General features: G+C 34.3%; 12 non-coding genes across 12 annotated transcripts; all 12 read right to left on the reverse strand.

Moving 5' to 3' along the window:
* Positions 1-17,381: 17,381 nt before the first annotated feature.
* Positions 17,382-17,454, reverse strand: Trnaf-gaa (transfer RNA phenylalanine (anticodon GAA)). The gene has a single exon. It is a non-coding gene; the product is annotated as a tRNA-Phe (tRNA).
* Positions 17,455-19,052: 1,598 nt separating this feature from the next.
* Trnaf-gaa (transfer RNA phenylalanine (anticodon GAA)) lies at positions 19,053-19,125 on the reverse strand. Its single transcript has one exon. It is a non-coding gene; the product is annotated as a tRNA-Phe (tRNA).
* Positions 19,126-34,891: 15,766 nt separating this feature from the next.
* Positions 34,892-34,964, reverse strand: Trnaf-gaa (transfer RNA phenylalanine (anticodon GAA)). The gene has a single exon. It is a non-coding gene; the product is annotated as a tRNA-Phe (tRNA).
* Positions 34,965-39,615: 4,651 nt separating this feature from the next.
* Positions 39,616-39,688, reverse strand: Trnaf-gaa (transfer RNA phenylalanine (anticodon GAA)). Its single transcript has one exon. It is a non-coding gene; the product is annotated as a tRNA-Phe (tRNA).
* A 165-nt stretch (positions 39,689-39,853) lies between these two features.
* Trnaf-gaa (transfer RNA phenylalanine (anticodon GAA)) lies at positions 39,854-39,926 on the reverse strand. The gene has a single exon. It is a non-coding gene; the product is annotated as a tRNA-Phe (tRNA).
* A 362-nt stretch (positions 39,927-40,288) lies between these two features.
* On the reverse strand, positions 40,289-40,361 carry Trnaf-gaa (transfer RNA phenylalanine (anticodon GAA)). Its single transcript has one exon. It is a non-coding gene; the product is annotated as a tRNA-Phe (tRNA).
* Positions 40,362-40,639: 278 nt separating this feature from the next.
* Positions 40,640-40,712, reverse strand: Trnaf-gaa (transfer RNA phenylalanine (anticodon GAA)). Its single transcript has one exon. It is a non-coding gene; the product is annotated as a tRNA-Phe (tRNA).
* Positions 40,713-40,942: 230 nt separating this feature from the next.
* On the reverse strand, positions 40,943-41,015 carry Trnaf-gaa (transfer RNA phenylalanine (anticodon GAA)). The gene has a single exon. It is a non-coding gene; the product is annotated as a tRNA-Phe (tRNA).
* A 224-nt stretch (positions 41,016-41,239) lies between these two features.
* On the reverse strand, positions 41,240-41,312 carry Trnaf-gaa (transfer RNA phenylalanine (anticodon GAA)). Its single transcript has one exon. It is a non-coding gene; the product is annotated as a tRNA-Phe (tRNA).
* Positions 41,313-42,934: 1,622 nt separating this feature from the next.
* On the reverse strand, positions 42,935-43,007 carry Trnaf-gaa (transfer RNA phenylalanine (anticodon GAA)). Its single transcript has one exon. It is a non-coding gene; the product is annotated as a tRNA-Phe (tRNA).
* Positions 43,008-44,955: 1,948 nt separating this feature from the next.
* Trnaf-gaa (transfer RNA phenylalanine (anticodon GAA)) lies at positions 44,956-45,028 on the reverse strand. Its single transcript has one exon. It is a non-coding gene; the product is annotated as a tRNA-Phe (tRNA).
* Positions 45,029-45,724: 696 nt separating this feature from the next.
* On the reverse strand, positions 45,725-45,797 carry Trnaf-gaa (transfer RNA phenylalanine (anticodon GAA)). The gene has a single exon. It is a non-coding gene; the product is annotated as a tRNA-Phe (tRNA).
* Positions 45,798-72,089: the final 26,292 nt, after the last annotated feature.

A 72,089-nucleotide genomic window follows, 5' to 3' on the forward strand; every position in this document is an offset into this window, starting at 1 on the left:
AATAAATATATATTGGTTCATTTCATCTTTTAAATATTTAACGATCAAAAATAATAGGCTAGAACCCGTCCTACATGGAAAATTTCACGACGTTTGATCCATAACTACATCGTGTTTATAATGGACAGACTGACGGACGGACACACAAGTCTAGATCGACTCGGCTAGTCAAGATATTACGACAATTTCATATCTGACATACTATCATAGGGTGGATCTTCGGCAAACTTTCCAGGAGCAGCTCATTCACCAAAAATTCTGCGTTGGGGTAGGTAGTTCGGGCTTTATTCGTACAACAGCTTTATTTTATTCACAACCAAATCTTTCCGCAAAATTTTCTATATTTTAAAGGTTGGCGGCTGAGTAATTAGAGGCTGTAGAAAATTATAACTATAAGTATATGTTTTGACATTGGCTCTATATAAGCCCCGTCTCTATTTTTGGTATTTTGAAAGGTTTTTTGGAAGTGGATGTTATTCCGACTTTGCTGATTTGAAACATAATAGTTGTTCATAAGCCGAACTAAAAAAATGTCCAGGCGCGTCGGTCTTGTCCGCAATGTGTCATCTTCCCTTGAATTTCGGGGCGTTCTCTTTCTGCGTGAACCATCAGTTGGCGGAATTTTATGTCTTTTGGGCTGGAGCATCCTCATTCATTCGTCCTGTATTGAAGGGTCTTGATCTTGTATCAATTAAAGTTATCCAACATTTCCGTTATAATTTTGCAGGAATGCCCAAATCAGACAGCAGCAGACATGATTTAAGGGGACCCCCCCATTCTCGGTGTCAATTTTTTTTTTGATTTAATTGGAATCTACTCTAATTTAAGTGAAAACAGAACTCTTGAAGATATAGCCGATTTATTGTGCTGCATCAAGTGACGGCTAAAGGGCTTCTCAAACTTTAAACGCGTTTTTCTCAAAACGAATGGCGGGCACGATAACTCAAAAACTAATAATCCAATCGGTTTCAAATTTTGACACGTTTCTCTGGGAGTGTGTAGCTCTCGTATGAACTAAGATAAAGCCAATCGGTGAAGATCTTCCTTATTTTTTAACATAGTTTGTGGTAAAAATAGGCGATTTTCCATAAAAAAATTTTCAAAGTTCCGCCATTTTGTTAATTGTTGTGCGAAGTCAATAATCCTAGTTCATACGAGAGCCAGACATGTCCTCTTTCTAACACGGAATTTTCGGATTCCGATGTTCCAGTGAGGAGTTATCATGCCCGCCATCGAAAATATGGACTTTTCTTTGAACCCCAAAAACAACAACAAAACAACAACAAATTTTGGTAAATTATTTTTCTTCCTTTTTAAATCTTCAAATATATATGTGCCAAGTTACAAACCTTAACAAGCATTGGTATTTATTTACCAGCCCATTTAAAATCTTGAAAATAAAAAATCGAGAATGGGGGGGGGTTCCCTTAAAAACTGTTTTGAGCAGATAGGGCTTTCAAGTGCGGATTTATAGTCGACGAATAGGTGGAAAAAGTCTATGTGTTTTTCGTGGGTCTTTTCCAATATTTGGCGCATTGGGGAAATCTCATCCAGGGTGAATTTACCTGGTCTGAAACTGCATTGGTGTGGTCCAATAATAACATTCACCATTTACTAAAGTCGTTCACACATCACGCTTGATAGCACTTTATATGCGATGGGAAGGATACATGACTTGACACATATCGCCTTGTCTCATTTTTTTGTGCATGGGACACAGGATGCTGATATTCCATTGGACATGCATTCCTCTAGCCAAATTGTAATAATCAGCTGGTGCATTCTTCTGGTCAGCATCTTTGGAAGGTAACATACCAGCACCTAATGCTTTATTATTCTTCAAATGATTAATGGCTATGTTGACCTTATCTTGGCTAGGTTGTACACAATTAATATCGTAATTTCATATTGGTCCTGGGGACCCAATACGCTATCTATATCTGTCAGGAGGATGTGATTGCACCAAAGCCTTAGGTTTAGTGTTTTACTCGTTGGTAAAATTTCCGGACTTCTTTATGAATCCTGTACATCTCGTTTTTTTTTATTTCTTATTTTTTCCTACTACTTTTCTACCCATAATTCTCTTTCGCACTACGCTGCCTTTTCACCTCAGTATCATTACGACATTCCTAATCATACCATGGGGCCCTTGATGGTGGTTTTTGAACCCCAATTGCTTTTTTTTTTGCTGCAGTTTATAGGGAGTGGGCAATTTTTTGCTATTGTACTTCTATATTACCGAGTTTCCATTAATACGAGAGCTAACCTTGGCTACTACACGGTTATGCTCTGAGAATCGATCGAACATCTAATACACTGGATGATTGTCCGTTAGATCGCCTTGTATATATCGAAATTCTTGAATCTGGTACTGCGAACTACCATGTTTTAATTTAATTTTAATTTATTTCGCTTCTTTTGCTACAAAGTCAAAAGGTCATTGATAGTTACATTCCTTTTATATCTAGAATAAACTTGAACCTAAATAATAAAAAAGAGTACAAATAATTTAAACAATTGTCAGCCGCATTCCGTCGTCGGATGTTACTTCATGGAGTTACTTCCGACAGTGTGGCCAAATATAATTTTCTTTTCGATTTTTACATTATACACTCCTAGCAGAATTTTAATATCATGGTCAGGGCAGCGGTCATACGCTAGGCGCTTGATCTGGTCATCTTTTTCGTCGGTCGGAGCAGGGGTGCAAATGAGGCTGATGTAGAAGAACTTCGTTTTTATACGGATTATAGCAATGAATCTGGAGATTATTTCCATTTAACCATAAATCCCCATCAACCATCACGTCCCCAACCAAAGTGTTAGTTATTATGAAAGTTTTAGCATATGTTTTCAAAAAAATTCGAAGCGGCTCATTGCCTTTTCAAAACCCATATATAATGGTCCCACTTTATTTCCTATGCATTGAAAATCCTAGCCCAATTTTCCAACCTAAGTACCTGTAATTTGGTATTTATATTTCCCAGAACATAAAAACATACCAGCAGACACTTGTCACTGACATACTCGTATGTCACATTTCTAATATTTTTGGTAATATTGTCCATATTGTTTGCTCCCTGGATGATATGAATCCATAAATTTAAAATATACGAACCCACACACTCAAATCTTCAAAATACTGAAAATGGAGCGGTACTGTAATATAGGGGGATATTCCAAAATATTATCAATATTATCATTTATATTACGATCTCCATTCCGAAATCTATAGATTGATGGGCAAATTGACATAATATTTTCTTCTGCGATTTTTTGATGGATAGTCTAAGATAAATATATCCAACAGACTTAAAAATTAGTCTACATTTACAATTTTTTGACAGTTAAAAAAAAAAAAAAATTCCTCACACGGACTATCTCAGCTCAGCCTTAAGACTACATCCAAGAGTATATTGAATTGTATACGATCACATATGTGCTTCAACGAAATATCGGGTGTATCACAACAAAATATTCAACATCGAGCCAATCGCTGCACTACTTCTGGCATCTCCCTTGCAGCTAATGAAATATACTAATAGGTCCGTACCTCCATGTCGTAATAATTTAGGCAGACCTAGATCAAAATAAATATTGGAGCCATAGGTCACATGAAGCCAATGGAACCGAATATGATATTTGATATAACGTCGCACCTAATATTTGTATTACAGCTACATTACCCTGGCAATTTTTTTTAAATTTAATTTTATTTATGTCTGTTATGCTCTCAAAGGACTACAATGTACATAAATTTCATTATATATGTATGTATTTTTTCTGCATGTAAGCAATGTGGCGAGCACATAGCATTATAATGGTGCTGCCATGACAACAAATTGGTGTTCTCTGAAACCCATAAATTATGTCAACTGCGGTTCTTTTGAAGTTAAACGGTGATTGTATCCGGCTAGAAGAAATTTCGAGAACAGGACCTAGGTTAAAAAATGCACGCCCAGACTCAAATCTTACAGTTTGTATAGTATAGCATATGTGCGATGTGTATATCCCATATTTACTATTACATATTGACGCATTTGTAAACATCCATCCCCCTATTTCTATATTATATTTATTGGATACATATATCATTTATTTATAAAATTGTATATTAATATATTATATAAACATATGTATTTTTATTTTCAGAGAATCCTGTTTGAATATATGTTATATGTTAAATTATGGGTAAGTTTCATGCTGCAAAAATAATTTCCTTTCTCCCGTGTATTATAATCTATAGGATGCTGTTTAGAATCTGAATTACTTTTTTAAGAACATGTTGCTATGAAATGCAACTATGAGCGTCTCGGGATGGAAGAAAATCTATTGATGTCATAGATAAATTTCTAATATCACTCTCCTTACAAAGTAACTCCCTAATACTCTACTGCCCTAAGAGGCTAAATATTTGCTAAGCCAATATCTCGGCTACCATACCTTTCAATTTACAAATGATAGCGACATATTTGATCTCAGACATGATATTTACCAGGTAATAAGAATTTTCGACTAGGATAGTTTTGATTTCCTTAATTATAAAGTTTTTAAAAGGAAACTGATTTTTTTCTTTCAAAAGAAAAAGAAAACAACAAACGAATTCCTTTGATCTGAACCTTGAAATGTAATAGGAGAAAAGCTTAATCGAGTGGATACTCTGGTTCATATTTCCCACATGAAAATATTGACGTGCATGTGTGTCGTATGCATGTGTGACAATTTTAACACACAATATTGTTCCTTTGTTGCTTTTCTGGGTGGTAAAATTCCATACCTACCCATTTCCCCAATATCACACACTTTGTGACAATTTCGAAATAACAAAAAATATTTATTAACGACCAAAGCGGTTGCTTTTGAAGTTAGTCAGCAAAAATATTGGGTTATGAGGAAAATAGGACAGTGTTTGTCGGAATTTTCACACGCACAGCATTTTCAACATCCTATGAACTAAAAGGGAAATACATATATGTATTATACACCGAAAAAAAACTATGGTCCATATAGGTAATAATTATTAAAAATATATACCACTTTCAATATATTTTTACAGCAACTTTGGTCATTCAATTACCTTAATTAGAACGGCAACTTGATATACAGGGTTTATGCCAAAACATGATCTAATATATATATATATATATAATTAGGTCTTTTAAGTCCATTGCCTCTACCACCTTCTTCACAAAGTGTCAACATTTTGAAAATATGTAAGTCGCATATGAAGCGAACGGAATATCCAATTTTATTCGAATCTCCAAGGTCTTTACATTTGTACCAAGCCCAAAAAAATCGAATGGAGTGTTACAGCCTCTTTCTCTATGTTCTATAAACCAGAATCGAATGAGAAATAAATAAATAGCAACACGTAATGCGATGGATAATTATCGGGAGAAAAATAAAGAAAGAAAACGTGAGCGTGAGCAAATCGAGATGTACAGAAGTCAAAATGAAGTCAGGAAATTATACCAACGAGTGAAACACCAAACCGACTGTGGAGATGAAAACGAAAACTTGGTGACCTGGTTGAGAATCTGGAAGGAGCATTTTGCAAAGCTTCTGGTATAAAATAGTGGCCTTGAAGAAGATACCCAAGAACCAATAAGATATGACGGTATAGAGGATTTACCACCTAGACAAGATGAGGTCAGAATAGCAATCAATCGGCTGAAGAGACAGTGGGCAGATGCTGGTCAGGAGCATGTACCGGCTGATTAGTACAATTTGTCTAGAGGAATACAAGCTCAATGATTGGAACCTCAGCATCATGTGTCCCGTGCACAAAAAACGAGACAAGACGCCAAACCGACACATTTCTCCAATAAGTCGAAAGTAAACACGCGTTCAGAGGTATTTACAATCCATGTCTGTGTTCGGCATTTCTGCAAAATTAATAGGCTATGCAGGATAACTTTAAGTGGCACAAGGTCAGCAGTAAAGAACGAGTATTCAGACAAGGTGACAGTTTGTACTGTAGCCTGTTTAACATCCTGCTGGAAAAGGTCATACGAGATGCAAATGGGAACAAGCACTCTGTACACCAAACAGCACATGTTACTTGCATACGCCGACGACATTGACATATGGGTCGTCCATGGCGAGCGGTAACATCAACCTTTGAACGAATTGCGAAGGATTCTGCCAAAGTGGACTGGCAGTAAATGGCGAGAAGAACAAACTGATGATATCAACGCAAGACTCGGACCAACTGTAGAACTTGAAAACTACAGCTTCGAGGTAGTAAACGATTCTATATACCTCGATACCGCCATAAACAAAACTAATAACATCAGAATTGAGATCCGGGGAAGAATAGTGTTGGCCAACAGATTCTACTATGGTCTGGTAAGCAACTCAAAAACAAGGCCACTTTCTCGGACATGTACATAGTCAGACGGATCGAGCTGCAGCGACTACGTTTGCTAGGTCATGTTGTGAGAATGGATGAGGATTCTCCCACTTAAAAACGAGGCAAGTGATGGTTCATGCAAAGGAGGAAGACCACGAATCCGATGGAAAGATCAAGCAGAAGACAACATCTCGGAACATAGTCTTTCAAATTGGATGAGATTCGCACATGACGACGCGCTTGGAAATATTTTTTTACAGCTCGGCTTATGGAACACAAACCAGCTAATATATCTATCATATCTCCCACGAATATTATAAATTTAATAAAAAATGCTCCACCTCGACAATAGACTGTGATTCTGTATACTTCCCCAAAACTATATTCGGCTACATCGACTTCTTCACCCTACATTTTGCAACAACTTTAAATATTACATTTAGACGCACTATTTCGGTATATTAGGCGAATTTAGTGGAATATATACGTAAATATTTCTTTGATTATTGAAGAATTATAGGTCAACATACGTTGGATTAAATCGGGATGGATTCATGTCCAAAATTTAACAATCCAACCTATTTGAATTTTTTTAGAATGCTGACTATACATTGTCTTTATGCAAGACGAAACGACTCATACTTATATTAGTTATAGTTATGCCATTAAGGATTTCAGGGGGTTTGAATATTAATAAAAATCTAAAAGAATAATTTTTCGCAAAGTGTATTAAAACAAAGACATATACTTCAAATTTCATTGTCGACCAAATTAAATTTTGGAAACACTTGTGCTTATTTCTATTAGCCCAATATTTACCCACATTCACATCAAAGATGCCGCCGTCGTTAAAAAACTATGTGTATACGTGCATCTCTGATATAACTGACCTCGACCCTTTTTTTAGCGTGACGTCACTTTAACACCTTTTTGTGAAAACAACCGCTCCAATACAATTGTTGTTGCGTTTCTTCAACATATTACGCACTTCCATCTCCTTTAGTTCTGTTTCCAATCCAATTTCGTAAAAGAAAACTCAATTGAGCTTCCACTCAAGTCCTTCGTTCCTAGTAATAGTGTGTTTCATTTCAAAGGAACATAATTTGCATTTAAATGAGCTTCTTTATTGTTATGACAACCGATATAACAATAAATGAAGGGGAATTCTTTTGAAACAATGATTATGATGATGGATCCACTCAAATTTTGGGGGTTGCACTGAAAAGGAGAATTTTTAAATATAAGTAAAAATGCAGAAAATCTTATGGGTATCGGAAACAAATTTTTGGGACGTTTCGCAGACTTACCAACAATGCGAAGTGTCAATGAAATACCTCTTCACTTTTCTGTCCCTCTGATAGTGGCAGGAAATATTTCAAAGATGACGGGTTTTGTACTTCAAAGGATACAATTAAATATCATATTTAATTTTATGCAAAATTCAGTTTTAATCATTCTTGAAGCAAGATGAATAGTAATCGATGAAGATGGTCTACATAAAACGGTCTTATTAGCAACCTTCATATTATATTAGTTCAGTTCATATCCCCGAAAATTTCATACCCTCCATCATGAGTTAGACACTTAAAATATCTAAAATTAATCAGGAATTTTATATGGGACCTATACTCTGATAATAGGTTGGGAAATTGGAATTTGGACGCGTACAGTTTGCATGGGACTAATATTGAAAATGTTTTGAGAATAAGTTTTTTTATCCAGGTAGGCTAACAAATTACAACAACTTCTGAATGCTAAAAGTATAGTAATTTTGTTTCGAAATTGCGCCTAGGTCTACAAAAAAGATATATAAAATGAGTGGACTTTTATATGGGGCTATTGAGTATATTGACCAATATTAAGAATTTTTTATAGAAAAATTTTCCAACCAATATGAACAATGCTGTATAATTACAGCCAATTCGGATAGACAAACTCAAATTTCAAATTTCTTAAATATAGGTTGAAATTTTATCATAAATAGAGAAAAATTGGGAAAGCGTTATTATAGAGCCTAAACATTTAAAATACACTCCACCTTTTGTTTCGGCCAGACCGAACATTTTTACCACCCTCAATCTTTATAACTATGTCAAAACCCGAACATATATTAAAAATGTTCTGTAAAGATTTGTTAGCATTCAAAACCCCCGAATTTCCAATTACTTTGACGGGTTATTATAGATGACACCCTAGGGTACTATATACCGGCACCATAAACAGGCTGTAATTTGGCATTTCGGGTGAATAAAAAAAATTGTTCCAAAAAATTTTTGCATTTATGTCCATCGTTCCTACATCCCCTCTACAATGGTCCAGCTTTTATACCCTTCACCACACTGTGGTACAGGGTATTATGTCTTTGTGAATACGTTTGTAACAGGCAAAAGGAAACGAGATAGACACATGGTTCCTTTTGAGAATATGCATAGAATCACTTTCTAAGTCGACTTATGCATGTCCGTCCGTAAACAAAGTACAGGTCGCATTTATAATCCGAATTGGATGAAATTTGGCATAGGTCACTTATTTGGCCCAAGGACGAACCCTATTGAAATTGGGAAAAATCAGTTCAGATTTAGATATAGCTCCCATATATATTTTCATCCGATTTAATGTAAACGGTTCCTATATATCTTTCGATTTGCACGAAATTTGGTACAGCGTAATGAATTAGGTCTAGAATGATGTGTGTCAATTTTCGTGAAAATCGGTTCAGATTTGGATATAGCTCCCATATATATTTTCGTCCGATTTAAGGTAAATGGTGAGCCAAAGTACCTATATATGTTTCGATTTGCACGAAATTTGGCATAGCGTACTGAATCAAGTCTAGATCGATGTGTGTAAAATTTCATGAAAATCGGTTCAGATTTAGATATAGCTCTCATATATATTTTCATCCGATTTTAGGTAATTGGTGTACCAAAATCTCTGAAAATCATTCGATTATCACGAATTTTGTCATAGCGTACTGAATTAAGGCTAGAATGACGTGTGCTCCCGTTTTTGGGGCCTTTGAATGCACATCACATTGTGGAAGATATAATAAACTCGATACAAATGGAACTTATCGGTTTTTTCTTGGTTTGTGTAGTCTGCTCCTTCATTGAGTCCACAGCACCACCAAAGTGGTCGATATGCGAGCGTTTCCTGTAGCGAAAAGTGGCATGATTGTTAATTATATTTCTGGAGGAAATTTGGTAAAAATTGCCACAGGTACAGTTTATGCCGTAAATAAATATAAATAGAAGGAGACAGTTCACACACATCGTCCGTATATCTAACAATCTTAATCCCTATATAAATCAAGGAAAATAATTAAAGCGGCATAGGAGACCTCATACCACACCCGATATGTGTCAAACGTTGCACAAAATATTTCTATCAATCTTAAAAAAAATGCAAAGACAATGATATTTGCTTCATTCCGGTTCATATACATACATTGAAAAGAAATATCCTTGGGATATACATATGTATGTAAATGTATCTGTCGAAAATTTGTACCGTTGCATAAACCCTACAAGGTGAGAATATTGTTTTCCTTTGTGCACCTTAAATCCATGTTAACAGCCATGTTTGTTTGCACAATTTACCCCCAATCCATGAACATACGACATCGAATTGTCAAACATCTCATAGGTAAGCAGCAGACACAGCAACCAGTTGTCGTGGCAACAAATACAATTGCCAGCTTTTATAAAACCAACAAACAAAATCATTAAAATGCAAAAAGCCACCCTTTGAAATATTTTCTTTCTAAAACGAACGAAAGTGAAATGAGAATTTTTTTCAAAAATGTATTTTATCATCATAACGTATAAAATAGACAGAACACATATATTTTTATCATTTTGACGTAAATATGGGAAAATAACAGGCATTGAGAAAACGCCGACAAGTTGCTAACAATGTAAACTTGACTCTTCTGGAATATTTGAATATTCATGATACACATATAGAATATTTATGGAATAATGTAGCATATTTATAGTAACAGGATATAAGATATTTAGGTGTATTTTAAAATATAAGTTTTTGGGGATTTTACATCGAGTATAAAGAAGAACATTTGTGGTTTAGACATACATTTCTGGGATAGTACATTTCATTGTGGAGAACAGAAAGAAAGAATATTTTGAGGACTCGAAGTTTTAGCACAAATTAAACCAGTAAGGAAAGTAGTAAAGTCGGACGGGGCCGACTATATGATACCCTTCACCACTTTGAGAATATTCAACAGATGAATCCTAACAGAAGTCGAATTTTTAAAGGACCAGTAAAATGAAATTGGAACCATAAACACGTCATTCTGCAACCGATACTAAATTGTTCATTTGGCCAGATATAGAAGCTATATCTAAATCTGAACCGATTTCAGGACACTTAATACTCATCTAGACCTAATTCATTACGCTGTGCCAAATTTAGTGCAAACCGAAAGATATTAAGGGACTTTGGTGCACCATTTACATTTAATCGGACGAAAATATATATGGGAGCTATATTTAAATCCGAACCGATTTTCAGGAAACTAACCACACATCATTCTAGACCTAATTCATTACGCTGAGTCAAATTTAGTGCAAATCGAGAGATAGATAGGGACTTTTGTGCACAATTTACCTTAAATCGGACGAAAATATATATGAGATCTATATCTAAATCTGAACCGATTTTCAGGAAACTTAACACACATCATTCTAGTTTGGTTCAAGAACCTCAAAATACCGAAAATTGGGGGTACCCTTATATGGGGGCTACCAGAAAAAATGACCAATATTTATAATTTATAGTGAAGAGATGTGGTACCTAGTAAGAACTCGACGTACTAAATTACAGTCAATTCGGTCGAAAAATACGATCAGAACCCCCAAAATACCAAAAATTTGGGCGTACCGTTATATGGGGACTACCAGAAAAACTGGACCTATATTTATAACTTTTAGTGGAGTAATTTGGTACCCAATAAGAACCCAATGTACAAAATTTCAGAAAATTCAGTCATAAAACGAGCCCAAGAACCCGAAAATACCGAAATTACCTTTATTTATAATTTTTGGTAGGAAGATTTGCTTCCCCATAAGAACACAAAGTACCAGCGAATTCAGTCGAAAAATGCGATCAAAACCCCCAAAATACCGAAAATTGGGGGTAATCCTATATGGGGGCTATCCGAAAAAATTGACCTTTATTTATAAGTTTTGGTAGGGAGGTTTGCTACCCAATAAGAACTAGAAGTACCAAATTTCAGCGAATTCAGTTAAAAAAGCCGCTCAAGAACCTCAAAATACCGAAAATTTAGGGATACCCTTATATGGGGGCTATCCGAAAAAATGAACCTTTATTCATAATTTTTGGTAGGGAGGTTTGCTACCCAATAAGAACTCAAAGTACCAAATTTCAGAGAATTCAGTTAAAAAACGCGCTCAAGAACCTCAAAATACCGAAAATTTGGGGGTACCCTTATATGGGAGCTATGCCTAAACGTGGATCGATTTTCTCCAATTTTAATAGGGTTCGTCTTTGGGACAATTAAGTGACCTGTGCCAAATTTCATCCAAATCGGATCATAAATGCGACCAGTACTTTGTTAACAAAAATACATGGACGGACAGACGGACATGCATAAATCGACTCAGAAAGTGATTCTATGCATATTCTCAAAAGGAACCATGGGTCTATCTCGATTATTTTTCCCTGTTACAAATATATGCACAAAGACATAATACCCTGTACCACAGTGTGGTGAAGGGTATAAAAAGAAACTTGGGTATTCGTATGCCATTAGAAAAATTATACGCAATTCCCCATGTACACTAACAAATTTCCTATAAATCTGTAATATTTGCCATAGTTAGATCGCATCAATAACATTTATTTGCCAGAGACATATCCGGATCCGTCAATTTTTAAAACAGATTTTCAGATAATAAACCTGGTTAAATGAATATATTAAACTTAATTGAATATCACTTCTTAATGAATTGTAGGTTGACCAACAAAGAAAACATCATGATGAATTGGTCCTTCTGGGTCGTTAAAATATTCGCCAACGGCTTTCAGACCCAAAAGGAATTTTCCAACCCCAAAATCTTGTTGCACGCTGTATTGTACTAAAAACAATACATCTGCACTGTTAGCAATTGTCCGCAAGCAAGTTTGAACTGTACCAAATTTTTATACAAATTATTAACTTTCGTATCCTTCAAAAATTCTCTTGTTTTCTTGTACATATAGCCCAAATTTTAAGATTTAAGGACTATACGTCCACCAGTTCACTAATTTCAATTGTAATTTAGTACCATTTTGAATTGTTCATACATCAGAAATGAGACTTAGAAGAAAATCAGTGAGCGCTGCAGTATAGTCGGACGGGGCCGACCATACGATATCCTACACAACTACAACGGAACTCTAACTTTCTGCGGATGTGTATTCCGAGCTTGGGCAATATTTCGTGATATTTGCTCCCTCTGGCCCGATTAGAGGTCAACAGCACCTCTTCCTTACACTGACATATTTTCCGAATATCACTCATATTCAGTAAGCGCTTCTAGTTAATTTTCCAGATTCCCTTCACCGTGGGGTGTGTTGTGATTTTTGGCTTATTATTGGCATCGGCTCGAAAAAAACACAAAAAATAAGTATTCGGTCCACTTCATAAGTATATTCTGACCATCACTAAAAGTTATATGCGCTGAACCTCATGGAAAATTTCAAAGCGATCAGCGCTATATTTCCGCCCTCTAATGTGGTAATGGGTTACTAAATAATATCTGAATACGTAAGCACCTGTAAATATTTACGTGTAACCCATACGTACGACAATATAATTTGTATCAATTTAAAGGTCAATCACTCCTCTTGGATATAGTATCAACTACTCGGGTCTATGTCCTTCAGGGGCAAATATATACGCCATAGAATACAAAGTTTGTCATTTTTCAATGGACCCTGACCATTTGACCCTCTAAACATTGACCGATCTTTATCAAAACAGTCATGCTTATTCTTTGGCCCGATTCCCTTCTCCATGTAAAATTTCGCGATGTTCGGACCATATTTGCGGCCTCTGGAGCGACCAGAAAAGCCGACAAAAATTAAGTATTTGATCCATTTCATCCCCTAAATATTAACCGATCTTTACCAAAAACAATAGTGGTCTTCATTGGCCAGAACCCATCCAACATGCAAAATTTCATGAAGATTGGTCCATAACTGTGGCCTGTATCGTGTTTACAAATTATAATGGACAGACGGACGGACGGACACACGGACAGATCGACTCAGCTAGTCGAGATATGATCGGTAAACTTAAAGGTGGATCTAGGACCAATATTTCGCGGCGTTACAAACTTTTGGGGCTGCACAAAGCTATAATACCCTGACAACATAGTTGTGTAGGGTATAAAAAGAAATACATTGAAAATTTTATAGATATTGAAATTTGGAAGTACCTAAGATAGTGAATCCATAGGACCCATTTTCGGAATTTATCTAGTTTCACCAATTTCTGAACCATTTGAGGAGTTACTCATATACGCATTATAAGGTACTTACAAAATTTCAAAATATGAACCCTTTGTGGGGGAGATACCAGAAGGAGTGTACCTTCGAACACGATAAATTTGAAGTAAAATTATTAAATTGTGTAAAGGTTGGAAAATCCTTTGGCAGGATATTATAATTTTTTTTTCAGCTAAATATTGACCATTTTTAGGAGAGGTTCTAGGAGGAGTTGTCTGATATTCTCCCTCTTCTAAATATTACGATGTACAAAATTTGCATTGAATCGGTTACTCCTTTCGTACGTAACCAGACAGACATTTTTTTCAATGTCCCCCTATCCGACCGTCTGTTACAATCGCAATAGAGCTTGCAAAATTTAAGATGGAGCTTTAAAATTTTGCATATACATTGCCCACTACTCCCAGCATATTTGTTATTGCAAATGAGATATATCGATTTTGGTATAGCCCCTATATTGCGGCACCCCGAATTGAATCTAACTTGCAAACGAATTGCTAATTTTTAATCTATCATTGGTAGTAAAGTTTTCGTACCCAAATTTTATATATCCTACCCAAATTACATTCATTTATTTATTGGTTGGTACGTTTTTTACCAAAATTACAGTAGGAAATTGCGATAATTGTCATATGTGTAAAATTTACAAATACCGGTCCAGTATGAGGTTCAATTTTCTATAATAATAACTTATGTCGATTTAGGCATTTCCATCCATTTCCATTATGTAACAATACCATCCATTTTTTCGGTACTTTTAAAGTTTTTGGCATATTTCATATCGGGTTTTAGGAAACTGGCATACATATATGCAGAAAATTATTAACACATATTCCCCATATAAAAGTTCCGCCCAATTTTCAATATTTTGAAGGTTTTTGACGCATTTTCTACAGGCTCTCATTTAAAGTTTTAGAGTTTTGAAAGTCCATATCTTGATATAAAACATAAAAAGGTCATGCAAAATTTCGGGTTTTTACAGCCAAAGATTTGGCATTTCAGGTTTTTGGTAAAAAAAAAATAGATCAATGTTACATACAGAGGTCCCGCTGTAACCTCAGCTGCATTTTTCCTTATTGTTTATGAGGATTTCAGGTGTGTTTTTCTGCGGAGTTGGCTGTTATTTTATATTTTTAGTTGTCTTCTTACCAAAATTTATAAATATTGGTTGATATTTGTATATAGCCCCCATATAAAGATACAGTCCCTTTGTAGGCGTTTTACGGGACCATACTTTCGAGGAAATGTATATGAGAGTATATATGCCATTACAGTCACTTTGGTAGGCAAATGCGGCTAAGCCCTCAAAATTTTGAGTGTGGGTCGTGTTTTTGATGGAAGTATGTCGACACATCGACATATATTGAAAATTATCTCCCCAAAATCTGGAAAATACGGCTAAAACCGATGATTTCAGACTCGCGTTGAAACGTAATTGGCTGTGATAACAATATTCAGAAAACATTTTTATTTGTTAATGTTTCTACAAAAAGCACGCCCCATTTTTTATTATATTCAACCCCATATATAATATTATCGATTTTAGGTTTTTGAATGTCCAAGTTTCTGAGCTACATTTTTGTACAATGTTTAAATGTGATGCTGACACAAAAAATCTTCTGAGATTTTCAATTGAAATTTTTACGGTTCTTGAATTAGTGTAGATTCTAATTAAATCAAAAAAATTTTGACCCCGAGAATGGGGGGTCCCCTTAAATGTAAAGAAAATCTTCTCGTACTTTTTTTACGGTTCAAGGAATCTACATACAAGAGCATCAAGCTCGACAATAAGATTTCTCATTTGATTTGGCTGAAAATATACCATCTCAAAAATAATATAATGTATAAAAGATAAATAAAAAGCTGTCCTGAACTACAGATTTACCGGCAAAAATGCCACCACTCCATAACTCTGACCTATGACAAACTTTGCCTTCTGTGCTTCTTTTGTATTTTCCAAGAACTTTTATACCTTAAAGAATTCTCGATGCAAAGTTGGAGATTATTTGCGGTCATTTATTTTTATATAAGGACAAACATTTTGGAGCTATAAACACTTAAGGGGTTTGGCTTTCTTGACCTAATTTACAGACTGCTACCTTTTCGTATACTTCAAATGTAATGGAATGCTCATCTGAATACACATCTATATATCTATTTATTCGACAAGAATTTCATTCGAACCAAAAATTTTCAAAGTAACAGGACTAAAGAAATTTTCAACAGAATCTTGAAATTTTTCATCTTAAAAATTCGACACAAAAAACACGAACTTTAAACAAGTTGGAGGAACTTAAAATGAAAATGAAAGACAAATAGTAGTTTGTCAAACAATGGAATTCGTTTGCGGAACTAACGAATTTCCGTTTAATAAGCTAACAGAAAAAATCGTAAGCAAAAACCGGAAATGGAATTTGCTACAAATACTAAAATAAATACTTCCGTCGAGTATAGAATGTTAAAAATTCAACTATGCAACAACAACAACAAAGCACGACAATAACAATCCAATAAAAAGCCCAATAACAAAATTTCGTTTCCACGTCATCCATGCAACACCAAAGCCCAAATTCAACCGCCCCGAAAAAAATCTCTACACTAGACAATCCATTGGAGAAAGCATACCAATCAATATTCAAGAGGAATGGAACGACAACCTACCACCAGCAACAAAAAGTGTTTGTGGGTTTCACATATTTCGCTTGTTGTTTTTATTATCCACCCTTCCATAGAAAACGTTAGCCCGGTTTCGACCGCCTTGCAATTCTGTTAACCTAATGAAAAACTGTTTTGTATGTTGATGTTGAGTCATTTATTTTCCCATTGTGTTGACGACATTTTTATTTTTTAACATTACGACTATTACGTGCAAAAATTACAGTGGAAAATGTAGACTAGACTTTTATTACAGAGGTCAGGGTGGGTGGCCTTTAAGTTACTTGTGGCGGAAGGCCATCAAGTTCAAGTACCTTGTCTCACATTCCATATCGTATTTTTATTGAATTCATTGGAATGTAAAGCATTTCCTTATATTTATTTTATCCTCTCCTTGATAACTTTTGGCCTACAGGCATTTTTTCCTGTTGGCCTAATGTCGGTATTCTTCAAATAAATCTAAGCGCTTTTTTCGTTAACTTCCACAGGGGTTAAAAGTATTCCATAAGGAATGTGAATACTTGTTATTGGGATTAATGTTTTTCTCTAATATCGATTTGTTTGTTAATCTCCCCTCCTAGTTGATTAGAAATTTATTTTTGTTGGCTTGCTAACCTTACGACGACTTTCTAATTTATTCTTGGCTCCTGTTTTCATCAAATAGTAGGGGTTATATTTGATAACATTTAGCGTATATTTGTTTAGGGGTTGTTCGAAAGTCGGAATGTATATGCTATGGAATTTTAAAACTATCTCTTTTATGTGTATGTATGAATATTTGTTGTTTGAGTTTATTTTATGAACTGCACTTTTGTTTCGAGAATAATATTAAAAAATTGTATTCTGCCGAAACCCGGGATTGAACCGGGGACCTTTAGATCTTCAGTCTAACGCTCTCCCAACTGAGCTATTTCGGCTAATGATAATTGTTAATTCTCCAAAAACCAGAAATCTATTCGGGTCAAACTTTTTATGCATATTTGAAAATTTTTCTAGGAACGTGAACATGACACTTGACTTTTGCATTGGAACTATGTAGAAATCTGGACTTAAGGTGGGATCACATGATTGTCGCAATGCGCCAATTTAAACCAATTTTTATTGTCCAAAGTTTTACTACAATAAATAAATTGTCACAATCAAATTCTCTGCGGTCACATGATTGTCCAACTTTTCATAAATTTGATTGCCGCATATTGTCTCAAAACCATCAAGTGACAATTATTGTCCAACTTCAGTCACACGATTGTTCTACTACACGGCAAATATCAGAAGCAGCTGCTATGTGTCAAAGTTTGTTTATTAAAAATGTTAAAGCATTTAAAAATTTGTTTTATTAAGATGTGTTCTTTAAAAAAAAAGAAAATTGCAGCAGCTATAATTATGGTGTGTGCATTTGACGATGAGAAAAATGAAAGGAAAGAAAAGAAAAAAAAAGTAAATAGAAGTACGTGGGTCAGAGAGTGGGTCAGCTGGGTACGTGGGTCAGCTGAATTTTCGTATACAATGCAATCACCGAATTCCATATTAAAGCTACAAATACATAATATGAACATAATTATAGCAAATACAACAATTTAAATTAACTTTACTTTACTTACGACAAAGAAATGTTGACGGTACAAACACAAGAAAAAATATTATTTAAAAAAAATCAGGTTATTGACGCGTATTGTCTTCTTTGATTGACGCACTAGAAAACAATAAATATTGACGCATTTTTCAACTTTAAATTTGCGCAAGGTTGTCTATTAACAGTTCACACGATTGTCGTACCAGAGTTGTATTTGATTGCCGCAAATCAGCACAATTTATTTTTGATTGTCGCATTGGACAATAAATTGTGCAATCACACGATTGGCATATAAAATGCACCAATAATTGGCGCATTGCGGCAATCATGTGATCCCGCCTTTATATTGAAAATGTTCTGTAGAAAAGTTGAATTGGGATTCAACATACACAGTTACAGTCATTTTGGAGTCTAAATAGCGAATGAACCCTTTAATCCGTGCTACCACGAATATTGGTCCAATATATCATCCAATATTGATCATTTTTGAAGGGGAGATTTTCTGACCAAATGGTAATCCAAAATATAAAATTGCAACTAATTTCATTCAAACTTTTTGCGGACTTATGTTCGTTACATTAAAAAATCGACCCCCAATTCGGTAAAAATATGAAGTTACACTATGATCACGTTTAATATTAATTATATCGAATTATGTGGCCGGCTATGGGAGGTATGCATGGTAAAACTAAATGGTCGCCAGATTAATAATTTTGCTCCGCAGAAAGTAGAATTCCAAGTGATAGCAAATCTGAAGGTTTATACCGGTTTTTGGCACCCGCCAGTCCTATTCTGCTTACTTTAAGGATCAAGGTTTGTGGAGTATAGGGTCATCAGCTATACCAATTGAAACCGAATTTTGATATTTTTATCAGGATAATATTTCTTTCTTCCATTATGAAGCAATTTCCATGGCTTCTTTGTACTTTAAAAATTATGTACTGCCGAAACCCGGGATTGAACCGGGGACCTTTAGATCTTCAGTCTAACGCTCTCCCAACTGAGCTATTTCGGCGGATGAAATCGTAATATAACATGATAATGTTATTAGCTCCGCTGGGCCAAACTTTTTATACCTTATGGTGGAGGGTAATCTGGTATTTTGAGTTCTCAGTATATAGCGAACCTTCAAACCAAAAATTATTAAAATGGGCCCATGCTTCGTGGTTCGATATTTTGGGGTTGTTTAGCACGTTATTAACCGAATAGGCTGTAATTTGATATTTTGGGTTCTCAATGCTAAGCATTATTAATATTGACTAATTTTTGGGGTAGGTCCCATACAACATTACACTACCAAATAGGGTATTTTGGGGATGTTGAACAATTTTTTTCATCCGAATTGGCTTTAATTCAGTATTATGAGTTCTTAACCCTTTCAGTGACAAAAAAAATTTTTGTCGAAAAAAAATCTAACATTTTGTATTTAAGATCATATAAAGGCACAGATTTTAGAAAAAATATCAATGTTCATATTAAACCTCCGCCAGATTCGTCTGCCTTTCAGCAAAATGTACAGTGAAGCTCCCTACCCAAAATTATTCGTACCTTGACTCAAGTTTCGAGATCAAGGTACTAGCCCAACCTGAGTATCTGTAGTTTGGTCTCCTGGAAGGCTCGATCGATTTTAGGTATTTTTGATGTCCAACATATGGTGTAGATAGAAAATTTAAAAAAAAAAACCGGGACCTCTTTAAGGACCTTATGGGGAAGAATTTACTAAACTACACCAATCCTACACTCCAATAATAATATTATTTCCTAAATTCTGGAGTCCAGCTCTATGCGTTCACACATAATCACGTTGTACAAAATATAGTACCATTTCGTACACATCAGTAATATACTTCAATATCTCAATTCGGAATTCTAAATATAAGGTTTCCAGCTCTCTCCGTTTAGCCAAATCCAAACTTATCCAATTATAGTGTCGTTTAGTACTTTGCTTACACATAAATACGAATTTTCAAAACAGTAATCTTAAGTCTAAATTTTAGGTTTTCAGCTCTATCCGTTGACAAAATATCCAAAATATACTAAATTTTGAACCATTTAGTATTTTTCCTATCCATAATTACCAATTTTCTAAACTACCTCAATCCTACACTCCAACATTAATATTATTTCCGAATTTCAAAGCTTATAGCTTTATCTGTTTACCTAAATCCAACTTGTACCAAATTTACTGCTTTTTAGTACCTTTCATACACATAAGTACGATTTTTAAAGCTACCTCAATTCTCACCTACTAAAAGTACTAGTCGATTTTCACAATCCTCCCTAGATACCATGAATGAAAATTTGCAATGCAAGAAAAATATGATAATCGCTTGGTGCCAAGTCCGGACTGTATGACGGATGCATTATAACTTCCCAACCAAGCTCCCGAAGTTTCTGGCGAGTCACTGTAGATGTGTGTGGCCTAGCGTTGTCCTGGGGGAAAACGACACCTCTACTGTTGGACAATTCTGGCCGTTTCTGGTCAATTATAAATGGTTTTATGGTAGATTTTTAGCTACTGGACGATGTTACGATTGCTAACATGCCGGTCAACTTCGATCATTTCTCCGATTTTATGGACATTTTTTGACGACCGACATACCTGTGCTAGGTGCATCTTTAACATCAAAAATTCCTGAACGGAATCTACGAAACCAAAATTACACATAATTGACTGTTACTGTATCGGAACCTTGAATTTTCGCCTTTGTCAAAGAAACAACTGTAAAATTTACCGAATTTTCTCTTTGTTCACTTCCATTTTCAACACCCTGTAACTCACAATGTACCAAAACAAAAAACAGCAAAATATTTTTGTTTTACTGCGAAATGTCACCCTTCCAACGAGCATAAATCTGAAATTGTTTGATCGATACTTTACCTGAAATCTATCAGTACAGCCATCTGCTGAAACAATAATGGATTTCTTTTTCTCCAACCTAATATTAGGATAAATATGTTGGTATTTTCAAGTATTTCCCACTGCCTTGGAAATTTTAATGGTAATAGTCCTACATACATTTATTCATCCATAGCTGAACCAAATCGGTAGTAAATTGGCATTTTTTTAATTCATTAAAATGTTCGAAAATTTCCTAAAAATTTAGAGTGTTATGTTGACTTTTTAGGATTCCTAGCAGAGTACTGCAACCCTATGAGATCATATAAAAACATGCTACAACACATGTACATATCTAAGCATGGGGATACTACAACATATACTGTTTAATATACATATGCATACTCGCATGACTCTGCATCATACGAGACAAATCCCATCATACCCCACACATTGTAGGTTGTGATTTTTTCAACCCTCAAAACAACCTAATACATAAATGCTCTCATGATATGCATTGGTGACTGTGTCTCTACAACACCATACAATGTTGAGTGCATGTATCCATTAACATCTTACTTTTCATCCACCAACACCAAGTATGTGGGTGGATGGGTAGCTGGAATATTTCTTTCATAAATATTGTATGTATGCAGGTTGGTGTGAGAGTGCACATGTTTCAAATGTTCTAATGCCAGAGCATACTTGCAGTGGCGTTATGGTTACCTGATACTTTCTAATATCAAAATTCCTATCACGAAGTTTGATTAGAAATTTCTAACGACAGACGGACAAGCAAGCTGACATAAAACTAAAAAAAGCTCATCAAATACCCTCCTAACAAAGACAACAAACACAATAGGACAAAGCAAACTTCTATTATGTGGAGAATTGGATAGAGAAACAAACCTCTAACAAAACTGCCACCCACCAATTTTATGACACACACCGTAGAGGGAGATAAATGCCACCCGTATAACACATTGTTCCCATGCTTGTGTAGGAGGTGGTGGAATCCGAACAATAAGAATAAAAACGACACAAAATAAATGCCCCAGGAAGTGTAAAAATTTATTGTTTTCTATTTTTGTTTTTGGATCCCCTTTTATGCTGTTGTAATAAATATTTTTGTCATTTTTGTTTTTTTTTTATCTACAAAAATATGGCGGTATTTCAATGTAAATTTCCATTTGATGTAGGTGAGATGTAAAATAGTCCATCTTGAAATTCTGCTAGCCTATTCCATACAGGTAAATTATGCAGTCTTTATCGCTATACCTTATCTTTTTCTTAATTGGAGAAAAAGGTAAAAACTTTTTTTATATTTCATGTGAGCTTCACCTGTCCCACAAAGTAATCTCAGGTGGAAAAAGATGGGTGGGGTATAAAGGTTTAGTGTTTCTATAGCTGACATCACCTTTCAAGTTTCTGCTTAGTTCCAATCATTTGTATGCCCCTTTGCCTTAGAATATAGAATGAGATGTCTTTGTTGTTTTTTCTTAATATTTAACATGTTAGTGGTATTGGGAGCTCAGGATTATGACTTGTGTTAACAAATAATTACATGGTCAACAGAATATATGGTAAGCGTTTATTTTGTTTTTCCTAATTTAGTTTACGTTAATGTAACTTGTGTATTATTGTCGGGGGTGGGTACATTTTATAATCTGTGTGTTATTCCTGAAATATGGTAAAATTAAAGCAGTAATAAAATTGCAGTATTGTCGAAAAATTAAATTTTCTACATAGGGTATAAAATCTATTGGCAATCAAGTATAAATATTTGTTATGTTTGTTTTTCACAAGTTTATATATTTTTTTCCAACTTCAAGTCAAATAAATAATCTATATGAATCGCAATTTGTCCATGTTAATAGGAATGCAATTTTAAGCAATATTCCCTATTTTGAAGAACATTTTAAACATTCGACTTAAAACTATAGGAATATTTTTGTTTAAAATCATAATCCATAACCGAATCCTGTTCCCAAACATCGTATAATATGCATTTAAAACGTTGTTTTGAAAGTAGAGTAAGTTCGAGTAATGCGGTATAGTAGAGTTTTTACTAAACTAAGAGCATGGCGACAACGGTTTCAATGCCACAAGTTAAATATCCTAAGTGGACACGTTTCTCTGTGAGTGTATAGCTATCGTATGAACTAGGATAAAGCCAATGGGTGAAGATCTTCCTTATTTTTTAACTTGGGTTTTGGTCAAAAATCGGCGATTTTCCAAAAATATTTTTTCAAAGGTCCGCCATTTTGTTAATTTTAGAGCGAAGTCAATAATCCTAGTTCATACGAGAGCCAGACATGTACTCTTTCTAACACCGTTAGAATTTTCGGATTCCGATGTTCCAGTGAGGAGTTATCATGCCCGCCATCAAAAATATGGACTTTTCTTTAATTACAAAAAACAACAACAAAACAATAACAAACATTTTTTGTAAAATATTTTTCTTCTCTTTTCAATCTTCAAATATATATGTGCATAGTTACAAACCTTAACAAGCATTGGTATTCATTTACCAGCCCATTGAAAATCTTGAAAAATTAAAATAGAGAATGGGTGGGGTTCCCTTAAATACAAAAATTCATATGTCAAAGACAAGGTCTTTGTTTGCCCAAATTCTGAATATAGATACAGTTAAGGTTCAGTGGCATAGGGTATCATATGGTCAGCCCCGTGGGACTATACTGCTCCACTCACTGGTTTTGGGTTCAAATGGTATTTAAAAATTAAATTTTCTTAAATGTATTTTTATCCTGAACTTCCGGAATTCTTAATATACTCGCAAATGAATATATAAAAACGTGATGTAATAAAAATATAGATGTTAGACTTGGGTTCTAAGACGAAATACGCTTCGGAAAATTTGTAGATGGATTTGAAATGTCCATCCACACAGCGCAAAAGAGTTGACAATTCAAATATTAAACGGATGGTAACACCAAGTGTTGAATAGCACCATCTAAAATTTCCATGGGAATGTTGGAAATTTTTTACCATAAACAATTTTTTCCTACAATAATTTTTCACAGCTTTCGACGTGAACTATCGCAACAAAAGTGAGTCGATGAACACCAACCTTTTTATATTTATATATACGATCCGAAACGACCCAAGTTTTACTCGACCAACGTTTGTCACCTTAGCCCATTGCATACGACGAATTATGGATCTATGCGATGAGCCCAAAATGGCAATCGACCGAGTAAGATTTTTATACCCAAAAAAAATTATATGACAAAAATGTGCATCACCGAAATATTAGTTGTAGACCCAAATTCTTTGAAACAAATCCATTTCAGACCATTTGGAGTTGATATACGAATGTACGTCTCTCTGGCTGGCTGATATGCACGATAAATCTCGAAAGGAGTAACCGATTTCATCCAAACTTTGCACATCGTAATATTTCTTCCAAAAATAGTTTATGCTCTATGATATCAGTTATATCGGTTTACTCCTTCTGGTACCTCTCACACAAAATGTTAAAAATTTTGCTGAAAATTAGTTTTATTATATCATGCGAACGGTCTGTCCGACTTCAACCAAACTTTGCAAAACTTATTATCTTTACCAAACCTAGATCCAGTCCGAAGATCCACTGGTCCACTCCTTCCATTACCTCCCCACAAATGGTCAAAAATATTTGTGCAACTTATTATCTTAATCAAGCCTAGATCATGTCCCAAGATGGGACCAATTGGTCCACTTCTTTTTGTACGTCCCCCACAAAATGGTCAACATTTTCAATATCTTGAAATCCAATATCAGTCGAACGTTTTCCCAACCAATTTTCTTTACGAAGTATAGATCGAATGAGGGACCCGTCTGCCCTCACGTTCTGGTACCTTCGGCGACAACGACTGACACCTTCTTTACTTGATATTGTAACAAACGTATCATTTTTGAAGGACCATTAACATTAAATCGGACGAAATTAGAAAAGTGATCTGTACATATACGTGTACCGACTTCAATCTCGGCATACACATGTCATATGGTGGTAATCCATGCAAAATTTAATTTCAATCGGACAGACTTAGAGTCTTTGCTGTGTATTTATATGAATCGGACAAAATTATGTCAATCTAGAACAACACACGTTATTCGGTATGCTGCAGCACAGCATACTGTGCAAAATTTAATATCAATCGGATACAAGTTGATTATTTGGTGAACAATTTTCATGAAGTCAGTCGGCAAATTTTCGTCGCAGCATTTAGGTAAAATAGGCCGAGTGTCCTTGGTGTTTCATTTATATCGATTTGCACGAAATATATATCAGATGTTTATTTAAATATGAACCCATTTTCTCTAATAGGATCTTTGCGTCAAATAAATCTCATTCGTATCATAAATGCGACCTGCACTTTGTTTATAATCCTACATGGACACACAGACGGACAGGCATAACTCGCCTCAAAAAGAAATTCTATGCATATCCTCAAAAATCACCATGAGTCTGTCCATGTCCTGTACCACAGTGTGGTCAATGTTATAAAAATCTTGAACCGAATGATACTCCAAAAATCTTAAAGCTTATAATGGTAGAGGAAATCCCTAACTGGGGATTGATTTTTTTATCTACACTACAATTTTTGTACATCTTAAATCATTCCGTGTTTGCGTAATACATATTGCTCAGCGACATGTTTTGAACTACTCAGTAAGTCCAAATACATTCATTATTTATTTCAATTTTGAACATATCAGGTTGGGAAAAGGAAATCCATTTTTTATGGTTTAAAACAGTTGTGGTCGATTTTCCTGATCGATGTTATCGACATTTTCGACGACCGGCCTACCTGTGCGAGGTGCATCTTTAACATCAAAAATTCCTGAACGGAATCTACGAAACCAAAATTGGCTGTCACAGTATCGGAACCATAAACACCATTCGCAACTTCAGCCGCATGGCTTGCATTTTCGCCTTTGTGAAAGAAAATCTGTAAAATGTACCGAATTGTACCATGTAACTCACAACTGAATGCACCAAACAAAAACTGCGAAATGTCACCCTTCCAACGAACTTAAATCTGATATTGTTTGATCGATTCTTTACGAGAAAAACTATCAGTACAGATGGCTGTATAATAGAGTTTTCCCCAACCAAAAAAATTTTAACAGCTTAATATAGGCAACGTATGTTCATGTTTAAAAATAACTGCCATATTACGGTACCCCCATTTTCCGTATTTTAATGATTTTTCCACCGAATTTTATGTACTTTGTTATTTCGAGCTCTCAATTGCGAAAATATGAAAAGCAGTAGCTTTATGTCCCCATTCCTTTTTTTAAGCCCAATCCATATTATGTTAGTAAAAACTATCTCACATCGATGTATTTGTTCTACATAACAACTTCATCCCTTACTAAAAAAACCCATGCGTATGCTCACAACAACTCTTTTCCTACTGTTTAAGAACTTTCCCCACAACTATACACAACAAAATGTATGAGGCTCCCAAAAAGAAAAATACTCTTTCCACACACATTAAAAGCAACAGCAGAAAGAAAAATATAAAATATTTATACATCTCAACTCATACCCTACACTACACAAACATACGCCTCCATCCACTCCTCCATCATATTTAGTAATGACGACTAAAACTATAACTAACAGAAATAGTGTTTCAGAACTAATATATTACCATAACTAAGTATTGGGCGAACAGAAAATTCCGCTAGGTTCCAGTAACTATCACGAAAACTATCACAACGGTTTTGTCGCTCGCGCCAAGTGTACGTCACGAGTGTGACACATACGTCAGTTTCAAGTGTGTGCGTATATGAATACAACATTCACACGTGTTTCTTTGGGGGGGATATCCCAATTCGCTTTGTTGTTTACTAAAAATATTATTATTTTCTTATACCCGGCCATGGGCGGATTTTTCTCAACCCCCAACCAAAGTTTGCGGGATATGTTTGTCAGTGTGTGTGTGCTAGTATTGGTATCTATCTGGTCATTTGAAAGTGAAAGTATTGTGCGCGCGTCCTTATATGGGATACAAAACACCTACTCCCAGGCTCGTGTGGATACACATATGACTGACTGACTTGGCCAATAACCTTTCACATATTTGCATTTTAGTTGGGATAGTTTGGCAGGATGGGAAGTAAGGATTTATATAAAAAGACCCACAGGTTTTCAACAGGAAAATAGCAACTTTTCTTTCATAGAACTAAAATAAAAATGTATATAAAACGACCCACAGGTCTTCAACAGAAAAATATCTACTTTTCTTTCATAGAACTTGAATCTTAAAAAGACCCATATGCCATTTGCAGGAGATATAAATCATGTCTTCTATTCAAATAGCTTTTCCAGTCCTTTGTAAAAGAAAACCTTCTAACCCTTTAAATTTAAGACCTTCTAGTCTTCTATAGAAGAAAACCTGTTGGTCTCCTGAAAAATGCCTTCTGGCCATCTGGTCTTTTATGGAAGAAAACCTTCTGGTCACTTCTATTATTGCGGTCCTCTGGTAGAAACGCCAGCTCCTCTGGGGAGCTTGTCCTTTTATGGAACAAGAAGACCTTCTGCTCTTCTATGGTTAAGAAGATTTTCTGCTCTTCTATGGGGAAGGAAACCTTCTGCTCTTCTATGGAGAATAAACCTTCTGCTCTTCTATGGAGAAGAAGGCCTTCTGATATTCCATAAAATGTAAAAGAAGACCTTCTGCTCTTCTGGAAGAAGAATGCAGAAAGAAGAACCTTCTGCACTTCCATAAAAGTATGGAGAAGAAAACCTTCTGTTCTTCTATGTAAAAGAAGACATTCTGCTCTTCTCTGCAGAAATAGACCTTCTGCACTTCCATAAAAGAATACCTTCTGTTCTTCTATAGAAGAAGACCTTCTGGTCTTCTATGAAAGAAGAAAGCCTTATGTTATTCTATGGAGAATAAGACAATTTGTTCTTCTATGGAAAAGAAAACCTTCTGCTCTTCTATAGAAGAAGAAGACCTTCTGATCTTCTGTGAAAGAAGAAGATCTTCAATGGAAAGAGAACTTCTGCTCTTCTATGGATGAAAACCTTCTGCTCTTCTATGGAAGAATAACTTCTGAGGTCTTCTATGGAAGAAGACCTACTGCTCTTCTATGGAAGAACACCTTCTGCTCTTCTATGGAAGAAGACTTTTTACTCTCATATGAAAGAAAAACTTTTGGTTTTCTATCAAAAATAAATAATGGTCTTCTATAGAAGAAGACCTTTTCGTCTTCTATAGAAAACCAAATGCGTTCTTTTTAGAGAAGACCGAAAGTTATTCTTTTATAAAAGACCAAAAGGTCTTCTTTTATAGAAGACCAAAAGGTCTTCTTTTATAGAAGACCAAAAGGTCTTCTTTTATAGAAGACCAAAAGGTCTTCCTTTATAGAAGACCAAAAAGCCTTCTTTTATAGAAGACCAAAAGGTCTTTTTTTATAGACGACCAAAAGGTCTTCTTTTATAGAAGACCAAAAGGTCTTCTTTTATAGAAGACCAAAGGGTCTTCTTTTATAGAAGACCAAAGGGTCTTCTTTTATAGAAGACCAAAAGGTCTTCTTTTCTGTTCTTCTAATAAAGATGACCTTCTTCTCTTCTATGGGAAGAAGAACTTCTGCTCTTCCATGAGAAGAAGATCTAATGTTCTATGGGCTCTTCTATAGAAGAATGCCTTCTGGGCACTTCTATGGTAGAAGAATTCCTCCGCTTCTCTGGAAGAGGTCATCAAATTTTTCTGGGAAAAGAAGACCTCCTGTGTTTTATGGAAGAAGACTTTCTGCTCTTTTATGGAGAAGAAGACCTTCTGTTTTTCTATGGAGAAGAAAAAATTCTGCCATTCTACTGGGCGCTTTTTATGAGAAGACCTACTGGGCTCTTCTATTTGTAAGAAGTCCATCTGGACTCGTATATAGAAGAAGTCCTTTTGGGATGGGTGAATAACTCAGAAGGGGTTCTTCTATAGAAAAGACATTCTGCTCTCTGATAGAAGCTCTTCTATGGACACTTTTATAGAAAACGACCTTTTCGGATCTTCTATAGAAAATTATATTCTGCTGCTCCCTTCTGTATTTGGCCTTCTGTCGAAGAAGACCATTTGGTCCATTGTTTATCTTTAAAAAATTTATATTCATTATAAAAAATAAAACACATCCTCTCAAATATCTATTGACAAACGACCATAGCCTTAATGGGCTCTTAACTTTTAATTTTTCTACCAAATTAAGAAAACATCCGGCCATTTTTTTTTCATACGACCCAAACGAAAAAAAGGAAGGTAAATCTGAATTTCGAGACAAGGTGCCAATAAAACAGAAACCACACAAACAAAGAGTCCATTAACATGTCCTCCCCAACATATTCCAATGAGGGTAACCACAACCACAACCTATCTCTGTCAGGGGGTCACACAAAGAAATTTTTTTAAGTACCCAAAGAAAAAAAACCAGATACCACATGCCATCAGAGAGTGAAACCAACAAAAAAGGAAGTCCTTAAAAAATCATGCATATGCGCAAAAAAATGAGGCACCCTCAGCAATTCAAATTTACAAATGTTGTTGTTGCTTTCCCTACGAAAGATCATCAACAAAAATTTAAAAAAAAACAACAGGCTCATAAAAAGAGAAAACATTTCCGCGATAATATCAACATATGTACGCATAAAAAAGTTAAACCTTACCTACCACTCCAAATAAATCCTTAGGGGAAAAAAACGCCTAAACAATAGACGATCAACAAAAGAAACTACCCACAAACCAACCAAAAGATGAAAAAACGAAACCCCAAGAACAGATCCTTTCACTTTCAACAGCTTGTGCCACGAGCTCTTCTTTCACTTCTACTTTTGATCAGAGATACTCCTCCTCCTCCAACAATGAATGCAACACCACCATCAACGCACACATCTCACATCCATTGATCAGATGTTGCACAAGATGTTCACCCCACACACTCACATAGTTAAGGGTGCTTCTGGAGAACACAGCCAGAGGACCATCCAAACAGACACGCTGCTTCATTCGATCAATTGCTCGCTCACCCATCATCGAATAAAAGAAATCAACTGACGTCCTCACATTTTCACTTTCATTCATTTCATGACGATTACGAAGGTAAATGCGTGGAACACACATTTGCCTTAAAGATCAGTTGGTCCATTACAAAAGATTAGAATAAGAAACCTGAAAAAAATGAAAAGAAATCATCACCGATCTCCATTGAAAGTGAAACGGAAGAAAGGCGCGCCACCTCATTTTTTATGACCTCAAATTGTTTTTAATTTTTGTTTTTTGGGGGGATAATATTTTTATGCATCGTTTTTTATTTTGAATTGTATTGTGGCAGCGTGGATTATAAAAAAAAACATGTTGAATTTTTTTTTTTTTTGTTCATTTAAAAAATTCATTCATTTTTTGCCATGGATAATGGTTCAGTTGAGAATATGAATGTGATAGCACAATTTTGTTCTGAGATTCGAAAGCTGTCATGTACCATTTGGATCGTGTCAGCAATCTTGAAGTATTTTTGTTTTTAATTTTGATATTTTCAGAATGTAGCACGAGCTAAAATAAGACATATGTCATACAAATGTTGATCATGATACACTTTTTAGAACACATTTTTTAAAGATTTTTTTTGTTTAAGGACCATTACTAGACATGTATTATTAAAGAATATTTTTTTCAGGACCATTACTAGGCGTGGATTTTTAAAGAATATTTTTTCAAGCACCTTTACAAGGCGTCGATTTTTTAAAGAATATTTTTTCAAAGACCTTTACAAGGCGTGGATTTTTAAAGAATATTTTTTTCAAAGACCTTTACAAGGCGTGGATTTTTTAAAGATTATTTTTTCAAGGACTATTACAAGGCGTGGATTTTTTAAAGAATATTTTTTTCAGGACCATTACTAGGCTTGGATTTTCAAAGAATATTTTTTCAAGGACCTTTGCAAGGCGTTAATTTTTTTAAGAATATTTTTTCAAGGACCATTACAAGGTGTGGATTTTTTAAAGAATATTTTTTCAAGGACTATTACAAGGCGTGGATTTTTTAAAGAATATTTTTTTAAGGACTATTACAAGGCGTGGATTTTTTAAAGAATATTTTTTCAAGGACTATTACAAGACGTGGATTTTTTAAAGAATATTTTTTCAAGGACTATTACAAGGACAAGGACTATTACAAGGCGTGGATTTTTTAAAGAATATTTTTTTAAAGGACTATTACAAGGCGTGGATTTTTTAAAGAATATTTTTTCAAGGACTATTACAAGGCGTGGATTTTTTAAAGAATATTTTTTCAAGGACTATTACAAGGCGTGGATTTTTTAAAGAATATTTTTTTCAGGACCATTACTAGGCTTGGATTTTTAAAGAATATTTTTTCAAGGACCTTTGCAAGGCGTTAATTTTTTTAAGAATATTTTTTCAAGGACCATTACAAGGCGTGGATTTTTTAAAGAATATTTTTTCAAGGACTATTACAAGGCGTGGATTTTTTAAAGAATATTTTTTCAAGGACTATTACAAGGCGTGGATTTTTTAAAGAATATTTTTCCAAGGACTATTAAAAGGCGTGGTTTTTTATAAAGAATATTTTTTCAAGGACTATTACAAGGCGTGGATTTTTTAAAGAATATTTTTTCAAGGACTATTACAAGGCGTGGATTTTTTAAAGAATAATTTTTCAAGGACTATTACAAGGCGTGGATTTTTTAAAAAATATTTTTTCAAGGACTATTACAAGGAGTGGATTTTTTAAAAAATATTTTTTCAAGGACTTTTACAAGGCGTGGATTTTTTAAAGAATATTTTTTCAAGGACTATTACAAGGCGTGGATTTTTTAAAGAATAATTTTTCAAGGACTATTACAAGGCGTGGATTTTTTAAAAAATATTTTTTCAATGACTATTACAAGGCGTGGATTTTTTAAAGAATATTTTTTCAAGGACTATTACAAGGTGTGGATTTTTTAAAGAATATTTTTTCAAGGACTATTACAAGGCGTGGATTTTTTAAAGAATATTTTTTCAAGGACTATTACAAGGCGTGGATTTTTTAAAGAATATTTTTTCAAGGACTATTACAAGGCGTGGATTTTTTAAAGAATATTTTTTCAAGGACTATTACAAGGCGTGGATTTTTTAAAGAATATTTTTTCAAGGACTATTACAAGGCGTGGATTTTTTAAAGAATATTTTTTCAAGGACTATTACAAGGCGTGGATTTTTTAAAGAATATTTTTTCAAGGACTATTACAAGGCGTGGATTTTTTAAAGAATATTTTTTCAAGGACTATTACAAGGCGTGGATTTTTTAAAGAATATTTTTTCAAGGACTATTACAAGGCGTGGATTTTTTTAGGATTATTTTTTCAAGGACTATTACAAGGCGTGGATTTTTTAAAGAATATTTTTTTCAGGACCATTACTAGGCTTGGATTTTTAAAGAATATTTTTTCAAGGACCTTTGCAAGGCGTTAATTTTTTAAAGAATATTTTTTCAAGGACCATTACAAGGTGTGGATTTTTTGAAGAATATTTTTTTAAGGACTATTACAAGGCGTGGATTTTTTAAAGAATATTTTTACAAGGACTATTACAAGGCGTGGATTTTTTAAAGAATATTTTTTTAAGGACTATTACAAGGCGTGGATTTTTTAAAGAATATTTTTTCAAGGACTATTACAAGGCCTGGATTTTTTAAAGAATATTTTTTCAAGGACTATTACAAGGCGTGGATTTTTTAAAGAATATTTTTTCAAGGACTATTACAAGGCGTGGATTTTTTAAAGAATATTTTTTCAATGACTATTACAAGGCGTGGATTTTTTAAAGAATATTTTTTCAAGGACTATTACAAGGCGTGGATTTTTTAAAGAATATTTTTTCAAGGACTATAACAAGGCGTGGATTTTTTAAAGAATATTTTTTTCAGGACCATTACTAGGCTTGGATTTTTAAAGAATATTTTTTCAAGGACCTTTGCAAGGCGTTAATTTTTTTAAGAATATTTTTTCAAGGACTATTACAAGGCGTGGATTTTTTAAAGAATATTTTTCCAAGGACTATTAAAAGGCGTGGATTTTTTAAAAAATATTTTTTCAAGGACTATTACAAGGCGTGGATTTTTTAAAGAATATTTTTTCAAGGACTATTACAAGGCGTGGATTTTTTAAAGAATAATTTTTCAAGGACTATTACAAGGCGTGGATTTTTTAAAAAATATTTTTTCAAGGACTATTACAAGGAGTGGATTTTTTAAAAAATATTTTTTCAAGGACTATTACAAGGCGTGGATTTTTTAAAGAATATTTTTTCAAGGACTATTACAAGGCGTGGATTTTTTAAAGAATAATTTTTCAAGGACTATTACAAGGCGTGGATTTTTTAAAAAATATTTTTTCAAGGACTATTTCAAGGCGTGGATTTTTTAAAAAATATTTTTTCAAGGACTATTACAAGGCGTGGATTTTTTAAAAAATATTTTTTCAAGGACTATTACAAGGCGTGGATTTTTTAAAAAATATTTTTTCAATGACTATTACAAGGCGTGGATTTTTTAAAGAATATTTTTTCAAGGACTATTACAAGGCGTGGATTTTTTAAAGAATATTTTTTCAAGGACTATTACAAGGCGTGGATTTTTTAAAGAATATTTTTTCAAGGACTATTACAAGGCGTGGATTTTTTAAAGAATATTTTTCAAGGACTATTACAAGGCGTGGATTTTTTAAAGAATATTTTTTCAAGGACTATTACAAGGCGTGGATTTTTTAAAGAATATTTTTGCAAGGACTATTACAAGGCGTGGATTTTTTAAAGAATATTTTTTCAAGGACTATTACAAGGCGTGGATTTTTTAAAGAATATTTTTTCAAGGACTATTACAAGGCGTGGATTTTTTAAAGAATATTTTTTCAAGGACTATTACAAGGCGTGGATTTTTTAAAGAATATTTTTTCAAGGACTATTACAAGGCGTGGATTTTTTAAAGAATATTTTTTCAAGGACTATTACAAGGCGTGGATTTTTTAAAGAATATTTTTTCAAGGACTATTACAAGGCGTGGATTTTTCAAGAATATTTTTTCAAGGACTATTACAAGGCGTGGATTTTTCAAGAATATTTTTTCAAGGACTATTACAAGGCGTGGATTTTTTAAAGAATATTTTTTCAAGGACTATTACAAGGCGTGGATTGTTTAAAGAATATTTTTTCAAGGACTATTACAAGGCGTGGATTTTTTAAAGAATATTTTTCAAGGACCATCCATAATGCGTGGATTTTTTAAAGAATATTTTTTCAAGGACCATCCATAAGGCGTGGATTTTTTAAAGAATATTTTTTCAAGGACCATCCATAATGCGTGGATTTTTTAAAGAATATTTTTTCAAGGACCATCCATAAGGCGTGGATTTTTTAATTATATTGTCATATGTACTCGGATGTGGGATTTACACGTAAATATTTACAGGTGCTTATGAGTTCAGATATCATTTAGTAACACATTACCACACTGGAGAGCGTAATATAGCGCTGATCGCTTTGAAATATTCCACCATGAGGTTCAAGTTGTGGTCAAGACATCGGCTATAATTTTCGGAATAAAAATCTGAAGAAAGTTAGAGTTCCGTGGTAGGCCCCGTCCGACAATACTGCTCCGCTCACTGATTTTTTTCACAAAATTTCAGCACTCTATGTAACAATATTTAGGTCCTCAAGGAAAATGTTGTTTATGTCTTATTAGAATAATGTTGACAGATTTGAGATACTCATTTTAAACACTTCGCCAGCATTTTAAATATCTAAATGTATAATATATAAACCATTTAGATAATTAAGATCTCATTTCTCAAGAATTATAGTTGTTCATATTTTTTAATACATTTATAAATTACCAGTGTTTTATCGAATATTCCTCTTCAGTTAAAAAATATGACCTGCCGAAACCCGGGATTGAACCGGGGACCTTTAGATCTTCAGTCTAACGCTCTCCCAACTGAGCTATTTCGGCTGCTCCACATTTTTTCTCATATTATTTATTTAACATTACTTACACAACAACAATTTATAGTTTTGTTTGCCTCTTGTCTGTGATAAGATTATCTGTGTGTCGCTCATAAATAAACTAATTTATATACATACAGTGTGCGGTGTGCATGTATATAAATATCGAATGTTTGGGGTCTAACATTTTAGATCGTCTGTGGTTGATTAAATCACATGTTTTTCTACAGCGATAAAATAAAAAAAATAAAGTGAACATGCTGAACTAAACGAACTATGTTAAACATTTTGTTCCTCCACTGCGTTAAACATTAACATTTTTATATATTTAATTAACATTTTAGTATATTTAAAATAGTAAATTTTATATATATTAAAATATATATTGTAGGCATCATCTTATATAATTCGTCATATGTATGTTATGACTAGTTCTCATATATTTTATGCACCCCTGCCAGTCTGTGGAAATGACTGTAGGTTTTGCAAAATTTGAGATAGATGATTATTTGGCACATTAAGCACGTTTTACAAAGTAATTGATTCCAATTCGATGTGGGTCCACGTTTTGGTATAGCCACCATATAACCGTAACCGCCAATTTTTGGAATTTGATGATGATGTCAGAGATTTTTTCAACGAATTTTTGTTACTAAGAATGTTACCAACTTGTCGAAGCACCCTACCAAAAAATTATAAATATTGCCCCACATAAGCGTCTATCGCTTTTACGCGTATTTTGCTAGTCCTAGGCACAATTTCCAAATAAAATAAAATTTGGCATTGTGAAGTGACATTAATTTGGCGATCAGTAATTTTTGTTAGTAAACCACTTTTTTTCACATGTTTCCACATAGCCCCCATGCAGTGTTTTCAAAACTATATTGAAAAACCAGTGAGCGGAGCAGTATAGCCGGACGGGGCCGACCATATGATAACCTACACAACTTCCATGAAAATCTAACTTTCTGTGGTTCTATATTCTGAGATTGGGCAATATTTCGCGATATTTGCACACTTTTGACTGGCTAGTGGTCAGCAAATTTTACTAATAATCAGTACAGCCCCTCTACATACTTGTCCAGATTCCATTCACCGTGGGTTGTGTTGTGATGTTCGGCTTTCGACTTGAAAAGTACAAATAATTAAGTTTTCGGTCCATGTTTTTGCAAAATAGTCAGGCTGAATCCCAGTTTGTTGTTTTTATAAAAAAAAAAAAAACAACCATTTATTAGTGGGGAATGTATGGCATTGTTTGCCGAGGGGTAAGGCAGGGAAGACTATAGTTTCGGATCACGCCACTGATCCTCATCAGTTCCCTTAGTTTTTTGTTGGGATATTCTCCCCAGAAGCTATTGCTTCTATACAAAAAACCTTTTCTACCCAAATGTCTCTTGTAACAAAGCGAAGTACTTAGCTGACCAACGACATAAACTGCATGAGAATTTCGCTGGAGCCTCACTTCGAGGTTAACAAGGCATTTACAAACAATACCACACCTTTCCCACTGTTGTGTGTTGTCACATCGCGACAAATGCACACAACGACTTTGTTGGTGTTGCTAGTGTACAGCAACAAACCAAACAGTTTAACCGTGCCTGCGTCTACAACTTCAGTAGTGTTGGCGGTTTATTTGGGATACCATTTGTATTTTGTTTTTGCAAAATAGTCAGGCTGAATCCCAGTTTGTTGTTTTTATAAAAAAAAAACAACTATTTATTAGTGGGGAATGTATGGCATTGTTTGCCGAGGGGTAAGGCAGGGAAGACTATAGTTTCGGATCACGCCACTGATCCTCATCAGTTCCCTTAGTTTTTTGTTGGGATATTCTCCCCAGAAGCTATTGCTTCTATACATTTACATATCGGTCCATTTCATCCGAAAAATTTTTATCTGATCATAACCTAACATGTTAGGCGTTGTCCTTGACCATAACTGGAACCTCATGGAACATTTCAAAGCGATCCACGCTATATTTCCGCCCTCCAGTGTGGTAATAGGTTATTAAATAATATCTTAATACGTAAGCACCTGAAAATATTTATGTGTAACTCCCGCATCCGAGTACATACGACAATATAATTGGTATCAATTAAAAGATCAACCACTCCTCTTGGATATACTATCAACTTCTCGGGTCTACGTCCTTCAGTGGTATATATATACGCTATAGAATACAAATGTTGTCATTTTTCACACAAAAGTTAGGGTCCATTTGACCCGCTAATTATTGACCGATCTTTATCAAAACAGGCCATAATTGCGGCCTCTGGAACGACCAGAAAAACCGACAAAAATAAAGTTTTTGGTTCATTTCATCCCCTAAATATTAACCGATCTTTTCCAAAAACAATAGGGGTCTTCATTGGCCAAAACCCATACTACATGCAAAATTTCCTGAAGATTGGTCCATAACTGTGGCCTGTATCGTGTTTACAAATTATAATGGACAGACAGACGGACAGACATGCATGTCTAGATCGACTCATCTAGTCAAGATATGACGATCGGTATACTTAAAGATGGGTCTAGGACCAATATTTCGCGGCGTTACAAACTCTTGGGGCTGCACAAAGATATATACACACACAATTATGGTCCTAACAGCGATTAATACGGAATGGAATTTCTCCCGAAATATATATGATTGTTTGATGAAGATCGTTTAATATTTAAAACTCCAAATGCACTAACATATTTGTGCGAAAAATGCCAAAATTTGCCTTCTCTGCCGTATGAATCCAAGAGAAGCGGTTCATTTTAACACGGGAAGATGTTATCCAAGAGGTGTAGAAAATCTATAAAAATGGAGTAAGTTAAGTTTTGTTGAAATCGGTTCAGATTTATACATATCTTCCACACATATTTTCGCCCGATTTTGTGTATATAGCTCCCATATACAGTTTCGATCGATTTTATGTAAATATTTCACTAAAGACAGGGTACTTTTTCACCTAGTGGGAAACAAAAATACCTAATTATAGCTGATTAGTTAAAAAAAAATTGAGAAAAACCTTAAATTTAGGCTACATGAGAGCTTCGGTAAAAATGGGCCGATATATCTCATTTTCAATATCAAACATCCCACAATTAACATGGTTTAATATTGGAAAATCACACTTATAGAGTAAAACATACGGAAATTTCCGTGTGTCAAAGTAAAATCGAAAAACAACCTTTTTATGTTTATACCAGAAATTAAAAAAAAATAATAATAAAGAATTTAAATACTAAAAAGTGCGAGGTGCAAGATCATATTTTTTATGCCAACATTTTGCTCTCAGGTTTTAAATGTCAAAGTGAATATTGGTATGGAAATTGGGGTCCCTGACAAAAAGTACCTTATATCGGTTATATGGGGGCTATATAAAAACTTGAAGGCTACCAGAAAACGTGGAACTACATCTATACATTTTTGCAGGGATATTTGGTACCCATAGATAACTCTCTGTGCCAAATTACAGCCAATTTGATCGCAAAATGTGCCTAATAACCAACAAATTCTTTAAATCAGGAGGTACGGCTATATGGGCGCTATATGAAAAATTGGACCCAAATTTACCGGGTATTTACCCACTCCCCATCTCTATACATGTTATATACTTAAGCTCAAGCAAATAATATAATCCTTTTTATCCCACGAAATGTTTTTAATCATAAAAGGTTTAACGTTCCATAAGATTCAAAATAAAATGCCTACACGTAATCGATAATAAGACCGTCAAATCTACATCGATTTCTATTACCAATATCCCATTTTGTTCAAAAATTGTGTGGTTTTTCGTGGAAATTATAAAATATCATACTATTATTACAAAAGAAAAAATAATGATAATGAGAAAGTGCTCGTTTAATAATTAAAATGAATAATCCTTAAAAGTTCATTCCTATTATTTTAAATAGATATTTGAGAAAAAATCATAACCCTAAGAGACACACACAATGTTAGATCGATTCATCAGCCTCGTGGCGTTACACACATTTGGGGCCACTTATATTACTCCGACAATACAATTGGGACGTTTACTACATTTTATATATCGAGCCATATTCGCAAAAAAAACGTAGCCCTCAAATTTGAAATGTTTCATGAGGAGGTTTTTTTAATAAATTCAGATTTAATAAAGCTATTATTTTGAAATTTAGAACTATAGCTTTGTTATAAACTAGTTTTGTTTTAAACTATAGTTCTAAATTGCTAAATAGTAGCTTTATTAAATCTGAATTTATTAAAACAAAATCTCTCCTTTAAAATTTCAAATTTTGAGGGATAGGATTTTTTGACGAATATGGCTCGGTATATAAAATGTAATAAACGTCCCAATTGTGTTGTCGGAGTAGTATAAGTGGCCCCAAATGTATATAACGCCACGAGGCTGATGAATTGATCTAACATTGTGTGTGTCTCTTAGGGTTATGATTTTTTTTTTCTCAAATATCTACTTAAAATAGTAGGAATGTGCTTTTAAGTATTATTCCATTTAATTATTAAAAGAGCACTTTCACTTTTTAATTTTTTTTTTTTTTTTTTTTTTTTTGTAAAAATAGTATAATTTTTTATAATTTCCACGGAAAACCCCACAATTTATGAACCACTTTACACTTTTTTCTAAAATCCAAAAAAATACTTTAAATATTAAATGCAAAATAATTTATTCTGCCGAAACCCGGGATTGAACCGGGGACCTTTAGATCTTCAGTCTAACGCTCTCCCAACTGAGCTATTTCGGCATATACTTTAACGCAAAAGGGCAAATTGAAAAAAATAAGTATTTACATTCCCACGTAAAAAATTATTTTATACAACTCATTGCATTGAAATTATCAAAAGGTCTAATCAAAATGCAAGACGCATGTATAAACATATTCAAATTAATAATAACTACAAAAAAGATTTGCCGAAACCCGGGATTGAACCGGGGACCTTTAGATCTTCAGTCTAACGCTCTCCCAACTGAGCTATTTCGGCAAACTTTCAACGCCTGTATGTAATATAAATTTCTATGCAATTGTATATAAATTATGACAAAATTCCATGGATTGCTAGAAACGAAACATGAATCTTATTAAATCGACTAATTTTTGGATTGCAGGTAAACTGGGATTATCTACCTGCAATCTAAAAATTAGTTTTTAAACTTATGAATATTTTAAATAACAAATATGCATGCAGCAATTGCTAGAAGAACACATTCATTTGTATAATCGTAGTTTTATTATAATTTCATTGCTATTGTTTATGCCATTTAGAGGAACATTGGCGTCCAATGGGTTAATTAATGCTGAATATTGCATAGGATACATATAATTATTAATTAAAAAGTTTTTCTCTGCCGAAACCCGGGATTGAACCGGGGACCTTTAGATCTTCAGTCTAACGCTCTCCCAACTGAGCTATTTCGGCCGATAAAACAATTGTAGTTAATAAATTAATAAAAACATCGGCCAAAAATTAATAAATATATCAATTTCAAATCATATTTAAAAATTAAAAATTTTTCGAACTATTTGTTTACGATATGTATTTGAACCGGTATCTAAACATTCGGTCAATCATATTTGACATCAAATCAGATTCATAAAATGCACGATGTTAATTTGCAAATGATTCGCATATAATTATGTGCACCACTATTTTGTAGATGCTAAAATTTAATATCATAAATTCCAAAATATTTGTAATGCCGAAACCCGGGATTGAACCGGGGACCTTTATATCTTCAGTCTAACGCTCTCCCAACTGAGCTATTTCGGCTAACAGGATCAGTCAATAGTATTATTTTTAGACAAATATGTGGTTTTTAAACAAATATTTTAAAAACGTATGTGGGCCTGTCCGATACTAGTTTAAAGCCCTGACCTCTAAGTTCTGATTTTGGAACATAATCCCTATTTGAATGATATATAAACACTCTCTGATAATAATCTCTATTGAGTTGAGAGTGACGTGGAATGTTTGTCTTTGTATTATCAAAATATTTATTCTGCCGAAACCCGGGATTGAACCGGGGACCTTTAGATCTTCAGTCTAACGCTCTCCCAACTGAGCTATTTCGGCTAACAGGCTTAGTTATGAATATTATCATTAAAAAATATATGGTTGTAAAAAAAATATTTTAAAAACGTATGTGGGTCTGTCCGATACTAGGTTAAAGCCCTGACCTCTAAGTTCTGATTTTGGAACATAATCCCTATTTGAATGATATATAAACACTCTCTGATAATAATCTCTATTGAGAGTGACGTGGAATGTTTGTCATCGTGTTATCAAAATATGTATTCTGCCGAAACCCGGGATTGAACCGGGGACCTTTAGATCTTCAGTCTAACGCTCTCCCAACTGAGCTATTTCGGCGCACAAAGTGTTATATATTCCAGTAAGGTCTGTACAAACTCGTCGGACTAACTTCTAATATTGAAATCCTCGGCTTTTGTGTCCCATTCCGCTTCAATTCGTCACATCAATCAATTGTAGAGTTGAACTTCCAATACACACTCATTATTGCTATTGTAGCAGAATATGTTTCAATTAAATATTCCAATTCATCACCTTGCTGGCACGCTGCACACACGTGTCTTTTGCCTTTCAATCTCGTCCATTGTCCATAATAATTTCCGTGCAATATTAATCAGACCTGTATGAAATGAAACACATGGCCAATTTAAATGGGGATTAGACTCCCATAAGATTAGGAAGACAATAAAAATACAGGATACAATGGAGTGACCTCCACATTTAGGGCTAGCTAAACGAAGTTTTTGACAAAAGGCAGGTATTTTTTCAAAACCAATAAGACAATGAATTTGGCAACTAACAGCAGCAGTGTTCAGTTGAAGAGCACTATAAGATATTGTGAAAAAAAATTAAGGATAAAAAAATACCTCAGTGACTGAGGTCATTACCTAGTTACTAAGGCTCAGCAACTCAGGTTTTATTTTTGTTGTAGAGAAAAAATGCCTCTTATTTCCCTCCTCAGTAACTGAGGTATATTTTTTTCTACAGAAAGCATAATTTGTTTCTTTTACTCAATAACTGATATTTTATTACTTTCTGTAAAAAGAAGGCCTCAAAAACTGAGTTTTGATTTTTTTTTTCTATAGAAAAAACTCTTATTGCTATTTTATTGTACACTGATGTACGTTGGCCAAATTTGCAAGGATACGCCAAATCTATGGATTTGCACTCATACGCCTCATTCTTCTCTCCTTCTCGACACAAACGATGTCGTATGTATTGTAAATGCTTCTCAATCAATTTCCTGAATTAAGACATTTAAAATTTGAATAGGTTCATTGAAGTGTACCCGTCTCCACACTTAACTCTGCTACCAATTGGTATAGCACATGGCCAATAGTAATACCTTTGTTTATTGTTTCGACGCTGATGACCACCTTGATACATTTATTGTTCCCTAAGATGCACTACAATGCTTAGGAGGGACACATGCCTTTTCCAGTAGGACAGGCGTTACATTGTGTGTCCTATTAAAGGTAATAAATGTGGTTGGTGCGTATTTTGTGTGCTATTCCATTGTGCTACCACTTACACATGCTCAAATACATCGATCAATGAAGTACACTCAAAAGCAGGTAAATTAATCTCCTTCGGTATATTCTTTGTGGGCATTTTTAAAAAGTCCACTGTATCCATTTTTTGTTATTCATGCATATCAACAGACAGACATACACACATGTGTGTTTTTGGTGGACACACGCCTAAATATTCCACTTATAGCAAAAATTCATCATAATACTTTTTTTGTTATGGCTAAGCTGTAAAAGGTGCGAATGTTTATCCCTCCATCCTGTCCATTATCAATCTAGTGGTCAATCATAATCATGACAATTGATGTATTAGCCAAAATGTTTTCTTTTGTGTGTGTTTTTGTTATAATATGGCCATGTGCAAAATGTTCATTTATTTGCAAATGTTAATTAATTGAATGAATGGTAATAAGCGTAAAAAATATTTAATTTTGCCGAAACCCGGGATTGAACCGGGGACCTTTAGATCTTCAGTCTAACGCTCTCCCAACTGAGCTATTTCGGCTACATGTGAGAAGAATATCGGGAAATGTATTCCGTGGTTGAGTTTACAAATTTATACCACGTTTGATATCACATTCCGTCCAAAATAGGTTCCTCTTATCAAAATAATATGTACTTGATTGACCTGACTACTGACTACAAAAATAATTCAATAAATTGAATTTAAAATGACCTGCAATACCTGCAAACAGAGATTTGAAGTTGTTTCATTTTTCAGACAAATATTTATTAAAATATTGGATAATGGCGGATATGTTTTAAATTACTTTTTTCTTTCTTTTTTCATCAAAAAACATATATATATTTAAAATATGATTCCGGCAGTTTACCATGCAATGCATGGATAGCACTATATACCTACACTGATGAGATCTTTGGAAATTTTGTACTCTTCAATAGAGAGACAAAAAAGATCTTCTGATGGAATTCTACGGAGGACTTCGGAATTTTCTAGAGATCTTTGGAATTGTGGTACTCTTCTGTAGACAGACAAAAACGACTTCCTGAGGGACTTCCTGTTGACAAGATAAAAATTACTTCGGGGGATGTTTTTTTTTGTTTTTGTTTCTTTTGACATAAAACTTTCGGAATAGAAAGAAGATCTTTAGGAACCAAAATAATTACTAGAGATCACCTCTATGCCAAAATAATTACTATAGATCTCCTCTAGTCTGTAGACCTCATAAAGACGTAGATATTCTTTGGGAATAGAATCTGCTGAAAGCTTCCTATACAGATATAAACCCATTTAAACTTCCCTTATTTTCGAAATTTTTAGTAAGTGTTTGTGCATAAGGTTTTCCGAAGTTATCTAATATTGGAAGAAGGCAAGCTCTAAAGCTAATCCTCTAGACAGAAGATTTTGTCCTAAGTCTTGAAGGTTGCATAATTTCTGCATGTTTTTTGTATTATGTGGGTATTATGGAAGTGCTCCGTTTGAAATACGTGCTATGGGAAAAGTATTTCTATATTCCAAAGACCTCCTTAAGTAATATATAGAAAACTTGATCTGGATGTATTACGTCTTTAGACTGCTTCTAAAGGACATTAGTCTTAAAAAGTCCCTTATGAAGGTCTCAAAGTGCAGATCATCTATTACAGATCTTCTGATGATCTACTGGCAAGAGAAGAACGTAACTAAGCTTCAGAGACATTATAAGAGAAACTGTGGTCTACCACAGATACATTTAGACCATATGAAGTTCTTGCAAGATTTTTTCTAGAGACGATCGATCTGAGAGTTATTTATGTACGACCTATAATATCTTCTATAGACAGAAAGCATATATATATATATATATATATATAATGTCAAAGAATAAAATATTCTACGTCAAAATCCACTTCAAGTCTCAGAAAAAACTATATATTTATATTCAATAGTGATTGAATGAGTTTTCAATATTTTCCCCCCTTTTTAGGTTACCTCCCGACGTAAACTTTCAAAACGCCGATACACGTATATTCTATAATTTTTTTATGAAATCATAATCGAAAATTTAAAAATTAATAAAATATTTTTTTCTAAATTTGCAGTTGATCTTTTTTTAGCCTATCGGCAGGTAATTATTTTTAGTGTTGCACAGTGTTATTATTTGATAATTATTTGTTAGACGAGGAATTAACCGAAAACTAAACTAAGGGTAATATGCATTATAAATACTTCTCTATCTGTGGTTTTTATTTATTTAAAATTTTAAAAACAGATTTATATGTTAAGAAATCAATCTTATTAATAAAATATTTTTTTTTCTTATTTGCAGTTGATCGCCTATCGGCAGGTAAGTTGACTTCATTCATTTAATAGCAAACAGGATACAGATTAAAAATATATTACATTAAATAACCTTGAAGATATATATATATATATATATATATTATCTGACAAAGCTTTTCTTAATTTCATTCTGTCCTTTTTATTATTGAGGCTTTTCTAAAAACCATTGTTCTGCCGAAACCCGGGATTGAACCGGGGACCTTTAGATCTTCAGTCTAACGCTCTCCCAACTGAGCTATTTCGGCATGTACCTGTATTGTTAATTTTTAACAATTATAAATGTTAATTACGTCGAGTTTTTTGTATAAAGCTGCATCGGATTTATGTTCACTTAACCTTTTTCAAGTATATGACATTCTAATGCATTTTATTTTTGAATAAATTATTTATTTATTTATTTTTTTCAAGATAATACATTCTAAAATTAAACTTGTATTAAGTTTAGCGCAAACTATTGAGGCCACAAATAAAATTATTGGTATTCATCTCTATTGGGATTATTATTAAGTCGACTAGAATGTTGCTTAAATCTTTGAATCGCCTTATGAAGACGTTTAAGTTAATAACATCTTTCAGGGCAAAATCGTACTGACAATGATATAGTTTTTATAGTGTCCGGAATTTAAACCCAGGCATAACGATGCCCAATTTGGTATGACCACTACAAAAAATTATTTTGAAGGCTTTAATCACAGTTTCAATCGAATTGTTTGTAATTTGGCAGCTAAGTTCACCTATCTATCGGATATACTTTCTGCTACAGATTTTACCATAAATCGTCTTCGTTAAAAATCGTTTCCAAGCCCATCAGGTAAATTGTATGAGGGACATCAGAATAATAATGTATTAGTACAATCATAATGACCCAAGATAACACACATCCTGTGATAGTGTATTACGAGACAAGTATACCCATTTCAAATATAGTAAAATCAATTTTCTGCCGAAACCCGGGATTGAACCGGGGACCTTTAGATCTTCAGTCTAACGCTCTCCCAACTGAGCTATTTCGGCACATATTAATATATATGTATACTTTAATTAGCCTTAACTTATTTCAATATTATTTCTTTTGATAATCGGTACATACCCAATTACTTTATTCAGATTTAATGGTGCACCCATATTAACCTGTCCATATACTCCAAAATACCTATTCGGCATATTCCTTATATCAAAATGTAGCAATTATTGAAATTTCAACAATGCGGAGAGAGCCTTACTACAATACAAATATTAAAATATCAATTTTTTCAATAGGAAAAAACCTCGTAAAGGTCTCCCAAGATAAACTTTTTTCACCCTTAAGCTAAGCCTTCAGAATGACTAAAATTAGTCGGGGCCCTTACATGGATTGTGGACGCTCATAAATGGGCCTTCAGAATGACTAAAATCGGTCGGGGCTCTTACATGGATTGTGAACGCTCATAAATGGGCCTTCACAATGACTAAAATCGGTCGGGCCTTACTGAGTTGGGGACGTTCATATTAAAAGGGGAAAATAGGGTGGTACTTTGATATGTATAAAGATGGACCAACATTGGAAAATGTGTGTGAATGTGATTTTCACCCACCACATTGCAATCATTTTGGTGGAAAACAGGCCCAGGACCGTGTAAAGCTTTAGAGCGTGGGTTTTAACTTAATTTTCTCAAGGACTATCATATCCCTAAACGTGGATTTTTAGATTGGTTTTCTTAAGGACAATGAAAAAGCTATGTGTATTTTTTAAATCAATTACCCCAAGGACTTTCAAATTCTTATGCACGTATTTGTTACCCCAATTTTCTCAAGCACTAGACAGACGACAGCCTTAATTTGGATTGAAAATTTCTTAATTTGAATTAATATTTACCCCTGACAGACGAGAGTTTCTGAATTAACGAACAATTTTTTGTCTGTGTGTAGGATGAACATTTTTTAAATTTGTTTCGATATTTTTCGGGATTACATCTTTAGGAAATAGATACATGACATAAAGGAGGAATAGCAACTATGATCTTAGCAAAAAAGCTCCCAATTTTAAAATGGTTGAAATTTGCCTTCATTTCTTATGTTTATTTTCATAAATATAAATACATTTGACAAGAAACAATTAATTTTCGACAGCATTGTCATATTTAAATTGCCTAATTCAGTATAAATTCAGTTTGATTTTGTGCATAAACAACACATAAAGGCTTTCGTCTGTCTAGGCTATTAGATTGTTTAATAAAAATTTTCTCAAGAACTATCCAAGACCTACGCATAAATTTTTAAAGTAAATTTTCACAAATCTTTCGAAAACCTAAGAAAATTTAACTTAAGTAAATTTTGAAGAAACGTTCTCAAGGACTATCATAAATCTCAGTGCGATTTTTTAAGTAAATGTAAATTTTAAATACATTTTCTCTCGGAATAACACATATCTAAGCGTAGAGTTTTCAGACCCAATTCCACATAGACCATTTCTTCAAATCCTTCGCAAATTCGTTCCCTATGTGAAATTACAATTCGTATTGTAAATACTCACAAAAACACTGCTACATGTTGAACATTCTAGTGGAATCCCAAAATCATCAAGCTCACCCAGCAATATGACTAAAGTTGACTAGAAAAATGTGACCTTTGCTTTGTTAACAACAACAATAAATCCATTCAATAGAACAACAACAATAAATAACAAACATCAACAACAACAAAACGACAAACAAATTCAAAACAAAACTTCCTCTTCCAAACAGAGAAAAAAATCGAACTTAGTCGTCTAGTCTAAACTCAGTTTAGTTCACTTCAGTGCAGCTTCGCAAAATTCATTCAAAGCCAGCCGAGAATACTTTACTTCAACAACATTGAATAGCAGCAATGCTGCTGTGAAGTACAAATATTTGCTGCATGAATGCAGTCACACATACGATAGAGCCAGTATTTAGACACGATATACTCGCCGCACTTATGAATGTGGTCAAAAGAAAACAACAATAGCAACAAGACTAGCAAGGCAAACAAAACAAAAAACTAGGCGACATCAACTCGAAGCAAGTTCGTAACTATGGTAGTGGCAGCATCAGGAACCAAGAGAAACTACATACTACCAATGGTAATGGTGGTGCTGCTGCAGATTGCAACCAGTATAATTACAACAACAAAACCGTAGAACAACACAAACAATTCCGAAAACCAGAAATGAAGTGCTACACTCCAACCAACCATCCATCCATGCATCCAAGCAAGCAACCGACTGAGCGACCAACCAGCCAACCATCCATCCATTCCGGTGTAAAATGATCTTCTCGTTATTCGGCTGACTGCATTGTAACAAACAGTCAAACACCATTCGCGGATTATAATGTTGCCATATCGATTGGGGAAGATATATTTTGAGGGGACATTCAAAAGGAGCAGATTATCGCACGGGGCCGATCATTTTTTTAAATAAATTTTTTCGAGGTCTATCAAAGCCCTAGCCAGGGATTATTAAGTAAATTTTCTCAAGGACTATCGAAGGGCATGGCGTGGATTTTTTAAGCAAATTTTCTCAAGGACAAGGCGTGGATTTTTTTAGTAAATTTTCTCAAGGACTATCAAAGGCCAAGGCGCGGATTTTTTAAGTAGATTTTTTCAAGTAAAATTCCAGGGCGTAGATTTTTTCAAGTAAATTTTCTCAAGGACTATCAAAGGCCAAGGCCTGGATTTTTTAAGTAGATTTTTTCAAGTAAATTTTCAGGGCGTGGATTTTTTCAAGTAAATTTTCTCAAGGACTATCAAAGGCCAAGGCGTGGATTTTTAAGTAAATTTTCAGGGTGTGGATTTTTTCAAGTACATTTTCAGGGCGTGGATTTTTTTAAGTAAATTTTCTCAACGACTATCAAAGGCCAAGGCGTCGATTTTTCAAGTAAATTTTATCAAGGACTATCAAAGGCCAAGGCGTGGATTTTTTAAGTATAATTTTCAAGGTATATCATAGACCTAACCGCGAATTTTTAAAGTTAAATTTCTCAAAGATTATAATTTTTTAAGTAAATTTTCAGGGCGTGGATTTTTTAAGTACATTTTGTCAAGGACTATCAAAGCCCTAGCCGGGGATTATTAAGTAAATTTTCTCAAGGACTTTCGAAGGCCAAGGCGTGGATTTTTTAAGTAGATTTTTTCAAGTAAATTTTCAGGGCGCAGATTTTTTAAGTAAATTTTCTCAAGAACTATCAAAGGCCAAGGCCTGGATTTTTGAAGTACATTTTTTCAAGTAAATTTTCAGGGCTTGGATTTTTTCAAGTAAATTTTCTCAAGGACTATCAAAGGCCAAGGCGTGGATTTTTTAAGTAAATTTTCAGGGTGTGGATTTTTTCAAGTAAATTTTCAGGGCGTGGATTTTTTAAAGTAAATTTTCTCAACGACTATCAAAGGCCAAGGCGTGGATTTTTTAAGTAGATTTTCTCAAGGACTATTAAAGGTCAAGGCGTGGATTTTTTAAGTAAATTTTCTCAAGGACTACCAAAGGCGTGGATTTTTTAAGTCGATTTTCTCAAGGACTACAAAGGCGTGGATTTTTTAAATCAATTTTCTCAAGGACTATCAAAGGCCAAGGCGTGGATTTTTTAAAGTAAATTTTCTCAAGGACTATCAAAGGCGTGGATTTTTTAAGTCAATTTTCTCAAGGACTATCAAAGGCCAAGTCGTGGATTTTTTTAAGTAAATTTTCTCAAGGACTATCAAAGGCCAAGTCGTGGATTTTTTTAAGTAAATTTTCTAAAGGACTATCAAAGGCGTGGATTTTTTTAAGTAAATTTTCTCAAGGACTATCAAAGGCCAAGTCGTGGATTTTTTTAAGTCAATTTTCTCAAGGACTATCAAAGGCGTGGATTTTTTAAGTCAATTTTCTCCAGGACTATCAAAGGCCAAGTCGTGGATTTTTTTAAGTAAATTTTCTAAAGGACTATCAAAGGCGTGGATTTTTTAAGTCAATTTTCTAAATGACTATCAAAGGCGTGGATTTTTTAAGTCAATTTTCTAAATGACTATCAAAGGCGTGGATTTTTTAAGTCAATTTTCTCAAGGACTATTAAACGCAAAGGCGTGGATTTTTTTAAGTCAATTTTCTCAAGGACTATTAAAGACAAAGGAGTCGATTTTTTAACCCAATTTTCTCAAGGACTATCAAAGGATTTTTCTCCATACCAACGTCTATGGAGAAGATTCTTTAAGCCAATTTTCCCTAAGGCTTGCGAATCCCTAGGCGTAGATTTTTAAGCCAATTTTTCCTAAGACAGGACTATCTTGGCTCTATGATTAGAATTGTTAACTAATTTTCTTACTTACATCCAATTCGTATTACCAAAATCCTCAAAATCCAAGTTGACCCTCTGTAACCAAATGGCAACCTTGCAAATCATCATCAACATTCGTTGTCAGTGGTGGTGGTGTAGTGTTTGTATCGCGTACACTATCATGTTTTGTATCCGTATAAGTTTAAGCCAAAATGCATGTTGATCTGTCGTTGTTGTTGTTACTACAAATGTGGTTAATGTACTTGGGTTCTCCATAGTAGCAGCAATTGCGTTCGTGATCATGGCTGTTGTTGATGCGATAGGTTGGATTGTTATTGCGCTGCAACGATGGTGCTGATGATGCTGCTGTTGCCGATGCAGCAACAGCAGCATTGGCAGCAACCTCTGTTGGTAGTTGCAATGCTGTGACTGAATTGTTGTGCTTTTTACTACGGTCATTGGCCCCATGTGACGTCACCGGTTCAATGGCAAATTGTGACCCAGATTGTCTGTGCTGTACGATCCACCGCTGATTGTGTGTATGAGTGTTTTTGTTTTTCCTTGTGTTGTTATGGTTATGTTATGGTTTGTATCTTGCCAGTATCCACAATACACACACCCAGTCAGTCAGTCAAGCTGGCAGGCTGGTAACTAAATAAAAACAAAAACCTCCAAAGAGTTTCAATTCAAACTTGTTTCCGCATTTTTTTTTTATTTCTCTACGCTCTTAAATTCGCTTTGCCAACATTTTGCTCTTCGCAGAGTTTTCGAGGTTGAGGCTGTTGTGTTGCATCATGGCTCATTGAGATTTGTAGAACTTTTTGTGGGAATCAATTTTGAAAACAAATAATTCTCTTTTTTTTGTAATTGAGAAGTTGCGAGTAAATAACTCTTAAAATAAACTTATCTCGTTTCTTGGACTAATCTAATGATCTTAGAAATCAGATGTTTTAATAATAACATTGCACAATGGGATGACCAAAAAAATTTTTTTCGAATCGAATAATATTTAGTCAAACTTAAATTGTTTAGAATTTCCAACTAATCTATACATCGGGTATTTAATAACATCTAAAAAAATTACTTTGAAAGTCCATTGTGCAATCGCTATTATATGTTTTCTATTATTGAAGATTCTTCATCCTTAACACTACAATCTCATCTATATTTCTCGTATGTATCTCTCTTCAAAATCTCTTCACTTTTTTAATTATGTTCACATTGTTGCCATGCCATTACTCATCTAGTGGCTAATGAACTTCTAATGGTCTTGTCCAACATTTAGTTGTTTGACCAAATTTGGTCAAATGGGTAATAATGTTTGTGTTGCTCTATGTTGGGGATCTCAGAATAATTTATGCTTTTTATTTATTTTTGGAAATTAAACTTTTTGATTTATGATCAATTAGTGGGTTAATTTTGGTCATCGTTTTAAATTAATATTTCATTTTTGAATCAGCATTTATATTCGATTTGAATTGTAATAAATCGAATTATTTGCATTTTATAGACCATTGAAATGAAGAATATTAATATTCCATATGGCTACGTCCGTCTTGGTCACTCTTTTGATCTATGGACTCGAAAAATATGATAAGTAAGATTTTCAAAAACACCTATTATGTCAACAGATTTTACACAATAGACAGCCTACAGCATATTTTTGGAATATTTTTAAGATTTAAACTCAAATGAAATTTGAAACATTTTAAATGAAATTCGAGAATTCCACTTGTAATTCATACGAGACTGAATTTCGAAAACATTTCCACTGTAATTGTATTACTTTATTTGCAGTTAAAATGTTTGTAATGTAAAATGTTTGTGGATGTACTAAGAAGGCCGGATGAGGTGGATCAGAATTATATATATATAGGTATATATATATATATAATGAGCTCAAAATTTACATGCTTTGGGCTTTAATGGTCCCTCATGAAATTTGCTCAAAATATCCACAATTTGAATTTTGACAGTTCTTCCGGTATTTTACTTAAATAACTAATAGTCCTTCTGATTAGTAGGCGTCAAGGAATTTGAAAGTCTTAAAAATATTCTTTTAAAAATATGACAATCGTTTGAAAAAATTAAAAAATTGACTTTAAAAACATTGCAGTCCTTGAGAATATGTCTATTAACCCTTGAGCCCCGTTTTTTTCCGTAATCATAGAAAAATCCTTGCATTTGGGAGATACAGTACATTCTTTCTGAAAAATAAAAGCCCAATGTCAAGAAAACCAAATGCAAAATCGACGAAAAAATAATTTTAAATTATTCTCTATATTCTCTTTTACAAGAATCAAAAATAATTCTGACGGCAGAATTCGTATATTTCGAATAAGAAGCGATTTAAATAATTTGGACTGTACACATTTGGAAATTAGTACTGTACACATTTTTGCCCTCTTCTCTATATTATAAAGCTCAAAACTTTACCAAAAATTTTCATTTTTTATATTTTTCTTGACCATATTATATACACAATATATCTACTAACACTATATTAAATATTAGCTCTAAAACATTTTGTTGCCTGTGGGCAACATTGGGTCACAAAGGGTTAAACAATTACGCTTTGGCCCTAACGGTCTTAAAGAGTATTTATAGTTTAAAACAGAGAAATGTTTTATTAAAAATTAACGATTTTGTAATTAATAGTCCTTGTGAAAAATGAATAAATCCTGATAGTCCTTGAGAATAGATTATTTACAGTCTTTGAGATTATTTTCTGCTAAAAATATACTCTCAGGCCTTAAAAATAGTATAGTCGGACGGGGCCGACCATATTATACCCTACACAACTACCACGAAAATCTAACATTCTGCGGGTTTAAATTCTGAGCCTGGGCAATAGTTCGCAATGTTTGCACCCTCTTGATCGATTATAGGTCACAGCTTCATTTTGTAACCCTAGCATATTTTCCAAATCTTGTTTTCACGAATTGAATATTTACGCCACAAAACAAAACGTTGGTCACATTAGATTTTGGTTGATTTAATCCTCGGAATATTGTCCGATCATTATCTAAACAGCCGTTCTAAGTATTTGGTCAGATTCCTTTCATCCTTTCATAAAATATGTGATGTTCTACATATAATAATGGCTTCTTGAGCAACTGGAAAATCGGAAAACAATAAAGTTTTCGGTTCATTGATCCACCTAAATTTTAAAGCGATCAACGCACTAACTCCCACAACCGAGTACATACAACAATATAATTGCTATCAATTTAAAGGTCAATAACTTATGAATATACTATTAACTTCTTTGATCTATGTCCTCCAGTAGTAAATATATACGCCATAGAATACAAATTTAATAATTTTTAACCCAAAAGTATGGGTCCATGTGACCCGCTAAATATTGACCTATCTTTATAATATTCTTTGGCCAAATTCCCTCCCTGGTGTAAAATTTCGTAGTGTTTGAGGCATAGTTGTGGCCTCTAGAGCGACCAAAACAGACAAAAATAAAGTTTTTGCTTCATTTCATCCCCTTAAATATTAACGGATCATTATAAAAACAATAGGGCTATTCTTTGACCAGGACCTACAGAACTGTGGCATGTATCATTTTTACAAATTATAATGGACAGACGTCGACTCAGATGGTCGAGATATGATCGGTATATTTAAAGGTGGGTCTAGTACCAATATTTCGCAGCTTTACAAACTCTTGGGGCTACACAAAGCTATAATACCCTGACAATATTGTTGTGTAGGGTATAATTAACTCTTAGTCTTTGATAGTCCTTGAGAACAATTTTATTAAATAATCCAGGCTTTGATAGTATTTGTGAATTTTTTATTAAAAATTCACGCTAAAGTCTTTGATAATTCTTTACAGATCCACGCTTAGGTAGAACAACAACAAATGGCTTATTTTTATACTTATTCGCCACTTGCTAATTATGAGTACAATTATGTTTTGCCACTTGAACAACAAATTCACTGATTCATCGAAACTCAGGTATGTTTTGTCGAGTCGTTTTGCGCACTCGGTTAAATTTCTTGTCTTACTCTCTTGCTCTCTGCACATCAAGTGTTGTTACTAGTTGTTGTAACCAGTGTTGCCAATTTAGCACTTTTAGTGCTAGATTTAGCACTTTTTGAACTGGTTTAGCACCAAAAAAATTGATCTAGCACCTAGCACTTTTATTAGCATTTTTTTATTTCTTAGGAAATTTGTTACAATTTTTGTTTCAATCCAAAAAAAATCCAGTTTTCCGATTTCATATTGACGCACTGAATTTTCGCTATGTTTCATGCGGTGAATTTGATTTTCCAATGCTAACCAGCATGTGCCATGTATTCCAAATTTCTTAAAAAATATTCGGGTACTTCATTGGTGACTATGGCATTGTCTGTTGGTAGATTGTTTATTTGGGAAAATGAAAAACCAAGTTATAACCACTTTAGATTACCGAAAAGGCGAGGGTACCCCTTTATATTATGATTGTGCCAGAATAAGGACCAAAATAGAAAAATTACGGTAAACATAATTTGTTTACCCTTAAAAGTACTCAAATGGGTACGCAATGTGAATTATTTATTTACAGTTATTTACCTTAATTAAATTTGGACATTATTAGTATTTATATTTTAGTAGGTAGATTTCAAACTCCATCAAAACAAACGAGTTGAAGAGATTTATATTGAAGAAGATATTCAAATGGGTTGTAAAGACAGGTTGAATTCGAGTTCGACTCTAACGCAAAATATCTGAAATATTAAAAAAAAAATCTAATGAGAAAAATTATTGACTTGTAATGTCGGTTCTGCTTGCAGGTTATAGTTACTAATATTTATTCTTATGCCCTGCACCATGTGCTCCACGTTTTAAGGTAGCCCCCATATAACGGTACCCCCAAATTTCTGTATTTTGGGGAGATTGGTCACGATTCTTTTATTTTCCTTTGAAAACATTTACCATGGCATAGCACCGCTTCAGCTGCGATCAAGTGCAGGTGTTTTGAATGAGAACCTTGTGGTACAATAAATTTGGTAAGGCCCAAAGTTTTTACTTTTTTTCTATGAATGGCACATTTATAAATTTATATACCAGTAAGTAAAGCAGTAAAGTCGGACTGGGCCGACTATATGATACCCTTCACCACTTTGGGTATATTTTACAACTGTATCCTAACAGACGACGCGTTTTTGTTATATATCTATATCTGTACCGATTTCAGGGAAACATGCCAGAGACTAATTTATATTACTTCAGTACGTTGTGTCAATAGATTTAATTCAGTACTCTACACCAAAATGCACCAATTACATAAAATCGGACGAAAATATATACGGGTACTATATCCAAACTGAACCGATTTTCACGAAAATAAGCACACGCTATGACAAATTTCGTGCAAATCGAATGATATATAGGGACTTTGGTACACCATTTACCTTAATTCGGACGAAAATATATATGGGAGCTATATAAACTTTGCACACATCATTCTAGACTTTATTCATTACGCTGTGCCAAATTTCGTGCAAATCAAAAGATATATAGGGACATTGGTACACAATTTACCTTAAATCGGACGAAAATATATATGGGGGCTATATCTAAATCTGAACCGATTTTCACGAAACTTTTCACACATCATTCAAGACTTAATTTAGTACGCTATGCCAAATTTCGTGCAAAGCGGAATATATATAAGGACTTTGGTACACAATTTACCTTAAATCGGACGAAGATATATATGGGAGCTATATCTAAATCTGAACCGATTTTTTCCCAATTTTAATAGGGTTCGTCCTTGGGCCAAACAAATGAGCTGTGTCAAATTTCATACAATTCGGATCATAAATGCGACCTGTACTTTGTTTACAATTTAACATGGATGGGCGGACATGCATAAATCGACTCAGAAAGTGATTCTATGCATATTCTCAAAAGGAACCATGGGCCTATCTCGATTATTTTTGCTGTTACAAACATATGCACAAAGACATAATACCCTGTACCACAGTGTGGTGAAGGGTATAAAAATAGACCAAATTTAGTCAATTCGGTTGCGTGTCCGACGTCCCCAAAATGTCGAATAATGGGGGCTACCCTAAAGATGGACCAATATTAATAATTTTTGATAAGGAGATTTTTTACTCAACGAAATTTAAACAATCGAGTTAAAACCAATGCAATTGATGGGGGCTACCCTTAAAAGTGGACCAATATTTATAAGTTCTAGTAAGAAGACAAAAAAAAACATATACAGCAATTTATGTTGAAAATGTGCCCAAATGCTTAAAAAACAAATATTGGCGTATGGTGTACCCAAAATGATCGATATATTCCATTTCCAATGCCAAATCTCATAGGAGCATGTATATGCAAAATTCCAAAGCTAGAAATGTTTAGCACTTTTTTCTGACACTTTTTTAAATTTTTTAGCACTTTCTAGCATTTTTTCAACAAAATCTAGCATTTTTCCTCAACAAAGTTTTGGCAACACTGGTTGTAACTCAGTTGCTTGCCTTATGCTTTTCGTTGAGTATACTAGCATGTTCAATGGGTATACTAGTTTCCACGACATCTGAAACGACCCAACACCACAAGAACTGAGTATAATCTGTCAATTGACAAATGTTACACGACCACTTGTGAGTGTTGTATTCATGTTACTCTCTCATACTCTAGTGGTGATCGTAAAATCGAACAATTGATATTGTTAGGGTGTGAAAAAATACTCGAGTATAAAAAAATACTTGCACTCAAAAGGTTTGACACCTAAAACACTTGTGCTCATCTAAGTGGCTTACGTTTGTCTGTGGCTTGTTGAAGTTCTCTGCACTCATCTTCGGACTTCATCCAGATTTGGTAATATATTACATTCTGCAAAATTTTAGTAAAATCCGATACACAATTATGCCACTTTGTGAGTTAGGTACCAGAAGGAGAACCTTTGGTGTGATATGTTAGATTTATTTTTTTACAGTTATTGCCTTATAGTCTCCGTCTTCGAATTTGATCTAATTTTGGATGGCTTATTGCTGACAAAGCCCAAAAAAACGCCAATTTGTGTATAGTGCTCCAAAAATTGTTTATTGTAATTATTAAAATAATTTTTGTTATTTATCCCATAGAACGTACAAACGTAGAATCTTTCGCAAAGTGTCAATCGGTAATCTATACAAAATTTCATATCAATCGAAAAGATTTAATGCACAATTTTTTTTTATTTCGGCCATAATTATGTATGAGAGCAACAAGTAAATTAGGATCTGAACTCAATCGTAGAAACTTTCAAAAATATATTTTGGAGCTACATCCAAACCATAGCCGATTATTTTCAATTGGGTTCGTCCTTGTAACAAATAAATGACCTGTGCCAAATGTTGTCTTGTTCGGATTATAAATGCGATCTTACATTTAGTACCTTGCATGATAATGGGGTTCCTTATAGTAGTAGACCTCCTTTCCGTAATGTTTTGATAAAAACATAGAACTCACTTTAACACCATCAAAGAGTGTAAGGATTGTATAAACATATGTATGTACATCGCCTAATAGCTTGGCGCTAACAAACCTTTCCTAACGTCTAACAAATATGCATGTTTGTACATCATTGTTACCGTCTTACAAATTCGTAAATTAATAATTGTGAACAAAAAATTCTCACCATGCCTATATCTTGCAGCTACTGCCATTTCATCACTCGGGGCTTCCTTGTTATTATACGTGACGAATTCAGACGAATTAAAATGCACGAATTTCGATGATCTTTCATTTTTTTGTGGACAATTTTGTTTCGTTTCGTTTTTTTCTCTTTACTTTTTTCTCTCCTCCTTTTCGACGACTTTGGTGCATTCGTTGGCGATCCTCATTTGTATGTGATGTGTGGTGGTTTCCTTTTGATGATGATCGTGTGACCAGTGTTGCATGTAATTTGTTATTTGATTTTATTGTTATTTTTATTTTTATATGCATTGCTGCATGCAAGTAAACAACAACAAGAGCAAAAGTAACAGCAGCAACAACAATGACGACGACACTATCATTGTTGGGTAGTTTTCTTCCTTCTTATTTTTTGTTTGGTTTTGTTTTGCCTCAAGTTGCATGACAAAGTTTCAACACACAATGCAAAAAAACAACTACAAATATTCAGTATCTTTTCTCGAACTTCAGCTTAGGCTGTAAAATAAGTGAATGAATATAGGAAGTTAGATTTTTGTTAATTTGAATTGAATTAACTCGTGTGTACAAACTGGGAAAGTGGAAGGATATTCATGGGGGTTATAAATAGTGTTTGGAAATTTAAAATAACAAAAGTTTTGATGTTTACATAGAAAAATATTAAGCAAACCACCGAAAAGACCTAACTTAAAATTTGTAGTTAAATCGGTTCCGATTTAAATACTAGAAGCAAATTCTCAACGTGTGTGCGAAGGGAACGTAATTTTGCACACCAGACCGTACTAAATACCCACCTTTATCCGATGGTCTGTATTCGATTTTGTTGAAATTCATGCAGGATTAGATATAGCTCCCATAAGTATATTTGACTAATTTCTTTTAAATTGTGACCAAATAACCAAAGTTTGTCCGACTAAAGTTTGTCCGACCTTTCACCCCAAGATTTTGTAACGCCGCGTATACGCCTGTTAGTATACCGATTGTCATATATCTAGCTGAATCGATCTTGACATGTGCATTCGTCCGTCAGTTCACACAGGTCACAGTTATGGACGAAACGTCACGAAGTATTGCATGAGGACGGGTTCTAGCCAAAGAGGACCACTATTGTTTTTTGTAACAATTAATTAATTTTTATGTGATGAAATGGACCAAAACCGTTATTTTTGTCTGCATTTCGAGGAGTTCTAGAGGTCACAACAATGATCAACAATGATCAATATCACGAAAATTTACACAAAATAAGGGGTCTGACCATAGATTAATCATTACTGCTATGATGAAGATCGGTCAATATTTATCAGGTCAAGTGCACCCAGATTTTTGTATGAAAAATGACAAAATGTGTATTCTATGGCGTAGATAATTGCTTCTGAAGGACATAGAACAATACCCGAGAGGAATTGTTAACCTTTACATTTATGCCCATTATATTGTTGTATGTACTCGGATGTGAGAGTTTTAATTAAATACTTACATGTGTCTACGGCTTGATAGTGTCTAGTCAACGGAAATTTGGCGTTGATGGGTAGAACATTTCGCATGAGGTTCCGGTTATGGACAAGTCGACTCTATAATTTTCGATAATGATCAGATGATATTTCGGGAATGAAATGTACCAAAAACGTTATTTTTAGCTGGCGCCACAATTAAGCCGAACATCACAAATTTTCCATGGTGAGACGATCTGACCAACTAATTCGAATGTTGTCTTGACGAAGAACTAAATATAATGTTAGACGGTCAAATGAACCATTTTTTATGTAAAAAACAAAATTTGAATCTTATGAAGTAAATTTTTAATCCGGGAAACATGTTTCGGACAAGATGTCTCAGAGTAGATGTTGACATCTAATTGGTCATGAGTTCAGTGGAAGTTTTGTAGGGTATCATATGATCGGCCCCGTACGGCTATACTGCTCCGCTGACCTTTATATGATACGACCAAATAGTAGACACTTAGGCTAAATTAAATCTATGCTGAAAATTATCAATATAGGTCCATATAAAGATACCACAACATTATCTAGAACTATTTCGATATAGGTTCATGTTTTGACATTGTCCCCATGTTTGTAGTATATGATCGATTAAGTCCATGTTTTGATATAAATCCAGTATAAAAGTCCCGTTTCGACATATCTCACATATTCCAACACAATTTCCGGCATTTTGAAAATGTTATACCCTAGACAGACGACAACCTTAATTTGCATTAAAAATTTCTTAATTTGAATTAATATTTACCCCTGACAGACGAGAGTTTCTGCATTTATAAAACAATTTTTTCTTTCAAAACTATTGTTTGTCTGTGTGTAGGAAAAATATATTGGTGTTCTATATTTTTTGGCAGGATGAAATTGATACATGTCTGCAAAAAATATAGTAAAACAGCTCCCAATTTGAATAATTGTTGAATTTTCCTTTATTTATAAATTTTATTTTCATAAACGTAAACAAATTTGACAACAATCATCTTTCATATAAATTGGTATAAATTCAGTTTGATTTTGTGCATTAAAAATACACACAATTTAAGGCATTTTGCAAATTAAATATTAGCCACACTATCCCACCAATAAAAAAAACAAGAAAAAAATTGCATCTCCTATATGAAAGTCCTTTTTTGGAGTTGGGCCCCATTTTCCCTTCAAATTAACAATTTTCGATTAGAAAATATAAATGAGTTCTGTCCCATTTTAGGTATTTTTTGCTCAATTTTACCACCGAAGTGGCTGACATTTTTCATTCCTAGTTATCGTAGGTTGAAAACACCTTTGGTGGAGTTTTTCGTCTATGTTTCTGATTTGACATAACCTCATATATATATAGTATATATAGAATATTCTCTAATTTAGCATTCCAGATAAATAAAAGTCTTCTTCCCAGAAAATAGTCAATATATGTACTTCCAATTACAATGGTCACGCTTAGCTTTTGGGACGTGGAATTTTCTAGCCCATTTTTCCAACCTGAGTGTCTGTAATTTGTTAGTGAACAATTTAAAACGACGTAGTCTCCGTATATAGGTCCCCCTCGTTTTATGAAATTTTTAAGGTGCTGGTGAACTTGAAGACGTTTTAATTTATTTAAGATTTCTGACGTTCAAGTATATTCAGAAACATATAGTAGAACTTTTCGACCTTATTTATCCACTTTTCAATACTACAACAATTTAAAGTAACCTCCCTGTTAGGATTAAGATATAGCTCCCTTATTTATTTTCGGAACTTACTTGAAAGTCCGTTCATCTGACCGTCTTTTGATAAATTGATATATATATAGATCTCTGAAATTTTGCAGACATTGCTAGTACTGGTACAAATTGAATATATCGGTCCTCGATTTGGTATACCCAAATTTTGGTAGTTTGGATTCCCAATGTGAAGCGGATCTTCTTACTAAAAGTTATTAACCGGTACCCTTAATATTCGGTATTTTGGTGAAATTTTTCGTTTTCCATCGTATTTTTTATTTTGGGTTCTCAATGTATAGCCCAAGTACCTACTAACGATTATTAATATTTACACAAGTTTCGGGGTACCCCCAAATAAAGGCACCCTGGTACTTTTTCCATTGGAATGGGCTGTAATTTGGTATTTTGGATTCTCAATGTATAGCCAACCACCCTATTAAATGTTATTAATATTGACTCAAGTATCGAGGTAGCCCCATATAACGGTATCCTCCATTTTTCGGATTTTTTGGGTACGTTGGGCACGTTTCAACCAAATCCGCTGTAGGTATATATTATTGTTTCTAGGTATATATTATGGTTTCTTCAATATCTGTCTCGAATTTGGTATATTCCCATATGAATGCTGACATATTTTTCAAACGTCACGCGTCCATTTTGATATGTTCAAGGCACTAGTCCAATCTTGATGTCTGTAGTTTGGTATTTCGGTATTTATCTCTTGAAAAGTCTGATCGGTTTCAGGTATTTTAAATGTCCATCTCTTGGTAGACGGTACAAAAAATACCGAACATATATGTAGCGTAACTATAATTCGACTTCTACTCATCGCTACGAGCTTGACAAATAATTTGTCATATATTATTAGGCCCCTTCATAAAATGCAATGAAAGAATGTTGCCCACAAACAGATAACAACAAAGGTGGGGATAGGGAGACATGCGTTTTGCAACAAATATGACAATAAAATTGAAATTGTTATGAATTGTTGAAAAAAGAAAGTCAGTCCACACCCTTCAAATGATTGCTGCTTGATTACTTTGCAGATCGTGTTTCTGTTGATAAAAAAATTGTTGTTGTTGCAGTTGCTGTTTGTGTTGTTGTTATTTGTTATTGCTACAAATATTGTTTTACATCGTCCTTCTTTATTGAGTTCTTAGCCATGTTTACGGTGTGTTAATGCAATCAATTGCTTGATGCTTCTTGGTGGTGGTTTCGTTGGTTCCGAAGACGGTGATGACGCTGTCGCTGGTTTTTTTGCAGCTCCTGTTGTTGTTGCTGTTAACAACATTTGCTGTCGTTGTTGTTGTTTTTTTTTTTATAATTCATGCAGTAGGGGCCTGTGACTGGGTTGGTTAGCTTATGATCGTGTTTACATTTCATTTCAATTTTTTTTTGCCAAGCCTGCACCTTCTACAGAAATGTGTTGAAGAGTCCATTCATACCCATTTCACACAAGAACAACAACCGAGGAGACTTACCACTTCGTGTTTACTTCAACAGTCTTTTCTTGTTCTTCTTCTACTCTCCATATGATTTTAACCATAATTCGCAGTTGTTGTTGTTATTACTTTTTTGTGTTATTGTTATTATGTTCTAAATTAAATCAGTTTTAACGACTTTTTAATGGCATTAACATTTAAGTGAATAAAAGAACAACAACAAAAACAATAATAGTGCCGAGTGGCAAGGTGCTGAATATTTTGTTGTCACTTTTCTTTATTATTTTCTTTCGCACTTGTTTTTTATTAGCCAAAAATGGAACATAAAAATATCAGTGGATTATATTAAGTGTTACACTATGATGATAAGCCTAATTATGGCAATTTGGATTATCTATTGTATCATGCAAGACAATTGTTATATATTCTGAAAACATAGAAAACCTGTAGAATTATTTTCTAATATTTAACATATATAATTATATATATCCTCTACACTCGTATATAGAATACCTTTGCATATATATGACCTTTTTATAAGCTCCATCATGAGTTGAACACCCAACCGACATGTTGAAGATACCGTTATATGAGACCGAACTTTTGATCATGACTTGGAGACTCCAAATAACTAAATCGATCGAGAATTTTATATGGAGCCAATGTCACGATAAATTGCTGGCAGGAAATATCAAACTACGAACACTCAAGTTGCAATATTAGGCTAGAATCTTGAGCATATCAAAAATAACATGGACTTATTGGAAAGAACAAGAGAAACGTGAGTTTGAGCAAATCGAGATGTACAGGAGTCTGAATGAAGTCCCAAAATTTTACCAACGAGTAAAACACCTAAGTGAAGACTTTGGTACAGGCACATCCTCCTGTAGAGATGAAGAAGGAAACCTAGTGACCTAGTGATACAGACAGCGTGCTGAGGATCTGGAAGGAACATTTTGAAGACTGATGGTCAGATGCTGTTAAGGAGCATGCACCAGCTGATTAGTACAATTTAGCTAGAAGAATGCATGAATAATTGGAACCTCATCATCCTATGTCCCGTCCACAAAAAAGGAGACAAGACGATATGTGCCAACTATAGAGGAATAGGTCTTCTTCCTATCGCATATAAAATGCTATCCAGCGTACTGTGTGAACGACTAAAGCAAATGGTCAATGACAATATTGGACCATACCATTTCGGCTTCAGACCTGCAAATCCACCATTGACCAGATTTTTACTCTGCGCCAAATACTGGAAAAAATCCACGAAAAACACATCGACACATTCCACATATTCGTCGACTCTAAAGCCGCATTCGGCAGCCCTATCCGTTCAGAGCTGTTTAAAGGCATGTCTGTGTTTGGCATTCCTTCAAAATTAATTCGGCTATGCAGGATAACTTTAACTGGCACAAGATCAGCAGTTAAAGTCGGAAAGGATCTCTTGGAGCCCTTTAATTTGGCTATGCAGGATAACTTTAACTGGCACAAGATCAGCAGTTAAAGTCGGAGAGGATATCTAGGAGCCCTTTAAAAAAAAAGGTCGTGTGACCTTTTTAACATTCTGCTGGAAAAGGTCATACGAGACGCAAAGGTGAACATAATTGGAACTCTGTACACCAAACAACACATGTTACTCGCCTACGCCGATGACATCGACATAATGGGTCGAACATTGCGAACGGCAACAGCCACCTTTAAACAAATTGATAAGGAGTCTGCCAAAGTGGGTCTGGCTGTAAACGGTGAGAAGACCAAGCGCAAGACGTCCAGTAGACTCGAACCAAATTTGGAACTTGAGAACTACAGCTACGAGGTAGTCAACGATTTGATACACCTTGGTACCGCCATAAATAAAACTTATGATATTAGTTTTGAAATTCGGAGAAGGCCAACAGGTGCTACTATGGTTGAGTAATCAACTCAAAAGCAAGGCCACCCCTCGCCCGACCAAACTCACACTCTATAAAACGCTGATATTACCCGTACTGTTATATGGATCGGAAGCATGGGTACTTACGCAAGCAGATGAGGAAGCTCTTGGAGTATTTGAGAGGAAAATTCTCCGAAAAATCTATGGACCTATCTGCGTTGGCGGTGAATATCGCCGTCGAATGAGCCATGAGTTGTATCAGCTATTGTCGGACATTGTCAGACGTTTAGAGATGCAGCGACGTCGTTGGCTAGGGCATGTTATGTGAATGGATGAAGATGTCCCAGCTTAAAAAGCACATAAAAGCGTACCAGCTGATGGTTAACGCAGAAGGGGAAGCCCACGAAATAAATGGAAAGATCAAGTGGAAGACAGCATTGCCGAACATGGTCTTTCAAAGCGGAAAAACTACGCAAAATTTTTTTAAAGTTCGGTTTATGGAACGAAAGTTTTGTCATAAGCCAGTTAAGAAAGTAAGTAAGTCCCGGAATCTACACTTCGTAATGCTAAAATATTGTCACTTTGGTTGGAAACTGCGCCTAGATCCATCAAAATACCTACAAAGAGCCTGGACCTTCAGATAGGAGCTATATCAATGGACGACCGATATATGTAAGTTTTTGTAGGAAAATTTGCCATCAAATGACAATTGAACTTCATTTATAATGGCAAAGATAATCCAAAATATAAAATGGCATCCAAATAGATACAAAAACATGCCCAAAACACAAAAAATTGGCTATATAATTATATGGGGCTACATCAAAACGTGGTGGCAGTGTGTGCAGACCTACAGTCGGGAATGGCTAAATCGACATAAAATGTTCTGATCAAGAATATTTATTTATTTATATGGCATCCGTTATATGGTATCCATATAACATAATGGACCTATTTTGAAAACTTCTGCGACGAAATATTTAGAGGTGGAATATTTAATAAACACTCCACCCTCCTTCCACAATAAGGGTGTAAAAACGCTTCTTCCCAAAAATTTTATGTTACTAAGGTCTTCGTCTCTGACTCTTCTTGATTGACTTATATTTAGACTAATTCATTAATATGATATTATTTTCTCTCAAATCAAGATGTTATAACTACCGTGAGATTTATTAATATTATATATATGTCCGTATATATGGCACTGCGAACTGTAAACACCATTAAATATTGGTATTGGTCGAACAAGGAATACCAATGGTACGCAACAGCAAATATTTATGTAGATAACATTTTGTACAAATATGTATATACGCACAAAGAACATAAAAATACGATCACTTAATGTATATGTTAATATTTACTAATAACACATAACAATGTATGTACGTCAAAAGACTGATCATAAGAGAGACAGTGGTTTAAAATCGGATCGGTTTTTGTGATTAAAGCCACAAAGTTATCATTGAAAAAGTATTGCAACATCAAATCGGATTGTATGATATTTACGATAAAAAAAATTATTCGATGCTTATGTGGGTACTGAATTTCCCCAAAATTATATACCAATTTTTAGACACTTGGCTGGAAAATTCGGCTAGGACCAGGGATGGTCCGTGTGACGAATTTTTAGGTTTTCGCCTGTCAAAAAGGTGCAAACGTCGAAAACGTTAATGTCATTTATTTGAATATTATTACAATATACTGTTATTTTCAGGAATATATATTATTTTTACATATATCTGACTATTCCTTACTAGAATTGATAAAAAAATTCTAACCTTTCTGGAGAAGAAAATTTTGAAATTTGATATGGATTTGAGTAAAGCATATGTAATTTCCAAATCGATTAATGGAAATAGCTATATTGTCAAAAACCTAATGTTTTTTGGTGGGTTTACGACGTTACTGACGTATGTATTATACGTCGGAAACGTATGTCATTAACGTCACTATTTCTGACGGACCATCTCTGGCTAGGACCTTTATTATACCGAAAACAGGGCGGGCCTTTATGTGGAAACTCTGTCAAAATATATAGAAAAATGTTTGTGAAGCAGTTTTTTTCAAGTCTATGAGGCCACAATAATGATCCGAACAGCACAATAGTAAGAGTCTGGACATGGGCATTAACTCAGAGAATAATAATATTTTTTCCAAATCCCGCAAATGGATAGCCCTACGAAATATATTTATATCATAAAAAGCGAATGGACTATAATGGTGGGAGTGGACCAGTAGGTCCTATCTTCGGACTTCATCTAGGCTTGTTAGGATAATAGGTTGTGCAAAGATTGGATTCGGACATTTATAAATCGACTCAAAATTGAAACGGATTTGGTCCAAAGAAACATGGGTTATAAAACCTAAAATTTCGATTAAGCATAAATCTGAGGTTATAAACATGTCAGGTGTAAGGACCCAACGAACATTTTAACACGGTTCTGATTATGATATAACTCCCAAATATTTTGCAAATAGGATGGGTTCTGGCCAATGAAGACCCCTATTGTTTTTGGTAAAGATCGGTTAATATTTAGGGGATGAAATGGACCAAAAACTTTATTTTTGTCGGTTTTTCTGGTCGCTCCAGAGGCCACAAGGGGATGGGGCCAAAGAATAAGTATGCCTGTTTTGATAAAGATCGGTCAATATTTAGCGGGTCAAATGGACCCTGACTTTTGTGTGAAAAATTACAAAATTTGTATTCTATGGGGTATATATTTGCACCTGAAGGTCCTAGACCCGAGAAGTTGATAGTATGTTCAAGAGGAGTGATTGAACTTTAAATTGATACCAATTATATTGTCGTATGTACTCGGATGCGGGACTTACAAATAAATATTTACAGGTGCTTACGTATTCATATATTATTTAGTAACCCATTACCACACTGGAGGGCGGAAATATAGCTTTGAAATTTTCCATAAGGTTCAAGTTATGGTCACCAACAACGCCTATAATTTTCGGTGATGATCATATAATAATTATGGGATGAAGTGGAACGAAAACTTATTTTTTGGTGTTTTTTTTCGAGTCGATCTATAGGCCAAAATTGAAAGCCGAACATCACAACACAACCCACGGTGAAGGGAATCTGGACAAGTGATTAGAAGGGCTGTACTGAATATTTGTAATATTTGTTGAGCTCTAGTCGGTCAAGAGGGTGCAAATATCGCGAAATATTGTCCAAGCTCAGAATATAGAACCACAGAGAGTTATAGTTTCGTGGAAGTTGTGTAGGGTATCATATGGTCGGCCCCGTCCCACTATACTGCTCCGCTCACTGTTTTTTTATTTATTTTTTTCTTTTTGAAATTTGTTCAGATTTTGATATGATGTGTATGGAATGATTGAAGTTGTTTCATATATAGAAGAGTTCAACTAAGATATTACGTCTGTCCGATCGACATAATATTCTAAACAAACAACAATAATCATTAGAGAGGACAATTGTTAATAGTAAGTTAAGGAGCAAATCAATATGGTGTTTGATATAATAGAGTGGCTCGTCCGATACTGGTATTTTCCTTGCTAGTTTCCTATTGTTGCAATAGGTAAAACAGTATTACTCTATTTATTTCCACAAATTTATTCCTAGAACCACTGTATCCTGTTCAATGCACATGTGATATATACAAACTTACACACCATACAAGCCATACATACGTACACACATATAACCATAATCAAAAAATTGTTTTTATTTTGAACCAGTTTAGTCACTTTATGAGCCGTCTTCGATGTGTGAGAACTTTGTTCAGATCGCACGCTGACTGCTCATACAATTGAAATCCAAAAATCACAACAAAAACAACAACAAAATATAAACAAAAAAATTAACACACAACCAACGAACCAACCAACCATCCATCCAAGCCAACCAAACAGCGAACAGCACTACCAACAACAACAACAAACGTGGAGCCTATGTGAACTAAACCCCAGAAGAAGAAGAAGTAGAAGAAGAAGCAGAGTTAGAGCCACCAGAGTGAAGCAAAAACAAAGTCACATGTTTGGTTACATGATTACGGATGCAATATCACTTCCGCATTATTCTTCTTCTTCTGCTGTTGCTGCTGCCGCCACCACCGCTGTTGCTTGGCGTTATTGCATTTCGGGGGATACACACACAGCCCAGCACACAATGCAGTTGTTGCATGATCTTGTGCTGTTGTTGTTGCTGGCTAAACGAACCCAACACACATGCGCACACTGAGGCACACACGATGTTACGATGGTGCCGTTGTAGCTCCTCGCTTGGCATCAATTGCATTTTGTTGCGATGTGACGTAGTTGATTGTGGGCTTATAATAAATGTTTGTAGAGTAGTTTATCGATGCTGTTGTTGTTGCTTATGTGATTGTTGGGGCCATATCAAACTTGTTTGTAAGCCACTTTTAACCAAAACAAAAAAAAAACAATAATATTCAAAGAGAATGCCAAAGAGAAGGCTTGTCGAATAAAACAGCTGATTTTTGTTTGAGCGCGACTTAATCCAATGAAAGAGTAGCTTGTTAACTCTTTATGGGTGTCAATTACTCTGTGAGAGCGGTAGACAGTGAGAGCCTAGGGAATTTTTACGTTAACGTGGGAAACACGAAAAAATCTCTTGTTTACATTGTTGTCGTTCTAACAAACCAGCAACGAACCAACAAAGTGAACAACAACATAATAGCTTTATTGATCTTGGCTAAAACGTGAGCTAATTATTGTCACATTAGCGAGATAACTATATTTACGATTTAATGTCGCAGATGACTGGATGTAGGAGATTAATGTTAATATTTAATAAATGTTGAATGGGGAGGGGTGCAGGGGTTTGCAATCAATTTACATAGACAAACATGGAGTGTAACTCTATAAGGGCTTGTGATTTTACACATTTCAACATAAGATGTAGTAACTATTACATTGAACACGCCGAGATATTTGTTGGAGAACACATAAAGTACCTATATTATTGATCAGAATACAATTTTATGTCGTCTGTCTGCTAAAATCATCTTAGACAACGAATTACTCCTATTACTAGGATTTCTTGTATTGAAAATAAAGTATATTGAACTCATTATACCCTACACAACTATGTTGTCAGGGTATTATAGCTTTGTGCAACCCCAAAAGTTTGTAACACCGCGAAATATTGGTCCTAGAGCCACCTTTAATTATACCGATCGTCATATCTCGACTATCTGAGTCGATCTAGACATGTGTGTCCGTTTGTCCGTCCGTCCGTCTGTCCATTATAATTTGTAAACACGATACAGGCCACAGTTATGGACCAATCTTCACGAAATTTTGCATGTATTGTTTTGTTTTTGGAAAAGATCGGTTAATACTTAGGGGATGAAGTGGACCAAAAACTTTATTTTTGTCGATTTTTCTGGTCGCTCCAGAGGCCGCAATTATGACCCATTTGTTTTAATAATCATCGGTCAATATTTAGCCGGTCAACTGGACCCTGACTTTTGTGTGAAAAATTACAAAATTTGTATTCTATGGGGTATATTTTTGCACCCGAAAGGTTCTAGACCCGAGAAGTTGATAGTATGTTCAAGAGGAGTGGCTGACCTTTAAATTGATACCAATTATATTGTCGTATGCACTCGGATGCGGGACTTACACATAAATTTTTACCATACTAGAGGGCGGATATATAGCGCTGATCGCTTTGAAATTTTCCATGAGGTTCAAGTTATGGTCATCGACAACGCCTATAATTTTAGGTGATGATCAGATAATAATTTTGGGATGAAATGGACCAAAAACTTATTTTTTGTTTTTTTTTTTTTCGAGTCGATCTATATAAATATTGCTATCGAAATATTGCCCAAGCTCAGAATATAGAATCACAGAAAGTTATAGTTTCGGGGAAGTTGTGTAGGGTATCACATGGTCGGCCCCGTCCGACTATACTGCTGGTTTTGATATATAGTTTTAGACGCATTATTCTACCGAGGTAAATTCATTATTGGGGGGTAGAAGAGGTCATTACAAATGATATTTTAATGGTCATATGCTATTTTCCAACCGAACATGATTCAATTTAGCATTTCGGTATCTTGGTGGATAAAACTTACTGCAATGTTTTTTTTTCTATATTTCGATAAATCTCCATATAAAGGTCCTGATGCACATATTACGGGTTCATGACCGGTACAAAATTCTCACAAAAACTAAAATGCAACCAAACTAGATCCAATTTAGCATTTCGGTATCTTGGTGGATAAAACTTACTGCAATGTTTTTTTTCTATATTTCGATAAATCTCCATATCCATTTTGGCTTTTCTGTGGTCTTATACACATATTACAGGTTCATGACCGGTACAAAATTCTCACAAAAACTAAAATTTTCAGCTTCTGGTTTTTATGAAATTTTATTCAAATAACCACTGTCCATTACTTCCTCGAAGATTTGTACACCCAATATTGTTGTACAGGGTATTATGACTTTTTGCATATGCATGTCCGCCCTTCTGCCCATATATTTTTATACCCTCAGCCTTGTGGCAAATGAGGGTATATGCCATTTGATACGAAAAAGTGTGCCTCATCGAAATATTGGGTTTAAACCACATGTTTCTTTGGAACAGTCTGTCTGGCTGGTTAGTTCGCACGATAACTCACCAAGAGAGTAACCAATTTTATTCGAACACTGAACATCGTAATTTTTCTTCCAATCTTAAATTAAGTTCGAAGGTACCTGGTACCTCCCCCACACAATGTTCATGCGAATGAACTATCAGATTTGAACCAAACTTTGCACAACTTATTATCTTCACTAAACCTAGTTCAAGTCCCATTGTTTCATTCCTTCTGGTACTTCTCCCACAATGGGGTTGGGGAAAAATAAATCCATTATTTTTATATGATCTATAGGACTTTATTTATCAAATATGCCACATATGCACCGCTTTGTTGTATAATTTGTTGCCATTTTAAAGGTAACTTCATAATGCCTCTCTCATAGAAGAAGTCCTGCTCTCTATTTGCAAAAAACTCTAGTAGTCGATTTTTACAACCCCCCTAGATACCAATTTTTTATAATTACACAAATTTTGCAATACAAGAAAATATGAAAATCGCTTGGTGCCAAGTCCGGACTGTAAGGCGGATGCATTAAAACTTCCCAACCAAACACCCGAAATTTCTTGCGAGTTTTACCTTATGTAGGTCAAGTTTAAAGATGGGACCCACCGGTCCTCAGCTTCTGGTACCTCATTCACAAAAGGTTAATATTTTCAGAGATTGTAAAGTCAATTTGAAGCTAATTGAATAACAGATTTGATTTATTGTTTGCACATCATAATATTTTACCAAACCTACATTAAGACGATGGGGTCTAAGGGCACCCTCTTCTGGTTCCACTCCACAGATGGTCAACTCTTTTATAAAAAAAAATACATCATATAAAGCGAATAAGAAATCCTGTGTGTTATTGACCATTTTATACTCGTTTTATATAAATAATATACCAACGTCTGTAAGTCTTTTCAATTGACACACTATTTCAAACAAGGGCTGCTCCAAATATTTCTGGTCAAGGCAACACTAGCCTGAGGTCATCTGTTATTTCATAACATAAAATAAAGGCGTCATTAAGTATTTCTTGGCACTCAATAACTTCTTTTTATTCCCGCCATGCGGAAAAAGGCAATAAACTGTAAATCCATTTTTTGAGATAATTCCAATGGAACAATTTGTACATAGATTGGTGTTTAAGATTCTCGATTAGTAGAAAATTGTCTTTCAGAAATTCGAAACTGCAGATTCTGCAATAGTTTTTAAATATCACAAAATAACTTTTTTGTTGATTACAATTGAAATTTTGGAAATATGTGCCCTCACAACAATCCACCAAAACCGTTTCTTACAAAAATCCAATAAGGCATACAT

Source organism: Musca vetustissima, unplaced genomic scaffold (genome assembly GCF_032173495.1).
Source record: "Musca vetustissima isolate MV318-11 ecotype Yass unplaced genomic scaffold, APGP_CSIRO_Mvet_v1 utg5221, whole genome shotgun sequence".
NCBI classification, from domain to species: domain Eukaryota; kingdom Metazoa; phylum Arthropoda; class Insecta; order Diptera; family Muscidae; genus Musca; species Musca vetustissima.